The sequence below is a fragment of the Gorilla gorilla genome, chromosome 1, assembly GCF_029281585.2.
Source record: "Gorilla gorilla gorilla isolate KB3781 chromosome 1, NHGRI_mGorGor1-v2.1_pri, whole genome shotgun sequence".
NCBI classification, from domain to species: Eukaryota; Metazoa; Chordata; class Mammalia; order Primates; family Hominidae; genus Gorilla; species Gorilla gorilla.
In genome coordinates this window covers 222,665,735-222,736,050 of record NC_073224.2, presented here as the reverse complement: position 1 = coordinate 222,736,050, position 70,316 = coordinate 222,665,735, and the positions used below count along the sequence as shown (strand labels likewise).

The window sequence follows — 70,316 nt, the reverse complement described above, 5'->3', positions numbered from 1 at the left end:
TCTGATGTGATTTTGAATGTACGTAGATAAAATATTTAAGACAATTATAAATGGGGAAAAAAGAATGTAAAGAGAGACAAGTTTTCCATACTTCACTCAAACTGTTAAGATGATAATACCAGTAGATTATGTTCAGTTATGTATATATAATGTAATACCTAGAGCAACCACTAAAAAAATTTATACAAAGAGATACACTAAAAAACACTACAGATGATTAAAAAATTATAAAAAATAGTTCCAGTAACCCACAAGAAGGTAGGAAAAAGAAAACAGAGAAACAAAGTAAAATGGCAGGTCTAAGCTCTAACATACAAATGATTACCTTAAATGTAAATGGTCTATATAAACTAATTAGAAGATGGAAATTCGTAAAGTGGATAAATATTACCACACTAACTATATGCTGTCTACAAGAAACTCACTTCAAACATAATGATATAAGTAAGTTTAACACAAAAGGATGGAAAAAGATATACCATGTCAACATTAATTGAAAAGCAGCAGGAGTGGCTGTATTAATATCAGATAACATAGACTTTAGAGCAAAGAAATTACCAGGGATAGAGAGAGCCATTATATATGATAAGAGTCAATTCACCAAGAAAATACAGAAATCTTAAATGTGTATGCACCAAACAATGGGGCTGCAAAATATATGAAGTAAAAACCGATAAAACTGAGAAGAGAAATAAACACATTTACAATTATAGTTGAAGGCTTTAATACTCTTTCAACAATTGATAGAACAATTAGACAGAAACCAGCAAAGTTACAGAACTCAACAAACACTGTCAACCAACAGTATCTACTCAACATTTTGTATCAGCTCATCCAACCCAAGTAGAACACACATTCTTTTTCAAGAACCTGTGGGACATAAACCAAAATTGACCACATCCTTGGTCATATAACAAATCTCAAAAAATTTAAAAGAATTGACATTGTAGAGTGTGATCTCTGACCATAATGGAATTAAAATAAAAATCAGTAACAGGAAAATTTCCAAATACTTAAAAACTAAACAGCACACTTCTAAATAATACATAGGTCGAAAAAGAAGTCTCAAGGAAAATAAAAATACAACATATCCAAATTTATGGAACACAGCAAGTGCTGAGAAGGAAATCTAAATCACTAAACACTTACATTAGAAAAAAGAAAAAGCTTCAAGTTGATACTCTAAGCTCCCACCTTAAGTAATTAGGAAAAGAAGAGTAAACGAAACCAAAAGCAGCCAGAAGGAAGAAAATAATGAAGATAAGAGCAGAAACCCAAGAAAATAAAAATAGAAAAGCAATAGGGAAAAATCAGTGAAACAAAATCTGGTTCTTTGAAAAGATAAATACAATTGACAAATGCCTAGCAAGATCAACAAAGAAAAAAAGAGAGAAGACACAAATTACCAATCTCAGGAATAAAATGGGAATATCAAGACAGACCGTGCAGACATCAAAACAATAATAATGGAATACTTAAAACAACTTAACAAGCATAAATTTGACAACTTAGATAAAACGGACTACTTTCTCAAAAAGTACAAACAGCCAAAACTCACCCAATATGAAATAAGTAATTTGAATAGCCATATAGCTATTAAAGAAATTGAACTAGTAATTTTACTTTTTTCATGTTTTCCTCTATTTTTTTTATTTCCATAGGTTTTTGGGGGAACAGGTGGAGTTTGGTTACATAAATAAGTTCTTTAGTGGTGGTTAGTGAGATTTCAGTGCACCCATCACCTTAGCAGTATGCACTGTACCCAATTTGTAGTCTTTTATCCCTCACCCCACTCCCACCCTTTCCCTTAAGTCCCCAAAGTCCATCGTATCATTCTTATGCCTTTGCATCTTCATAGCTTGGCTCTCACTTATGAGTGAGAACATATATGTTTGGTTTTCCATTCCTGAGTTACTTCACTTAGAATAATGGTCTCCAATTCAATCCAGGTTGCTGTGAATGCCATTATTTCATTCCTCTTTATGGCTGAATAGCATTCCATGGTGTATATATATTTATATATATCACAATTTCTTTATCCACTGATTGATTGATGGGCATTCAGGCTGGGTCCATATTTTTGCAATTGTGAATTGTGCTGCTGTAAACATGAGTGTACAAGTATCTTTTTCTCAGGGAATTAAATCTAAGACCTGAAACTATAAAAATTCCGGAAGATAACATCAGAAAAACCTTTCCAGACACTGACTTAGGCAAAGACTTCATGACCAACAACCCAAAAGCAAATGCAACAAAAACAATGATATACAGGTGAGATTTAATTAAACTAAAAAGTTTCTGCATAGCAAAAGAAACAATCAGCAGAGCAAACAGACAATCCACAGAATGGGAGAAAATCTTCACAATCTATACATCCAACACAGGACTAATATCCAGAATCTTCAATGAACTCAAACAAATTAGCAAGAAAAAAAACAAACAATCTCATCAAAAAATGGGCTGAGGACATGAATAGATAATTCTCAAAAGAAGATTTACAAATGGCCAACAAACATGTGAAAAAAATCTCAACATCACTAATGATCAGGGAAATGCAAATCAAAACCACAATGTGATATCACCTTACTCCTGAAAGAATGGCCATAAAAAAAAAAAGATGTTAGTAGAGATGTGGTGAAAAGGGAACACTTTCACACTGCTGGTGGGAATGTAAACTAGTACAACCACTGTGGAAAACAGTGTGGAGATTCCTTAAAGGACTGAAAGTAGAATTACCATTTGATCCAGCAATTCCGATACTGGGTATCTACTCAGATGAATTAGTAATTTAAAAACTCCTGAAAAGAAATCTCCTGGCCCAGATTGTTTCACTAGAGAGTCCTACCAAATGTTTAAAGAATGTACACCAATTCTGCACAATCTTTCCAGAAAACAGAAGAGGAGAGGTCATTTCTCAATTTATTTTATCAAACTAGTATTACCCTGACATCAAAAGATATGAAGCTAAAATTGATTGAACTCCAAGAACTGGACAAATTTACTAATATAGTGGGAGATTTTAACATGTCTCAATAATTGATAAATAAAGCAGACAAAAAATTAGTAGTCAATAGGAGATCTCATGAACACAAATAAAGCTCCATCCAATCAATGTACAGGTGACCCTGCATGGGCCATGACACATTTTTCTCAAGCACATAAAACATACATGAAAACTGACTTATGTGGGTATTGGCAAAAGCAAGTCTCAACAAAATTGAAATAAAGTGTATCATCCAGACCATATCCTCTAACTCTAAAGCAATTAACTTAGAACTCAGCAAGGATAATAAGAAAACCCTATTCATTTGGAAATTTTAAAAACCAGTCATTTAAATAACTCATTGATCAAAGGAGACATTGCAATGGCAATTCCGAACTGAGCAGTAGAAAGGTCACATATGAAAACTCACAGACTCAACGAAAATGGTTCTTAGAAAGAAATGTATAGTCTTGAATGTTTAGAGTAGGGACGAAGAATGGCAGAAAGTGAATGAACTAAGCGACAAACTGGAGAATTTAGAAAAATAATGAAATTAACCCCCCAAAAGGAAAGATAAATGTAAAAGTAGGAATTGGTGAAAAAAACAGGACTAAAACAAAAATCCAAAAGTTGGTTCTTGGAAAAGATTAATTAAATGGATGAACTTTTGGCAAGGTTCAATGGGAAAAACAGAAGTCTTAAATAAAGGAACTTAACAAGACAGGCACACAAGAGTGTAAAGATATACCACAGGAAACGGAGAGAAGCCACCTCTGTTTCTGGAGGAGACTGGTACCATCTCAGACCTACTAGCCCTTGGGGGACCCCAAGAGAGGGGACACCCATCTCCTGCAATCTTTTGGGGAGCCAAGCTTGTACCTGCAAACACACAGAGCCCAGGCCTCCAAAAAAGTGTCTGCATCCTCCCTGAAGGAGCCCCAGGCCAGCAGCCCCTTCCTGTCACATTCCCTTCCTCCCCAGAGGTAGAAGGGCTGTCAATCTATCACAGCGCTGCAGCTGCACCGGCGTTTCCCAAAGTGGCTGCACCATTTACATTCCAACCAGCAGTGTATGAGGCTTCCAGCTTCTTCAACTCCTTGTCAACACTTGTTGTGGTCTGCCTTTTTGATTATAGTCATTCTAGTGAGTGTGAGGTAGTATCTCACTGCAGTTTTGATTTTCATTTCCCTACTGACTAATGGTATGGAGTATCTTTCATGGGCTTATTGGCCATTTGTATATCTTCTTTGGAGAACTATCTATCCAAATTCTTTGTCCACTTTGTAATCTTTTCATTGTTGAGTGATAAGCATTCTTTACATATTCTGGACACTAGAACCTTATTGCATTCACAATTTGCAAATATCTTCTCCCCACTGGGGATGGTCTTTTCGCTTTCTTGATATTGTCCTTTGAAGCATCAAAATTTTAAATTTTATTTATTTATTTATTTATTTTTGAGACAGGGTCTCGCTCTGTTGCCCAGGCTGGAGTGCAGTGGCACAATCTCGGCTCACTGCAAGCTCCGCCTCCCAGGATCATGCCATTCCCCTGCCTCAACCTCCTGAGTAGCTGGGACTACAGGCACCTGCCACCACGCCCGGCTAATTATTTGTATTTTTAGTAGAGACAGGGTTTCACAGTGTTAGCCGGGATGGTCTCGATCTCCTGACCTCATGATCCCCCCGCCTCAGCCTCCCAAAGTGCTGGGATTACAGGCGTGAGCCACCGTGCCTGGCCCAAAGTTTTAAATTTCGATGAAGTCCAATTTATGCATTTTTCCTTTAGTTGCTAAAATTAAATTTATGAGACTGATATGCTGCCTACTGCACTGAGGAAGCAACTTAAATTTAAATTAAAAGAATGTATATGCCGAGAAATGTGGAAATTTAGATAAAAATGACAAGTTTCTTGGAAAATCTAACTTATCCACACAACCCGTGTGGTGTTCTGATAAATATTTAACAATTGGCTTTCCAAACCAACAACCTAATGCCACACACATGAAAGCCCATTTCGTGTAGCGCTAACCAGTTTCCATGGTGTAAATACTCCCACCATGGCCAGTGTGACATCCCTGAGTGTGGTGATGGGAAGAGATGTGCATTATCTGCTCTCCAGAGCCAGCCTCCAGTGCGCCACTGAGCTGTAACACAAGAAATGGAGAACCCAAATCATTCTATAACCATAAAACAAGTGGAATCAGTGGCCCAGCCCTCAGTCCTGCACCCATAATCTTCAAGGCTTGCCATGACTTTCTGCAAGAGGGACCACCAGGCCACCCTCCACTCTGGTAGAGTTGCTGATGTGGCAACCAGTGAAGAATGCCATCAGCAAAGTCCCACTGGAGAGGCCCAGCCCAGTAGATAATACCCAGTCCCGGTCCAGCTCTCTTCCCCTCCTCTGCCCCTCCTGCTGAGCAAAGGTTCTGCCTGAACCTTTGGATCTAACCAGGCACATGTAGACCCACGTATCACAGGATGTCAGTGACCAGCTCCTAGCAATGAAGGCTCAGAAAGGTCCAGCAAGATGCCCAAGGTCACACAGCAGGCCATGGCAGAGTTCAGCTGGAGCCCAAGCCTCAGAACTCCCATCCCAGCCTTGAACTGTGACACTAGAGTCTGGCCCATGAATCCTCTTTAGCTGAGCCCTTGGGCACCCCCGTGCAGGCCTGAGTGGGCCTGGGGATCTCAATGGGCTTGAATGTGTCCCAAGGCCAGGTCTGCCTATGCCTGTCCCATCACTTCTCCCCAGGGAGTTCAGGGAGCCCCACAGCCGGGGCTACAACTGAGGGCACAGCCAGCTCTGAACCACGGACAGAGCCTAGCCCCTGCAAGTCAGGGGTTGAGGTGACAGGATGCTCTGGGCGCTCCCTGGAGGAGGCGGGCATCGCCTGAGGCCCTTCTGGAGGCTGCTAATACAGTGGGGAAATCAAGCGTGCGCTTTGGAAGCAGACCGAGCCAGGCTGGCATCCCAGGTTCCCACGTGGTGCTGCGTGACCTCGGGCAAAGCGTCTCAACATCTGGAATCTCCTTTTTTTCCTCATAAAGATGCCTGCTCTCACAATCGTTGAGACTTGAATGAGGTGATGTTATGTTCAAGTGCTCTGCTCTGGGCTGGCACAGGGTTGGTGGCCCGTAAACAGTAAGTTCCACTCCTTCCCTAGTGGGAGCAGCTCAGCTGTCTCAGCAGAGCCCTTTCCCCTGCTTGGGGATCCTGGTGGCTGGTGGGGGTGGGGACAGGGAGGAGGGGTGGTACAAACCTCTACAGAGTGCATACATTTTAAGTGTAGAGCTCTGGGCCAGATGCCATGGCCAGGTCCTGGGTTAGCCTCCTCAAAGGATGCCATAGGGGCGGATACAGAGCCAGGAGGACAGCCCCACAAAGGGCAGCCCCCTAGGCCAGGCACCGTGGCTCACATCTGTAATCCCAGCGCTTTGGGAGGCCGAAGCGGACAGATCACCTGAGGTCAGGAATTCGAGACCAGCCTAGCCAACATGGTGAAACCCCATCTCTACTAACAATACAAAAATTAGCCAGGCGTGGTGGTGGGTGCCTGTAATTCCAGCTACTTGGAAGGCTGAGGCACAAGAATCGCTTGAACCCGGGAGGTGGAGTTTGCAGTGAGCTGAGATCATGCCACTGCACTCCAGCGTGGGAGGCCTTGGGACTTGGTTGCTGACTGGAGCCAGAGACTCCATCTCAAAAAAAACAAAGGGCAGCCCCCCAGAAACCCGAATGCAGAAGACCTATCCTACATCCTGACCTGTCCCCACAAGGACAGCTGGAGGGGAGGTGCTGCTCCACGTGGCTCCAGTGCTGCAGAGAGCCCTGGCCAGGGATTGGGAGCCAGTGTTGGTGACCTTGGGCAGGTCGCCACCCTTCTCTGTTCCTCACCATTCCCATCTGTAAAAGGCAGGGGTTGGACCAATTCATCCCCTGGGTCCCTTCTGGCTCTGACCTTTGGGGATTCCCAGCCCCCTCCCAGCCTTGACTTTCAGAGAAGCTATGGGCTGGCCAGGGCTGCCCCTTGGCAAGTGTTTCCTTTGACTCACGCAGAAGCTGTGCCCCAGGCTCGCTAGTCCAGACCAATAAGCCAGGCTCATAAATGCCTGGCGGGGCAGCCGGTCTCCTTCACATAAAAGTCATTTTCTAAACAGGATTGAGAAAGGCCAGCTCCGGACAGGCCATCTCTGGGGCACTGGAGCAGAGAGTGCCCGATTGCCTGAGCCTTCCCGGCCAGCTCCCTGTGTCATCTGCCTCTTCTTGGTGCCTCCCTCCCTCCCCTTACCCTCTGGAGATAAACCGGGGCACCAGTCCTGCCTCCTATGTGGCCTTGGTCCTGTCATGTCTCCTTCTGGGCCTCAGTTTCCCTATCTGTCAAACAGGGAGGCCCATCCCTGGTTGGCCTCACTCCTGGACTGTGAAGAGGCCTAAGGGAGGCAGGGTGTGACAGTGCCTTGCCAGGAGTGAGCAGCGTGCTGGTAGGGAAGCAGCGTGTGACAGTGCTTTGCCAGGAGTGAGCAGCATGCTGGTGAAGAGTGGCTCTCGGCCCCTGGGTGACCCTCTCCATATCCCCCAGCCCAGACCTCTCATCTCAGCTCTGGCCTCCCACCCTGGCCCCGAACCACATGCCCAGAGGGAGCTCTGCGCACATGGGCAGAAGAGGCCTTGCGACTTGGCTGCTGGCTGCTGGCTGCTGGGTGTGCTGCATCTGCTGGGTGTGCTGCATCTGCTGGGTGTGCTGCCTCCCCCATCAGACAAGGAATCAGACCAGAGGCTTCCTGAGGACCAGAGCTGCATCTCATCCATCAGACCAGGACCCCTGAGGACAGCAGCAGCTTCCTCTCCACCCTCAGAAAGAGGTGGGTCTTGAAGGTAGCAGTGAGTCCCTTCCACCTGCAGGAAGAGTGTCCTGAGAGCTCCTCCATCAAAAGACTCCGGGACAGGGCTGTGTCTCCCCCATTAGATTAGAAGTTTCTCAAAAGAGAGAGGGGGCATTGCCTACTCCTTAATTCTTATACCATGGGAGCTGTGTTTCCCCCATCAGACTAGATGATCTGTGTGTTCAAGGGCTATGCCTCCCCATCAGATTGGAAGCTTCCAAGCGCAGGGGCTGTTCCTCCCCAATCAGCGAGGAGGCCCCTGAAGGACAGGCATTTTGTCTCCATGCTCAGTCTGGGGTCTCACTGAGCATGACCTGAGCCTCCTCTTCAGACTGTGGGCTCCACTGTCTTCCTTCAGAGCCAGCACCTGGGAGGCCTGTGCTGGGTGTCTGGGAGAAAGGAGGATGCATGTGGGCTGAGGGGAAGTGGGGCAGGAAGCGTGTGTTAAGGCAAAGAGGTGGCTCAGAACCAGGTGCCCACCCTGCCAGGCTGTGCTGGCACCCCGTGCTCCCAGGGCAGAGGGCCGGGGCAGGCTGGGTGATTCATGCCTAGGTTGGAGCTGGTTGCTTCTCAGACTCCGCCCAACCCTGGCTGGCCTCACTATGGGTTACTTGGGGGGATCTGTACGGGAACATGGAGGCTGGGGGCACTGAGATGCTGTTTGGGAGAAGGCAGGGGAGGGGCCTCAGGAGATGTAAGCCTCACCTGGTCTCACTGAGTCAGAGCTGGACAGGCCCCTGAGCATCAGCTACCCAAGCCCCTCCTTGCAGAGAGGGCAGAAGGTTGCACAGCCGGTCTCCAGGGTCTTAGGACGGGGACCTAGGGATCCTGAATCCTGGCCCAGTACTCCTTTCAAGCTGGTGACCCAGCTTGTGTTATTAGACAGGCCCCTCCCACATGAGTGGGGAAGAGAGAACCCCCACTTCCACCTAATTGTTAGCACTGAGTCCAGATAACCCAGGGGGCAGGGCAGGGGCCTGTCTGTGAGCCTTCCTAACCACCCCCATCCCTTCTTCCGGCATCATTCCTCCTACTTGCCTTTTATTATTCTCCTCTGGCTTTGCAAGCCCGTTCCTCTGAAAGCCTCATGTAAAGGGTTGCTTTACATGAGACTTTTCAAAACAGACTCCTCAGTAAACGCACAAGTAGATTCATGCAACCACAGGCTGGCTGCAAGCAGAGAATCTCCTTGAAGTTTCCTGCTTAATATCTGTGCATGTGTAAATTGAGTTCCATTCCACAATACAGGGCTGCTGCGAATGCTTGGGCAGGTTGTTCACTGCATACAGAGGAGGAGTTGGGGCTGACTTCCCATCTGAGTGCCTCTTGCCAAGCTTTGTGCCTGAGTGGGGCTGCATCTATCCCAAAGAAGGGGCATGCTTTTTCTTACTTTGCACAAAGGTGCCTTATGGACAAGCAGAGGCCCTGCCATGACCTGGCCATATTTGTCTTAACCTTTTCAAATACTTTTTTTTCTCTCAAATTGTTGGGTAAATTGATGCTGCTGCAGGGAGCTGGGCCATGTTTCTCAGGGGCTTTGTGGATCTGGATCACAGCCTGAGAAGCTCAAATTGACCCCAGATCACAACCTCCTGCCTGGTAAATTAAGACGATGGGTTGGCTTTATCTGTAAATTAAAATTTGGGCTTTTACATATCTTGTAGCAGGCCTGGCATGGTGGCTCACACCTGTAATCACAGCATTTTGGGAGGCTGAGGTAGGTAGATAACTTGAGCTCACGAGTTCAAGACCAGCCCGGGCAACATAGAGAAATCCTGTCTCTACTAAAAATACAAAAATTAGCCAGGTGTGGTGGTGCATGTCTGTAGTCCCAGCTACTTGGGAGGCTGAGGTTGGAAGGATGGCTTGAGCCTAGGAGGTAGAGGTTGCAGTGAGCTGAGATCGTACCACTGAGCTCCAGCCTGGGCAATAGAGCCAGACCTTATCTCATAAATAACATAAAATATAAAATAAAATAAAAATCTTGTAGTGAATGCTGTTTCTGGAAGGTTTTTGACTCTAAACCCCACCAGTTGTACATGTGGTTACCTGACAATGGCTTTTCTGGTTTCTATCCTGGTTTGGGCGTGTTTTCACTGTACTGAAAAAAATGTTTAATTGCTTATTGAAGTTTCTATACATAAAGTACATAAATTTTAAGTGTATAGCCCAATGTATGTTTACATATAATTACAGCAGTGTAATCACCACTCAGATCAAGATACAGAACATTTCCAACACCCCAGAAGGCTTCTTCATGCCTGCTGCTAGTCAATGCTGCCTCCTCTAAATGTAATTACTTTTCTGATCTCTATCACCATAGGTTAGCTTTGCCTGTTCTTGAACTTCATATAAATGGAATCACGCAGTATTTAGTCTTTTGTGTCTGGATTCTCTTGCACATCAATATGTCTGTGAGGTTTATTCTTGTTGTCACATGGAACTGCGATATGTTCTTTTTCATTGTTGTATAGTATTTCATTTAATGAAGATACTACAATGTATGTATCCCTCTCTCTATTGATGGACATGTGGGTTATTTCCAATTTGTGGTTATTGAAAGTAAAGTTGCTATGAATGTCCTTATACATATCTTTTGGTGGGAAATGGTCTCATTCTTCTACAGTGTCTAGGAGTGGAATTGCTGGGTCATAGGTGTATTAGTCTGTTTTTGCATTGCTATAAAGGACTACTTGAGACTGGGTAATTTATGAAGGAAAGAGGTTTAATTGACTCACAGTTCTGCATGGCTGTGGAGGTCTCAAGAAACTTGCAATCATGGTGGAAGAAGAAGTCAGCACCTTCTTCACAAGTCAGCAGGAAAGAGAGAGAGCACAGGGGAAACTGCCACTTTTAAACCATCAGATCTCATGAGAACTCCCTCACTATCACGAGAACAGCATGGGGGAAACCACCCCCATGATCCAGTCACCTCCCTCCAGGTTCTTCCCTTGACACGTGGGGATTACAATTTGATATGAGATTTGGGTGGGGACACATATCACAGGGAAAGTATGTGTTGTGCTCCAAGTCTAATAGATACTGCCAACAGTTTTCCAATGTGATCCTACCAATTTCCATTCTCACAGGGAGTGTCTGAGAGTTCTATTTGTTCCACATCCACATCGCCAACACTTGGTATTGTGAGGCTTTTTAACTTTGGCTATCCTGGTGGTGGAGTCTTCTTTTTGTTTTCATTTGCATTTCCCTGGTGACTAAAGAAGTTGAGCATCTTTTCCTCTGTTTATTGGTCTCTTGGTATCTTTTATGTTTTTAAGTGAAGTACCTGTTCAATTTTTTTTTTCTTTTTTGGGGGAATAGAGTCTCACTTTCTCACCTAGGCTGGGATGCAGTGGTGCGATCTTGACTCACTGCAACCTCTGCCTCCCAGGTTCAAGCGATTCTCCTGCCTCAGCCTGCTGAGTAGCTGGGACTATAGGCGTGCACCACCACACCCGGCTAATTGTTTTATTTTTAGTAGAGACGGGGTTTTGCCATGTTGGCCAGGCTAGTCTTGAGCTCCTGACTTCAGGTTATCCACCCACCTTGGCCTCCCAAAGTGCTGATATTACAGACGTGAGCCACCACGCCAGGTGAATTTTTTTTGCTTGTTAAAAAAATCAGGAGGTCTGCCTTTTTCTTATTTATTTGTAGGTGTTCTTATAAATTCTGGATGCGAGCTCTTTGTCAGATGTAAGGATTGTGAGTTACCTCCTCTATTAGCAAATTTAACTCGCTTATTCATCAACTCATTCCAAGAGCAGCAATAATGAATGGGCCAGGCCCTGTGCTGGGTGCTGGGTTATCAGAATGAGTATGATGTGGCCCTCATTCTTGAAGACAGCTCGACCGTGATGGAGGAGACAGGCATTTAGAATGAGCACGAAATAAAGGTGGCTGTTAAGGGGTCAGCTCCCCTCACCAAAGTCACTTTTGATTTACTTACAAAAGTTTTCCTAAGATTTCTTCAGAACCCAGGTAAGGGGAAAAGCGAGGGTTTCCCTATGCTTATTTTCTGGGCTGGGTTTTTAAATCCTTTGCAGTGAGTACTGCTTTTAGAAGATTCCTTGACTCCATCAGCTGAATGCGTGCTCATCTGCTGATCCCTCCCTTGGTTTCCGCCCTGTTTTGGGGAATGTTAGGCTGGACCCACCAGGATGTGGTCAAATTCTTGGCCCTGGAATCCAGTTCCTGGTGCTCAGTGTGGGTAAGTCAGACCCAGCCAGGAGGGCGGAGGCTTTGGTCGGGAGTGGGGGTGGGGCCAGGCTGGCGAATGCTCTGGAAAGCTGGGTCCAGTTTGGAAATCTTCACCTCTCCTGGGAAAACTTGTCATGTCAGGCACAGCCAGACTTCCCCTCCCACCCCTCAGGCTGCCAGCCCTGATGGGGACTCAGGGGGCTGTGAGTGGCATGGGGACAGAGGCCAACACATTGGAGTGAAGTGGCCATGCTGAGGCCATAGGCGGTGGGCAGGCATGAAAGCTGGGCCCAGGACATGGAAGAAGCCCACGGCCAATCAGTGCATGAATGATGGGGGGCACCTTGGCAGGCTCGGGGGCATCGTGTCCTGGAGTCTGAGAACAGGCACAAAAGGGCAGTGCACAGGGCGCCGGGCAGGGCATGAGCCCTGCATTCTGGCCTGGGGCCTGTTCCTAGCTCACCCAGTACCACCCAGCTTCTTTCTCAGTTCTCTGCTCTTGTGGCCCATGTGTCATTAAGGGCCCAACAGCTCTGACCTTCTCTGTAGCTTATCTAGGAAGGAGGCACTGTGAACACCTGGGAGCAGGTAGTCGGTGGGGCCTGGCCTTGGGGAGCCGAGTGACCACAGGGAAGCAAGGGGTGTGCTGGACAGAGGGGCCTGACACCCAGTCCCTTCCTCACGCTGCTGCTACACTGTCACCTCCCAGGAATGCTCCCGACCCCTGATGGACCCAGAGACCATGGTCCTGGGGGGACCTCTCTATGTTCATCATCTGAGACACCAAAATAGATGCCCCTTTATCAACTAAGATGGACCTCAAGGTTAAGGAAACAAAAGTTACCTACAGGCAGAAGGTTCAAGGCCTGGTTGGCATGGCAACTCTCTAAATTCCCACCACTGCAAGAATAACCACACCTGGCCGGGCGCGGTGGCTCATGCCTGTAATCCCAGCACTTTGGGAGATCAACGTGGGTAGATCACTTGAGGTCAGGAGTTCGAGACCAGCCCAGCCTGTCTTTACTAAAAATATAAAAATTAGCTGGGTGGTGGTGGTGTGCGCCTGTCATCCCAGCTACTCGGGAGGCTGAGGCAGGAGAATCGCTTGAAACTGGGAGCTGGAGGTTGCAGTGAGCCAAGATTGTGCCACTGCACTCCAGCCTGGGCAACAGAGTGAGTGAGACTCCATCTCAAAAATAACCACACCCAGCTGGGCGTGGTGGCTGATGCCTGTTATCCCAGCACTTTGGGAGGCCGAGGCGGGCTGATCACGAGGGCAGGAGATCGGGACCATCCTGGCTAACATGGTGAAACCCCGTCTCTACTAAAAATACAAAAAAAAATTAGCCGGGCGCTGTGGCGGGCGCCTGTAGTCCCAGCTACTCAGAAGGCTGAGGCAGGAGAATGGCATGAACCCAGGAGGCGGAGCTTGCAGTGAGCCGAGATCGGGCCACTGCACTGGAGCCTGGGCGACAGTGTGAGACTCCGTCTTGGGAAAAAATATATATATATATTACCACACCCTTGCTAAACTCTTAATAATAGGAAACTGTCAGGCAAATCGTCACATCCTTCATGACTTGGATTTACAACCAAGACCACTACAGCTCTGACTGGATGGAGGAACTGCCTGACAAACATTTCTGCTTCTGCTTCTTCTTCTTCTTCTTCTTCTCCTTCTCCTTCTCCTTCTTCCTCTTCCTCTTCCTCTTCCTCTTCTTCCTCTTCCTCTTCCTCCTCTTCCTCTTCCTCCTCTTCCTCTTCCTCTTCTTCTTATTCTTGTCCCTCTTCCTTCTCCTTCTTCTTCTTCTTCTTCTTTTTGAGACAGAGTCTCACTCTGCTGCCCAGGGCTGCTGTGCAGTGGCGTGAACATGGCTCACTGCATCCTCGACCTTCCAGGCTCATGTGATACTTCCACCTCAGCCTCCCGAGTAGCTGGGATTAGGCATGCACCACCATGCCTGGCTAATTTTTTTTATCTCTTGTAGAGACAGGGTTTTGCCATGTTATTCAGTCTGGTCTTGAACTCCTGGGCTCAAGCAATCCACCTGCCTTGGCCTCCCAAAGTGCTGGGATTACAGGCATGAGCCACAGCGCCTGGCCTCAAACATTCTCTTCTGATACGCAACTGCAGACCTTAAGCCATTTCAGCAGCTTATAGAGTCTGCAAACAAGCTGTCTTTGTGTCCTGCACCTTTTTCTATAAAGAACCAAATTCCACCTCATTTTAGTACTAGAACCCTAGCCCAAAGTGAAAGTGGGGTCTGCTTTACACTACGTGTGTGAAAGTGGGGTGTGCATTACACTACGTGTGCCTGTGTGCATACGCTCCCCTCCCTTCATAAATATGGATAGCCTTTCCCGCAAACCTGCTGAATATGTATGACTCTATTGCATCATATGGGCTCCATGAGGCACAAAACCCAACCTGCCCTTTTCCTCTCCAAAGAGAGAGCACGTCCAGAACACGCCAGAGACTGTCTCTTCCTGGTTTGCAAACTCATACCACTAGTAAAGCTCCTTTCTGCTATTTAGCTATCCTGGTGGTCTTTTGGGCAACATGCTTATCTGGGAAGAGCTGTCTTGTAATCTCTGTGTCTGCATCAGACTCTGCCAGCCCTAGATTGGGAGCTCTGAGATGACATAGGCTGCGTCCCACCTCAGCAGCAGCATGCAAGGTTGGGGACACATGTGAGGGTGTGTGGTGCAGCCCTGAACAGCCTCAGGCAGACTCCCTGTATTCTTGTTCCCAACCTCCTCCCTCCCTAGGTCAGAAGGCTGGGGCAGGAGGCCAGGCAGATCACAGCGTCCATGCCTAGATGCTCCCTGACCCCCAGGAGCCAGAAGTGCTGTCTCCTGAAGGCTCTGGAAACCCGGAATCAGCCTATGAGGCACCAGGGCCACCTTGGAGGGTGGAAATGAGGACCTCAGGCCCCAGAGGGCATGCAGGCGAGGTGAAGTTCAGGAGAGGTAAGCCTAAGGACCCTCAGAGCTATCACACTATGCCCTCCACCCAAATGATGCAGACAGGAAAACTGTGGCCTAGACCGGACCACCACGGCCAAAAAGGATCTTTGTCTTGTCTTGTCCCACAGCCAGGAAGTGTCCCCCTCTTCCCGGCCTGCTGTATCCCAGGACACAGGGCGTAAGTGTGGAGGAGGAAGGGCTGCAGGGCGAGGCAGCCCACACTTTGGCTCAGGACAGGGATGGGACCGGGACATATGGGAAAATAGTCTGGGGGTCCTGGGCAATGGCAGGAGCATGAGCTCAGGGTCGGGTGGCTGTCCTGGATGACCTGTGGGACTCTCTTCCTCTCCGAGCCACGCTTTGCTCAACTGTCCCTTCCTTGTGGGATGCAAGAGGCCACGGCGAGCGAAGGCATGTGCCAAGAGCTGCCACTCAATGTGAGTCAGCGTGCTGGCCCTCCCTCCTTTTCTCCAGGGGGCCTAGGACTTTTGGGGGGAGCCTGAGGACATGCTTCGCTGATGTCACTGTGGGGAGTGTACAAATGGCCACCCTGCTGCTCATTGGTTCTATATGGGCATCCAGGCTGGAGAGCAGGGGGTGGGGAGATGGAAATGCCACCGGCAGGGGACTGGTTCCTAGAAGAGAGGGCGAGTTTGGGTGGTCCCAGTGGTGTTCTTCCCAGAAAAGAGAGCAGGAGGCAGGAGGTGGGCATGGAGAATGTGGAGGGGGGCATTGACAGTTTCTAGAGTGTTCTCCACCGCCCATCTGATAAGACCTGGAGCCTCATTACCAAAGACTTAATGAGATTCGCTTTGTTTTCTTATGAGCCAGGCAAGGTGCCAGGGGAAGCGGCTTCCAGCCCCAGGCTCTGCAGCTGGCTGCTGTGTGACCCAGAGCCAGGCACCACACCTCTCTGGGCCTTAGACTCCTTATCCATGAGCTTCCTGCCTGCACCCTAACATTCAGTGTCATTGGCCGAGTTACCCAATGGCTCCCAGCCTCAGTTCCTTCATCTGCACATTAGGGATAAGTACAGCCATCCACCTGGGAGGTGTCAAGGGGGTGTGGCTGCAGCACCCAGCCCATGCACAAGTTCAGTGATCATTACCTGTCTCCCCCAGCCCTGCCTGAGTGCCGGGATCAGCAGGCTTGGGAAGGGGGAGCCCCCAGGGATGTGGAAAGTGGAGAGGGAGCACATGGGCTCTGGGGCCTCGGGGCTCCTGGGCTCTGTTCTGCCTGTCTGGGAGCTGTCTCCTCCTCTCCCTTGCAGTGTCTCTGTCTCTCTTCATTCTGTTCCTCCCTCTGTCCTTCAGTGTGTCCCTCTCCATCTCAGTCTCTGGTTGTCTCAGTCTCTCTTTGCACCTCACTGTCTCTGCCTTTCTCTGCATCTCTCTTCCTTTCCTGGGCTCTCTCTGTCTCTTTCATCCCTGTTTTGGGCTTTCTCTGTCTCTGTCTCTCTGTTTTTCAGTCTGCTTCTTTCTGTCTCCGTTCATTTCTCTGTATGTCTTTGTCCCCTGCACTCCCATTCTCCTCCCATGCTGTCCTCTCTGGGGGCTCCTCTGGCTTCACTGAGCCACAGGCCCAGGCTGGGGTGTGAAGAAGCAGGAGCTCCCCTGTCAGATGACGCTAGGTGCCCCAGTCAGGGCAATGGGGGCCAGACAAAGAGCTCTGCGAGGGTGGCAAAATCCTCTTCCCAGGGAAGGGAATGTGGGGGCTACTGGCCAGCTGTGGGATGGGTGGCTGAGAACTCTCCTACCACTGTAAATTCTAGATGTTTTTCACGTATATCAGCTTCCTGATCCCCCTGAGCCAAAGGCCTAGAAGGTCCCTGTCCCTGTCCTTTTGGAATGTGCAGTCTTACTTACCAGAGTGACAAGGGGAACAGAGTTGAAACAGGTGGTTTCCCAGCACAGGAGCCTGTGGGGGCTGCTTAGAGAACAGCACATTCCCTGGGAGCCAGAGCCATCTGGGAGGGCTTTCTGGAGGAGGCAGACCATGAGGGATCAGGATGGGGACTAATATGTGCTGAGTGCCTGGTGGTGCTTTATAAATATCAGCAGATTGGGAGATAAGCATAGCCACCCTGTGGAGACACCTGGGAGGTGTCAAGGGGCATGCATTGTAAAGGCCCAGAGTGGTGAAGCATCCACCAGCTGGTAAGTGGTAGCCTCGGGTGGGGCCTGTCGCTGTCCCCATGCTCTGTCCACTACTGGTGTGGCTTGCCCCACTTGTGACCATCGTTTCTTCCCCTCCACCCCCAGTGCCACTTCCTCTCTCCCTCGTTGTAGGGGAAAGAACATGGGCTGTGTGGCTTTGGGCCAATTGCTTGCCCTCTCTGGGCCTTCTTATTGGTGACAGACAGACTGGTGACTTTCTGAGAGGATCTATGCAACCTCAGGCTCCTGCACCTGGGTTAAGGGTCTTCTGGAGGGGAAGAGATGAGCAGGTAGGCTTTGACGCCTGCCTGCTTTGTCCTGAGTGTCTACTATGTCATCTGCTTTAAATGCGAAGCCCCTGGGACTTGCGAGTTATCTCTAAGCCTTCTCTTTTCCTGACTTTCTGGAAGTGTGTGTACCCCCATTCCCTCACCCCAGCCATCAGGGCCCTTTCTGAGTTGGGCCTCCTTCCTAGCTCTGGGCTAGGCCCCAACCCTGGCCCTTTCCAAGGCCAGCAGGAACTGGAAGGTCCGTACTCATGCCCTGGGAGGCTCCAGGCTCTAAGGGGTGCTGGAGTGATGGAGTTGGGCAGCTGGTGCTCAGAGGACCTTAATGGTGTGGGGACAGCTGGAAACTGGTTGTCTCTTGAACCCTCTTGCCACCAGGCCTCTGTCCAGGAGGGCTGCTGGGGGCCAATGGGCCAGACACCAGACAGTCACACCTTTGGCAGGGCTGAAGTCGGGGGTGTGTGACACAATGGGAGGGGCTGGGCCTGGCAGTCCCTGCAGCCTATAAGCACCAGCAACCCATGAGGGGACACAGGCACCCTCTGGCCTCATCCTTCTTGAAGCCAGTGGGATGTAGCAACTAAAATACAAGCTCTGAAGTTTCATGGACTGGAGTTGCATCTCTGCTTCCATCCTAATTAGCAAGAGACGTTGGTCACGTTGCTTAAACTCTGACACCAGATTCTCCCCCTCTGCAAAGCAAGGACAATAGCAGTGCTCCCTTCCCGGGTCAGTTGCAAGGATTAAGGATGATGTCTGCCAAGTGCTTAGTCAGAGCCGCCATACCGTAAGTGCTCAATAGATGCTGGCTCCCATTATTAGTATCCCTTCCCTCCACGCCCTCAGCACATCCCTTTATCATGATGGAATAACCAACTGCCTGGTAACAACATGTTCACACTTCCACGCTCCCCATCAACCATGCTCACCTATAAGGCAGGCTGCGACCAGCTCCTCTTCATCTACTCATTGCCTGGCCCATGCTAGGGGCCCAAGAAATGTCTGCTGCATCAACGAGTGATTTTGGGAAAGGTGCTGAGCCCTTCTGTCCCGTGAAGGTCTTGCGAGACAGTGTCTCACCAGCAACCTGGATCGTGAGAAACACAGCGGATGGGCCAGATCTAGATGGAGAGTGTCCACTGGGCAGAGCTGCTTCTGTGAAAGGAAAAGAAGTTTTTCAAGAAACCATGACGGGGGCCCAAGAATCCAAGTTTCTAACTCTGGGATCGGTTTTCTGTCTTTTACCTCGGTTTGCCTCTCCCTAGCTGTGTGGTTTATGGCAAGTCACTCTGTGCCTCTGTCTCCACGTATTCAAGGAGGCAGCTGGTCCAAGGGGCCTTCACAGAAGGGGCTGCCGAGATGTGAGCCCTGCATTGGGGGATGCCCCACAGAGGTGCTGTCCCCCACCCCCTTTCCAGGTATGAGTGTCCCCCAGCTCTGAGTGAATCAGTAGGAGGTGCTGGACCTGGGCTGATTCTCACAGTGGGACCTCAATTCTAGCCCCGGGTTGGCTGACATTAGAGGACTTTGGGTCATTGTTCTGGCAGCTGCAAGGAAGAGCCAATGTCAGGGAGGGAAACCCCACATTCCCTGGCACTATCCAAACAAAGGTTTGGTTAAAACAAAGAATTCTCATGGAGAAGAGTCTGAAGGACCCAAAACACCTATTTCTGTAGACATCCCATCCCAAAATAAACCCATGGATCAAGCCAGACCCAAATACAAGGATGCTGTGAACCACATGGTTCAATATTCCACACTTTCCCCATCCATTAAACCCCACCCAGGGTGGGAAGGGGATGGATTTCTCTCAGTTCTCAGGGCCTAGAAGAGCAGGGCTTTTTTCCCTCAACTGGTTGAGTTTTACTTTGTGAGCACCATGATTCCTAAAACCGGTTATATTTTCTTTTTCTCCTGGGCCGCCAGGGAACTCACAGCGAAATCTACCAACCAAAGAGGATGTCCATACCTGTCTTTTTCTTTCTTCCTTCATTCTTTGACTTAATTTCCTCACTTGAAAAAAAAAATAAAACACCTTATTCAGGGTATACTTTATGGGCAGTCTTAATTTTTTGTATTAGGATGTGGGATGTAAATCCATAAAAGAAGTAGAAATGCTGAGCCTTCCTGTGGAGTGGGTGCTGGAGGGGAAAAGGTGGAGTTAGGGGAGGGAAGGGGAGGGCAGGAAGGTTGGTGATGGGCAGACATTCACAGAGACTCCCAGGTCAGGGAGCAATCCCCCAGTCGGGGCAGCAGAAATGCCCAGAGGAATTTTGATCCGGACAGACGTCGGGCACTGAATGAAGAGAGGTCCCTCCGGGGCCTGGTCTCAGGGGCCTTGAATGCCACGCAAAGCGTGTCTTGAGCATCAACTATATGCCAGGCACCTTTTACATATATTATTTCTTACTTCTAAATTATTCCAGATTTTAAGCCGGGTGCAGTGGCTCACACCTGTAATCTCAGCATTTTGGGAGGCCAAGGCAGACGGATAACCTGAGGTCAGGAGTTCGAGACCAGCCTGGCTAACACGGTGAAACCCCGTCTCTACTAAAAATACAAAAATTGCCTGGGTGTGGTGGTGCATGCCTGTAATCCTAGCTACATGGAAGGCTGAGGCAGGAGGATTGCTTGAACCTGAGTGGCAGAGGTTGCAATGAGCTGAGATTGTGCCACCGAGCTCCAGCCTGGACTACAAAGTGAGACTCCATCTCAAAATAATAAATAAATAAATAAATAAATAAATAAATAAATAAATAAATAAATCGATCCAGATTTTACCAATTAGGAGACTGAGCCTCAGAGAAGTTAAATCACTTGTCCAGAGCCCTAAAATTGGAGAAGCAGCTGCGCCCAGACTGGAACCCTAGATGGTAGGGCCCCTTAGTCCTCCTTTATCTTGGGGGGATCCAGGGAAGGCTTTTCAGCAGGGGAACGATGCAACTGGATACACACGTCAGGGGGAACACGACTGCTTATGGCAAGGAACGCAGTAAGCCTGGGGTCAGGGAGACCAGGAGCTGCTGAGGTCTCAGCTCAGAGATGGTGGCTGGAACCAGGAGGGTGATGGTGATGGTGGAGGTGAGGGTGGGGGCAAAGAGGAAGGGAAGGATCAAGAGATGTTTGGAAAGTAGAGGTGATACTCAGGAGGGGTGCGGGAGAGGGAGGGAGAGGTTGCCTGGGCTGGCTTGGGTGGCTAGGGTGGAGGTGGCGCCATTTGCTGAGATGGGAAAAGCCAGCTGGGGCAGGGAAGGGGCTGATGTGCTTGGAGGCTGCTGAGTTGGCCACCTGTGGGGATGACTCGCCTGGTCACAGCCCCCTGAGGGCAGAGGACACATGCCTGCTCAGCTGGGGCTGTGCCATGTCCCGCCCTGCCCCATGAACGGTATCATTAACACTGCTGATGCTGCCACATGGAGCCTTGGATGTCCCCAGACCCGAGGAGGGAGTTGGTAATTCCTGCAGGTCTGCACAGCCCAGCAGAGCCTGGTCTGGAGTTTGGATGCTGAGGGGATAGTGTGGATTGAGTTGGGTGACTCATGGTCCTCACCACTTCCTGCCATTAGAGCCTCTGGCCTGCCCTCTGGCCCTGTGGGAATCAGTGGGTACCCTATTTTCTCACAATGGCCAAGTCAGAACCCCCAAGGCTTCTCCCCCATTCACCAGGAGGTCCAGGATCCTGCCCTGGGTGCCAGGAGCACAGGAAGGGGTTGGGTCAACATAGGGAGCTGAGCAGACTCAGCAGATGTCAAGGACTCTGACTTCTGGAACGGCACCTGTATACAAAAAGTGCCTAATAGATGTTTGTTGAATGAATGAAGACTTTGGATCCAAATCTGGCTTCTTGTGACTTTACTGTGTCACCTTGGGTGAGTCACTGCTTCTCTCCGTGCTGTGGTTTACCCAGCTGGAAAATGAAGGGGCTGGATTGATAGTTTCGGGGGCCCTTCCAGCTTGAAGTTGGGTGATCCTGGAGAGCAAGTGGAACTGTCCCTGTAGTACCCGGGGGTGCTGGGAGGGGAGAACAGTCTCAGACAGGGGGTTATAAGAACTGGGCTCTGCTGATCCTCCCTACCTTCCTCCATGGGGTTCTAGGTGAGCTCAGGCACAGCAGGCAGCGTGTGTGTGTGTATGTGTGTTAGGGAGAGGTCCCCCGGACCAGAAGAGCCCACAGCTGGTGTTGGCAACACAAGTAGACCCAGAACCTACCCTGATTGGTCCCAAGGCCTGAGGCAGGCAATTTCCATGCCTTGATGGTGGCAAGCCTCACTGGGGCCCACATTGCTTACCCTCAAGGGCATCAAATGACTTCCCCAGCCAGAGTTATTCCCTCCACCCCTCTCCTTACCCACCAACACAAAATAACCAATGCTGGGGGCTCAAACTCATGGCCCAAGAGCTAGGTCTGGTCTACTGATGGGTTTTGTTTGACCTCAGTATTCTGTTTCTGAGAAACACTGACTTAACGCATGAGCCCAGCAGGCTCTGTCCCCTCTGCAGCAGTTACCACCCCTCCCTATTTTCTCCCAGCTGATAGCATCACACATTTCTATTATCTGCCTGCCCTCCTGAAGGTGCCTGAGTTTGGAAACTCTGATCCAGCTTAACAACCCATTTTGTAAATAGGGAGACTGGGGGGCTGTCGGGGGTGATCCTAGTGTTTCTGGATGAACGAGGTCAGGCTGCTTGCTCTCGTGGTCCAATAAGGAGATGCAGACAGACTGAGAAAGAAGGGAGTTTATTTCTGCAACCGGTCACAGGGAGAAGATCGGAGTAACTCACCAGACCAACTCGAAAGTACAAGTTTTCCCCCAGTGTTGTCTACATTCTAAGCTGTATGCCTACGTGTGGGAGTATACGTTACCAGAGAGTAGGTTTGTTTCATTCCATCTGTATCTAATCTTTAGGGTCTAGGGTCTGGGAAGCTTTTTCTAGAGCCTTGGAAAGTTTCTTAATCTTTTTTTTTGAGACAGAGCCTCACTCTGTTGCCCAGGCTAGAGTGCAGTGACACGATCTCAGCTGACTGCTACCTCTGCCCCTGGGTTCCAGCAATTCTCATGCCTCAGCCTCCTGAGTAGCTGGGACTACAGGTGCACACCACCACATCTGGCTAGTTAATTTTTTTTAGTAGAGATGGGGTTTCGCCACATTGCCCAGGCTGGTCTGGAACTCCTAGCTTCAAGTGATCCACGCACCTCAGCCTCCCAAAGTGCTGGGATTACAGGCGTGAGCCCCTGTACCCAACAGAAAGTTTCTTAATCCTAAGTGGGCCCTGGTATGAGGTGTATGTGTAAGAATACTTTCGTTATTTCATCAGACTTTCGGGTCTGAGAAAACCCAGGAGCGGTCTTAACAGGTTTGTTTTCACATTCCAGCCCTCATACTCGGGCACCATTTTCTTCATTTCTCTAATGTTTAACTTATGCATTCATCAGAATGAGAGGAAAGGGCTCTCTCTCTCTGTGAGAGAGAGAGAGTGGCTGCTCCGGCTGTTAATGGAAACCCAGCTTGCCACACTAGGTTCATGGAATCTTAGACCATAGACACCTGTTTTCCTGGGCTCTGTATCCATGGAGTAAACTTAGAACTTGCCTTGGTGCCTTTAGGTGTGATGTACTCTGCAGATCAATAACATTTGCAATAGGAAAGATTATTTCAAAAAGATCTTCAAAATCAAAAGTAACCAAATAAATGTTTATGTCATTATCACTAAGGTCTCATTTCCGGTTCTCTGCTCCAATATCATTTCTTCAGATTGGCCTTCTCTGATCACTTGACTCAAAACAGCACCCCATCCCCTCCTCTCTTCTATTTTATTTGTCTGAATCACTTCCTGGTATCACAGTTTTTATCCCACCAGCTTTCTACCTGCCTGCCCTCCACGATGTCCCACGAGGGCAGGGGCTTGGTCTATCTTGTTCACTGTGGTATCCCCAGGGCCAGAATAATGTCTGGCACATTTTAGGTGCTCAGAAAAAATTGTTGAAGAACAGGGAAAATGAGACCCTGGCCATCGTAGCCCCAGCACCAGCCACCTTCCCTATAGTGGTTTCTCGGGTTGTTCCAGGGGATTCCTGGGGTCGTCTTACAGTCCCCTAGTCATCGGGCAGCTGGCAGGCCTCTACCCTGCATGGGGCCCCGTTTCGGGCTAAGTGGGGCCAGCCTCCCAGCTTTATGTCCTCCTCCAGAGGGGAAGGAGGCAGTGATGTCATAGAGGTCTCCCACCTTCGCTCCTCCCCAGTCTGACCGATCAAGGCTGAAATCCCAAGTTCAAAGAGACCACAGCATGGGTGTGCAGGATGTGTTGTTTGTGGGTTGTAGGTAGGGCAGGGGCCCAGGCAGGTCATGGTGTCTTAAAAGAATGTTCTTTGAGCTGGAAGACTGAAAAAGGGAGGCGGGGAAGGAATAGCAGAGGTTGGGGAGAGAAGCCAAAAGGAGGAAATGCATCTTATTTTTCCTCAAAGAGAGAATAATGAGGGTGGCTTCATTTTTTTTTTTTTCCAACAGTAAAAATGTTGTTTGCTCATGAAAGTGATTCAAACAATACACAAAAGCATGGGGAAGAAATGACCTAATATTCCGGCTTCCAGGCATCTAGTCAGCAATCAGCCCACCAGGATCAGATGGCCTGGGGTTGAATCCTGATGGGACCAACTTCCAACCATGGACTTGGGAGGGTCCCCAACTTCTCTGTGCCTCAGTTTCTTTTGCTGTAAAATAGAGATGTGCTTATCCTCCTCTCTTCCTCTCTGCCTACCCTCTGCTCTTCTCTCCTTGCCCCCCTTTCTCTTTCCTCTTTCCTCTATCTCAAAGACCATTCTTTTTTTCTTTTTTTTTGAGATGAAGTCTTGCTCTGTTGCCCAGGCTGGAGTGCAGTGGTGCAATCTTGGCTCACTGTAACCTCCACCTCCCAGGTTCAAGCAATTCTCCTGCCTCAGCCTCCCAAGTAGTTGGAATTACAGGTGCCTGCTACCACGTCCAGCTAATTTTTGTATTCTTAGTAAAGACGGGGTTTCACCGTGTTGGCCAGGCTGGTCTTGAACTCTTGACTCGAGATCCGCCCACCTTGGCCTACCAAAGTGCTGGGATTACAGGCATGAGCCACTGCGCCCAGCCCAAAGAACATTCTTTTAAGACACCATGACCTGCCTGGGCCCTAGCCCTGCCCACAACTGGCCAAGGGCACATCCTACACATCCATGTGGTCTGTTTGAACTTGGCATTCCAGGCTTGATTGATACCTGCCACCCAGTATTATTGTGAGGATTAGGTAGATGAATACATGGAGAGGTCTTAAAACAGTGGCACATGGTGAGGGCCATATATGTGTTTGCATCATCATTATTGTCATCATCACCATCATCATCATCATCATCATCATCATCATCATCATCATCATCTTTTTAGACAGCTCTTTACGCACCAGCCTGCCTTTCTTCCTGCCTCCCTTTTTCCTATCGTTCACCTATCCATCTGTCTGTCCATCCATCCATCCACCCACACATCCATCCATCCATCCATCCATCCATCCATTTAATCTTCTCTGATGGGAACACACCCATGTGCTCTGCAGGAAACTGCTTGTTCCACTCTGCATTCCATTCCATATGAAATGGACACGTTTATGTCAATAAATGCTGTTAAACAAAATGACTGAGGTCCTGGTAAATTGGGGTTTGGGGTTTGGGGTTTGGGTGATGGAAAACCATCCCTGAACACCTGTTTCCCTGGGTTCTGTATCCATGGGGTAAAATTAGACTTTGTCTTGGTGACTTTAGGTGTAATGAACTTTGCAGATCAATAACATTTGCAATAAGAAAGATGGTTTCAAAAAGATCTTCAAAATCAAAAGTAACCAAATAAATGTTTATGCCATTTTACCATTTCCTGTTTCCCTAATCAGGCTGGGGTTCCTGCAGGCAGGGACTGTGCATCCCCCACATCTTCCATCAGACTGACAACTCCTCAGGCAAGGCTGTTTCTCTCTCTCTCTCTCTCTCTCTCTCTCTTTCTTGCTCTTTGCTGCCCTGCCACCCCAGCCCTGTGGACACTAGAGTTCTGGTTTATGTGCCCCTTTTCCCACTCTGTATAAGAGCCCCCTGGAAGAAGAGGACCACATTACTGAGGACGGGTGTCCTGCGATTCCAGAGCAAACGGCTCTTCTCATCACCCCCGATGCCCGATATGAAGGGAACACGTCACCTGCAATTCCCCACCTCTACCCCAAGCTCTAACAGACATCTCATGTCGAACGAGTCCAACAGAGAATGGCCAAGCTCCCTGCCCAGCTTGCCCTCCTGCAGCCTTCCCAATCTCTCTGATGATGACTCCATCCTTCTAGTTGCTCGGGTCCCAAATACTCCAGTGATCCTTGACCACTCTCTCTCACACCCACATCCAACTCATCAGCAAACCTCATCGGCTCTACCTTCAAGATACATTCAGGATCCAACCACTTCCCACCACCTTCCCTGTTACCCTGGGACCAAGCCACGCCATCCCTCACTTGGATAATGGGAAGAACCGCAGTGCACCATCTGATGTCATACACACTTTACTCATTTAACTTCACCTACGGTCTGTCTCCCCCAGAATATAAATGTCATCAGAGCAGGAATCATGGTCTCTTTTGTTCATAGTTGTATCCCTATCACCTAAATGAGTGCCTGACACATAAAAGACGATTAACAAACACTTGTCAAATTAACAAATGAAGTTCTACAAAGAGCCTCAGAACAGGCTGAAGCTTGCTGTGCTGAACTGAAAGAAGATGGAGTTTCAGAAATGAATCCACGCTCCCAGGTCATTGCTCTGAGCTCTTTTTCAAGTTCACTCCTCTCTGGCTCCCCAAGAATGCTTGCCTGGGGTGGCTTCTGCTGTCTGTGGAGTCTGGGAACAAGCGCCTACCCTCGCCTGTTGGGGGGTGGTATTGTGTGGCGAGACGGGTGAACCTGCGTGGAAGTTATAACTCTACCACTTACTAGCAGTGAGACCTGCAGCCATGATTCTCTTACCTGCAAAATGAGGACACAACTCATAGTTGTTAGCGTTTTAGTGAACACTGGGTGCCAGGAGCTGTGCTAATCTTCTTACACATAACTCATGTCTTTCCCACATCAACACAATGGGACAGGTACTACTGTTATAGCTGCCAACTTACACATGAGGCAGCTGAGTCACAGAGAGGTTAAAAGGTTTGATAAGGATCACAGGTGGTTATAGGCAGAGCCCGCACATAGTCAGCCCACAGAAACACTGACATCATTGTAATAGGGGTTCAGGCACCAGGAGTCTTTGGAGGGGAGGGCAGGGGCTGCTGGGGAGCTCTGGAGGGTCTCCTGTCAGCAGGTGAGTCCTGCTTCGCCCTGGGCCCCCGGTTGAAGCTCCCCTTCCCCATCTCCCAGACAGGCCTTGGGCACCTCCTCCCCTGACCTCCTGGACTGACAGCCCTGAGTGAGGAGGGTGTGGAGCCAGGAGGTGGGGACCAGGCTCAGCCAGGCTAATCAGGTCGCAGGTTGAAATTTAAAGGGAGCAGGAGGCACCAGTCTGTCAGAACTCACACTTCTTCCTGGCAAAGAAGTGCCCAGGACGGGAGCTGGGGAGCCAGGGCTGATCTAGGAGGCTGGGAGCCAGGGGACAGGATGGCCCCAAAGAGAGTTGTGCAGCTGTCCCTGAAGACGCCTACCCATGCCGTGTGTGTGGTGGGAGTCGAGGCACATGTGGACATTCACAGGTAAGAGCTGGGAGGCACTCTCCTGGCTGCAGAGAGCTGGGTTAGAGTGTAAGTCAATGGGGTGGGTGCCTGGTAGACAAGTCAGGCACGTTGGAGAGGATGCTGGCAGGAGACAGCAGAGAAGGTGGAGTTGGCTGTGGAGTCTGGGAGGAAGGAACTGGGGTCTAGTCAGGTCCTTCTTGGGGCCCTAGCTCCTGGGCACTGGGCTCAGGACATTGGCTTCAATCCCCTGGGTAAGAGTCCAGCCTTAGATTTCTAACTCTGAGCCCTGGGGTCAGGCTTTGGGGTCTGGGCCCTGCATTCTGACACCTAGGTAGAACTTGTGTGGAACATCAGATGGCTCAAGATGGGGAAGAGAACTGGTTCCCACCTCCCTCAATTTCTTGCCAAGCCCCCATCTCTCTGAGGTGAAGGGACGGGTGTGGTAGCTTGACCCTTGGAGGTCAGCCAGAGATAACTAGATTGATTCCAATCAGGAGGGAGTGGTTAGGAAATACTCTATGAATTAATATGAGGAGAGAACCTGGAGCAAGATGGCTGGGACTTATGTTTGCTGTGAGATGATGGTGATGACGCTGATTATGGTGATGAACAGTGATGATGGCAATGATGGTGGTGATGGTGGCAATGATGACATCTGAGGAGGCAGCAGTAGCATTTGCTTCTCCTGTTGACCCAAATCTTTCCTGTGCTGGCTGTGTCCAGATGCGGACTCGGGGACTCAGCCTTAGTTTCCCTACCTGGCCACTAAGGGAATTGGATTTGGTGATCTCTGGTGGCATTTCCAACTCTGACAGGCTGTCTATGGATTCCATCCCTGCTGGAGCAGATGGGGCTGAACCCCTTGCAGATAGGGGGCTCGTGGTGGGAGTCTCCCTCAAAGAGGAGCTGGGTGCTGGGGGTCTGTTACTGGGTGAGATCTGAGTCCTATCTCCCTCTTGGGACTCAGCCCCTGTACCTGCTGGTCTGGTTAATGTATGCGGGGCCCAGGGCCAGCTGCCCACCTGGCCTCTGGTGATCCTCTGCCCGAGAAGCCCTTCCTGCTTCTCTGTTGGGCAGTGGTCTGTGACCCCAGTGGCAGGGCTGGGGAGGAGAACCAGGAGCCATGGAAACCAAACCTTGACTCTAAGTTGCTGCTGGGAGCCCCGCTGTGGGGGCTGGTTCTCTCGGGTCTAGGTGGCCAGCAGAGACCCCATTGTCTCCTGCCCTGTTAACATAGGCTTGCCAGATTTAGCAAATAAAAATACAGGATGCCTGGTTAAGTTTGAATTTCAGAAAAAAAACAAAAAGCTTTTTTAGTATATTGATGGGAGATATTTCTACTAAAATAATCTGCTGTTTAGCTGAAGCTGAAGTCTTTTTTTCTTTTTCTTTTTTTTGAGATGGAGTCTCGCTCTGTCACCCAGGCTGGAGTGCAGTGGCGAGATCTTTGCTCACTGCAACCTCCACCTCCCGGGTTCAGTTCTCTGCCGCAGCCTCCCGAGTAGCTGGGATAACAGGAACCCGCCATCACACCCTGCTAATTTTGTATTTTTAGTAGAGACAAGGTTTTGCCATGTTGGCCAGGCTGGTCTCAAACTCCTGACCTCAAGTGATCAACCCACCTCGGCCTCCCAAAGTGCTGGGATTATAGGCGTGAGCCACCGTGCCTGGCCGCTAAAGCTGAAATCTAACTAGGCATCCCACATTGTATCTGGGAATCTACTTTCACACCAAGAGTAGGAAAAGGGTCCCTTGCAGGCCCCCTTCTTCTTATTTCAGGCTTCTGCTCTCATCTGAGGGCATGGCTGTTTCTAGAAGGTGATTTCAGAACCTCTGGCTCTACACGGTGCTGCTAAGGCCAGAAACATTTCATGGGGAGCCAGGAGACCTGGTCTTAGCTCTGCCACTGACTTCCTGATGGATGTGGGCCAAGTCACTTGTCCTCTCTGGGTTTCATTTCCTCATCTGAGCCCCCGTGAGATGAGCTGAGTCCACTCTGCAGTTCACTGTGGAGGTGAAGTACCCAGACCCTGGAGTTGAACACACTCCATTCTCAGGCTGGCTCCAGGCATGGCTGGAGCTGCACTTCCAAGCCTCAGTTTCCACATCTGAAAATGAAGAAACAATATAACACCAGTTATAATGGGTTCAGGGGAAGATAAATGAGCCCATGCATGTATAAGACCCCTTGCGCCATGGGTGCCCTGGCAGTGGGCACAGCTCTGGTAGCTCTGCGAGTCCCCTTTTCTCCAGCATCTGTCCTTCCCCTCACACCTGAGAGGATGGGAGGAGACGAGGACAGCTCAGACTGCAAGTGCTGGGAGCATAGGGTGTCTGTAAAGCTCCTTAGCGTCCTCAAATGCAGGCCCTGGCCCAGCGGAGGGGCAACAGGAAGTTGCCTGGGCTATTCATAGCTGTTGTGCTCTGGTTGGCTCTGGGAGGCAGAGGTTGCTCTGGGATCCTGAGTGAGCACACAGGGCACCTCCACCCAAGAGCCCTTCAGGAACCTTCACCTGGGTGTTGATGGTGACTATGGTCACAGCTACTGAGAGCCTCCAAACTAGGACACAGAAGTTGATTCTGCAGCATAAGGAAGAGCTTCCTGCTGGCCAGGTCTGCGATGGGCAGGGAAAGAGGGGCATGGAATTGTCAACCTGGGAAGGTTTTTAAGAGGAGCCTGAAGCTCACTCCAGCAGCTGGGCTGGCAGCAGGAGGAAGGGGTTACACTTGATGACAAGTGATGAACTTGGGGCCTCCCCAACCCCTTCACCCAGTGTCTGACTGTAGCTAAGGCCAAGTAAGGGGTTTCTAGTTGGCCTTACTGGTGGGAGGGGGGAAGCCCCCAGAAGAGGAGGTGTTGCCAGTCACCTGAGCTGCTGGGAGTCTGAGCCCTCCAGGAGATGAGTGTGTAGGGATGACATCACAGGAAGTGATTCATTCCCCCAGGGGCTGTGTGAACTGGTTATTTGGAGAAACATTTGTGTTTGGGGTAATTGTGTGCCCCAGGGTGTCCCAGCCTAGGAAACCCTTAGGAATCCTCGACTCAGCGTGTGCTGCAGGTCCCATCCCCACACTCCAGTAGGCTAGCCCACCACCCTGTCCACCCCCGACTCCAGTGGGCTAGCTCACCACCCTGTCCACCCCCGACTCCAGTGGGCTAGCTCACCACCCTGTCCACCCCCCAACCCAGTGGGCTAGCCCACCACCCTGTCCACCCCCGACTCCAGTGGGCTAGCTCACCACCCTGTCCACCCCCCACCCCAGTAGGCTAGCCCACCACCCTGTCCACCCCCCACCCCAGAGGGCTAGCTCACCACCCTGACCCCCACACCCCAGTGGGCTAGCTCACCACCCTGACTCCCTGGATCTGGCCAGACTGCCCTGGCCATCCTTGTCCTTGCCTAAGGAGTTCAGGTGGCTCATGCCAATAAAGACAGGGGTGGGAAGTGTGGGAATCCATCTGCAGTCCTGTGTGGCCCTCCTTGACTGCCCAGAGGCCAGAACCAGAGCCCAAAGCTGGAGACCATAAAGAACCTTTATTCTTTGGGATGCAGAAGGCTGGCCTTGTAGGAGACAGGGACATTCTCCTGCACTTTCCCCCAAGCCTTCCCCACCACTGCAAAAGCAGCAATGCAAGACTGAGTCGGGATCAGACAGCGGTAGAATTGGAGGGGCATAGGGAGAAGGGACTCTGCAGGCCTCTCAGATGCACTTTCTGGAATTCTCTGTATTTCAGAAAATGAAAATGCCAAAACAGAGTTCGAAAACTTGTGGTATGTGTAATGTGTACATCGAGTAAATTAATGCTTTTAACTCGCACAGAAGAACAATGAGGCATAATTGTGCTCCTCAGGGGAAAATTATAGGATTGACGCCGACACTAATTTCCAGCGACCGACAGGCTGCCAGCCCCTGGCTGGACACATTCTCTGCTCCATCCTGTCACTGTGTCACTGCAGCAGGAAGAACACTATTCACCAGAAGAGACATTAAAAGTTCAAGTTTCAGGGTCCCTGGAGAATATGAAGCTGGGGTCCTCCGCAAGTTCCACAGGGCCCTGACATGCCCGGGGGTTGTAGAAACTGGACTCAGAATGGAAGCGGGTAGCATTCTTGAAACATAAAATATTGACATCACGAAGGGCCTCAGAGGTCAGCCACCCCTTAATTCTGTGGAACTCCCTGCTCCTCTGGGTCCTAGCTGCCACTTGCCATTTTGGGACTGGCTGGGAATCTCTCCCCCTCCCTCTGGCCCCCCAGGCCCTCCGCTTTCCGCCTCCTTACCCCTTCCTGGCATTTCCTGGATCTTAGTCTTGGAATGTCTCCTCACTCCGAGCCTTCTTCTCTCCCCTTCTCAACTCCCATCCCTTTTACTTCCAGCTGGTCTTTGCAGGCTGTGTGACCTTGGGCCAGTCACTTAGCATCTCTGAGCCTGTTTTCTTCGGAGTGACATCCCTTATTGTTTGTACCTGCGAAGCTGGCACCTTTATTTTTTCCATTTTATTTTATTTTTATTTTTATTTTTGAGATGGAGTCTCACTCTGTTGCCCAGGCTGGAGTGCAGTGACATGATCTCGGCTCACTACAACCTCCATCTCCCAGGTTCAAGTGATTCTCCTGCACTCCTCTGCCCCCCAAGTAGCTGGAATTACAGTTATGCACCACCCCATATTTTTAATGGAGACAAGGTTTTGCCGTGTTTTCTAGGCTGGTCTCGAACTCCTGACCTCAGGTGATCTGCCCACCTCGGCCTCCCAAAGTGTTGGGATTACAGGCGTGAGCCATCTCACCCTGCCTAAGTTTTTATTTTATTTTATTTTATTTTGTTTTATTTTATTTTTTGAGACAAGGTCTCGTTCTGTCACCCAGGCTAGGGTGCAGTGGTGTGACCCTGGCTCAGTGCAACCTCAAACTCTTGGGCTCAAGTGATCCTCTGCCTTAGCCCCCTAAGTAGCTAGGATTACAGGCCTGAGCCACCGCGCCCGGCCTATTTTTTTCCATTTTACATTGAGGAATTCCACAATCCACAGAATGCGGACATGCTTTGGGGAGAGGATCGATGACTCACAACTTGGACTCTAAATTCAGGGCCCCATCTCTCAGGGACATTCTGGTCTCCAGCCCCTGTTTATCTCTTCTGGGAAGACCAGTGAGTGAAAGCTGTCCCTCTTCTCCAGCTCCATTCCTGGCTGGGCAGAGCTCCACTTGGGAGAAGGCTGGTTCAGCCTGCGCCCTCAGCCTGGGCTCTCTGGGCGTGCCCCTCCCCAAGCAATGACAGGGCATAAGGCACCCACTAGTGTGATTTCTGTGAATGAGGGAGAAGACAGGACACAGCCACATCATGTGTGATTCTAGACTCCTGAGAAAATGCCCCAGCCCGCTGAGGGGTCTGGGACATCAGCCATTGCCCTCCCTCAACCTCCAGCAGCCCCAGCCAGCCCCGGGGAGAGGACACAGGGGAAAGCTAAAGCCAGGGTTGCAGCCAGGGGACTGGGGGTTGGAGCTGCCCCCTCCTACTGTCTGGTGCCCACACCTCCCATCTCAAGGAACCTCCTGTGGTCTTTTCCCCAGGGCAGTCTGCTCCTGGGCACCTGCTCTGTGCTGGGTTCTGCCATTCGGTGATGATACGGCCCATGGCCACATGTGAGGAGCTTCCATCCTAGTTGGAGAGTTAAACAAATTTCAGGATGTGGGTTTCAACAGTTGCACACCTGACCCATTTTCTTGGTCAGGGAGGAGAGTGAAGGGAGGTGCCAGGGTCCTATTAACGACAGGGCCCTGTGTCCTCTTTTGCCCGGGTCTGCCCACTCCTCCATGCCTTTCAGATGCCCTCTGTGACAGTAATGATCATGATGGCAGCCCTGGTTTTCTGTTTTTGTTTTTGTTTTTTTTGAGACGGAGTCTTGCTCTGTCGCCCAGGCTGGAGTGCAGTGGCACGATCTCGGCTCACTGCAACCTCCGCCTCCCAGGTTGAAGCAATTCCTCTCCCTCCACCATGCCCAGCTAGTTTTTTGTATTTTTAGTAGAGATGGGGTTTCACTATGCAGGCCAGGCTGGTCTTGAACTCCTGACCTCAGCCTCCCAAAGTGCTGAGATTACAGGCATGAGCCACCGTGCCCGGCCGGCAGCCCTGTTTTAAGTGCTCACGGCACTATCTCAGTTAAACCTCACAACAAGCCTGTGAGATGGGGACTACTATAATCCCCATTTGCAGACACACGGAGACACAGAGAGGTTGAGAGACTTTTCTGAAGTCACACAGCCCACAAATGCCAGAGCTGGGATTTGGACCCAGGTCCACTTGGTTCTAAATTCTGTGAGCCTAACCCTGTGACTGCCCAGGCTCTGAGACTCTTCTATGTTGCTGGGTAAGTGAGGGGTGAAGTGAAGGCAGGGCAGCAGATGAGCTTTGGAGTCAGACCCAGGCAGAGGCCAAGCACGGCTGTGCCCCATCACCCTCTGTGTGACCTCTCTGTATTTCAGCTCATTTTCTGTAAAATGGGGAGAAAAATAATCACTCCCCTATTAGCAGGCAGGGGCCATGGGGATGGAATCAGAGAACGGAGTAAAAACCCTCCGTAGACTCTGATGGACCTGCCCCGTGTGGACCCCACAAGGGCAAAGCCAAGGATGATTTGTCTCTGCTTTCCTGGTGCCCAGCATGGGACCTGACGTACAATAGCTACCCAGGAAGGTACATTGAGGCACAGCCACTGGCAGCACTAATGGGAGCCCTGTGTGCCCCAGGGAAGCTGCTGGCCTTTAGTGCTGGAGCTCATGGGGTGGCAGCCAGTACCCCGGGACTATCAGCCTCCAGGCAGATCCCTGGCTCCAGGCAGAATCACCCATGGAGCTGGTCACCCCAGGAGATTTGCTGGGCCCGGCTGCCTGACCCTACGGCATTTCTTGTGGCTTCATTCCAGGACACCTAGCGGCTGGCGCCTGTGGGGCTCCTGGCAGGCTGGATCCTGGCCAGGCGTGCAGGGGAGCCACAGGCTCAGCCAGCAGTGCCTGCTCTTCAGCCTTTTCATCCGATTCTGCCTGATTCTCCCCCTCCTGCCTCCACCACTCATCCAGCACAGTGCCCCAGACGACCCCCAAGAGCACATTGGCCCCCACCCCCACCCACTCAGTTTCTGCCCCCAGGATCTGGCCATGTCCAAACTGCTGGATAGGACAGTTGGCAGGGAAGCACTTCTCTGTGACTGCTGTATTTCTCTTCTCCCTAGAGACCAGGTGGTACATTTCTGAGCTGTTGACATAAGATTTGGCCTGTGGAGCCCCAGTGGGCCTAGGCTTCTGGGAAGCAAGTTGCAGCCACGCAAAAGGAAAAGCTTTCTAATTACCTGAACCATCAAAGCAGAGAGGGGTGTGAGGTAGTGAGCTGTCAGTCTTGGGGAGTGGGCAGGCGGCTGGCCGGGATGACCTCCAAGGCCCGCCTCTGACCCAAGGCCTATGCTATGCAAGATGCTCCCTGGTCTCTTCCTTCTGTCATTTCAGGGCAGACAAGGACAAGAAGATCACAGGCACCACCCCCCTGGCCTTGCCGCTGTAAGATGTGGGTGCATGGTGGGGCCAGGGGGCTGTGGCTTTCCTGCCTTGGTGCTGCCACCCTCCCTAGGCCTCCCTGGCCTGCTGCCAAAGAGCCATGCAGAGGAGCTCGAATTGCACACTCTCTCAACACATTCCTGTTTCCTTCCGACACCCCTGATCGTCTCCTCCTTCCAGTCCCTGACAAGGGCATGCTCAGGGCACACACGCACTCATTTTAATACCAGCCAGGACAGCTTCTCACTTTGCTATCTGGGTGACCTGAGCAAAGTTACTTAACTTCTCTGAGATTTCTTCATCTGCGAAGTGGGGACGTAATTCGGAGTCCTCATTAGGGAAAAGGAGCCAGGCTGGTAGGAGCAGGGAAAAGTAAAGAAAGAAAAGAAAGCTGATCAGCTCCGAGCCTGCCTTTCTTCATGGTCCAGGACGCATCGCCCTCCTATGCAAGTAACTCACAATCTTCCTGCACCCAGCTTTCACCAGACCCCTGCAACTGAGCTCCCTGCGGCCTGGGCATAGTCAGCACTGCACAAAGCCCTCTTCAACAGACAGATAAACATCGTCCTATAAAATCCCCAGCAAGTCTTTGTTTCTTTGCCGTCGGCTTCACCCCAGAGAGAGGCTTCTTTCTTGAAGGCTGACCATTGTGTCTCTGGCGATGTATTTTCCTACTTTCTGTAATCAATCTGCTTTCCTTTACATACAGCTGTCCTGGTAAATTCTTTTACTCCTGCATTACCGGCCGTCATTACCCTGTGACAAGTAACACCTACCTTGGTTGGGGAGCAGGAGTTGGAGTGAAGTCGAGATGAGATCATGGATAGCAAAAGCTAAGCATGTGCCTGGTACACGGCAGGTGCTTGAAAATGCAGGCTCTTTCCCTGCTCCACTAGAACCCATGGAACATGCTGCCTTATGCCATAACCAGTGGGTGAACCTGCACCTTACCACAGGAGGCGGGCAGGGGTGGAGAGTAGTTGGTTTTACACTCCTCATCCCGCCCTCTGCGTCTCCTTTTGTGAGATTCTCTAAGAATTCACCCCATTCTGCCCATAACCTCTCTATTGAACCTGATGCAACTGGCCCTGCTGTGGGCATGAGGTTGGTGGGCATTGCAGGGTGAGTAGGAGGACGCTGCTCTGGGCGGCGCAGATGAGATGTGAAGTGGCCCCCAGGAAGGTCTGAACCAGGGCCATGGGGGCACAGAGGAAGCACATAGGTTTCTGGCTGGAGTGAGTTGGGCTGTTTGGGGATTCTGAGAAGAGTAATCGTAACCATGGTGACAGCATCTAACGCTGAGAAGTCATCATCTCAGGGAATCCCTCCAACAGCCTAGGAAGTAGCTCTTGGGATTATGTCCATTTTACAGTGGAGGAAAATCGAGGCAGTTGAGTGACCAGTTTGAGGCCATGCTCCACACAGAACCCACACTTCACTCCGTGGAAGAGATGGCATTTGAAGCGGGTCTTGAAGAATGCAAAAGACCCCCCTACCCCCACCCCGTGACTCGGCCCAGCAGAGATGGGGGAGCAGCCTGGTGAGGGGCAGGCTCATCAGCATAAGAGTGGAAACCATGATAATATAACAGTGATTACCAGGACTCCTGACAGGGTGACTCCTGTAGTGGTAATGATTTTGGTCTTTTTTATTTGGAGGGGTGCTTTGAAATCCATGACCTCACCTGACTATGCATTTGGGGACATGCCAGTACTGCATATCTGGGGGTTGGTTAGGTCTGGGGGCTACATCATGAGACATCACCAAAGAGAAGCATCTTGGAGAGGATTATTAGATTCGGAGGAAGCTGGGAGCAGCTCCAGAAAGCTGGCGCAGCACAGCCCACTGCAGGGTGGCCTGGGGCTCCCCACAAGCTCCCACTCCTGCCTGTCATACCTCCCAGGGGCAGCCCTTCATCCATGGCCAGGCCCACAGATCTGGGCACCTGAGAGAGAAAAAAAAAGCAGCGTAAGCCCTGTCTCCCAGCCCCAGGGCAGGGGAGGGGGTAAGATGCCAAGGGAATGAGAATCAAAGGCAGCGCAGGGCTCACCCGGCATAACCTGCCTTGCTTGGGTGCCAGAGAGAATAAGCAGACCCCTCCTCCTGCCTCTTCCTGGTGGTCTTCAAAGCTCCTGCTGGGGTACCTGCCACTCTTCTGTAGCTGAAGCTGACCTGGATGGGGGTGATGGGAGCCAAGTCTTGAAGGCAGTGGGGCTGGGAACTAGAACAGGCCCCTCCCCATGCCTGTGGGAGTGGCCCTGGGCCTCAGACCTGCATAGCAGGTGTCTCCTGCAGGAAGCCACATTTCCCCAAGGCCCGACCCCTCTAGGCACTGCCCACTCATCTGTTACTCACAGGGGAGGGAGACACTGAGACCAGGAGCCCAGCACCCCAGAGAATGGTGAACAGAGGTGTGAGCTATTGAGCAAGTTTGGGGTGGGGAGGGAGCAGATCTAGACTACAGGAAGCTAGGCTGGGCTTGGAGGGTCTTGATAGCCCCAGAGGAATTGTACCTGTCATTTCTTCCCCCTTCTTTCATCATCATCATCATCATCATCATCATCATCATCATCATCATCATCATTTTCTACCAAGGCTCCAAATAGGGGGCTGTGACTTGGAGATGTCAACTTTTGCCCAAAGCTAGGGATTGGCTCCACAGAGTCCTGCTTCCCTTGAAAGGGCTGTGTCTGGCACCGGTGGTCCCTGAGTGGGGTGGAGCAGGAGTCCCCCATGAGCTAGAAACCCTTCTGCTGCCAGCTGGGTGCCCTGGGCTTGTGGCTACTTGCTCTTGGAACTCATGGGCCAGGCCGACTGGATTCAATCATGACTCAGCCACCTCCCCGCTGGGCAGTCCTGAGAAAGCCACTCCACCATCCTGAGTCGCTGTGTCCTTGTCCAGAACGCGTTGATTGTGCCCCTGGTTCATGCCAGGCACTAAGCTGGATGCAGAGATGACAGCAGCGATGCAGACAGCATAAAACAGAAAAAAATCTCTGCATTTTAGAGGAGAGACTGCAATGAGCAGATATGTGCTCTGTCAGGTGGCTGGGAGGTGGCCGGTGCCATGGGCTGGAATGAAGCTGGGGTTGGGGCACCAGACTCGTGGTGTCATTCATGTCACGCCATTTGCAACAGGCAAGAAGGGTACATCAGAAGGGCCTCGTATGCTACCCTGAGAGAAGGAAGTGAGGGGCTGGGCAGACCGCAGGGATCGGTGACAGGAACATTCCGGACAGAGAGAGCTGCAGCCCTGGCATGCTTGAGGAACGGCAGGAACAAGCAAGAGGGTGTGGGGAGGGAAAGCAATGGGTCAGGAAAGCCTGGGAGGCCACACAGGCTCTGGTGACAGCCTCTGAGCAGGAGGGATGCAACAGGACTTCTATTTTAAAAGGTCCCTCTGGCTGCTATGTTGAAGCTGGACTGTGGGGAGAGAGGGGAAGCAAGACACTGGCCTATGATAAAAATCCACATGGAAGCAACTGGTGGCTTGGACAGGGTGTGAGCTGTGGCAGAGGTGAGAGCGGTCAGGGTCTGCAGTTGCTATGAAGGTGGAGGTGATGGGATTTGCTGAGGGGCTGGCTCTGCGAGTGAGGGAACAAGATGAGGTGAGGCTGAATTGGAAGGTGGAGCTGCTATGGACAGACTTGCGGTGGGTTGGGCAGGAGCAGGTTTGAAAGGAGTGGGGAAGGAGTGGGCGTGGGGAAGGAGTGGGCATGGGGAAGCAGGAGTTTGGCTTTGGACGTGCGAAATTTAAAATGCCTGGTAGGGCTGGGCGCAGTGGCTCATGCCTGTAATCCCAGCACTTTGGGAGGCCGAGGTTGGCAGATCACTTGAGGTCGGGAGTTCGAGACCAGCCTGGCCAACATGGTGAAAGCCCGTCTCTACTAAAAATACAAAAATTAGCTGGCGTGGTGGTGAGCTCCTGTAATCCCAGCTACTTGGGAGGCTGAGGCAGGAGAATCGCTTGAACCCAGGAGGCAGAGGTTGCAGTGAGCTGAGATCATGCCTTTGCACTCCAGCCTGGGTGACAGAGCAAGACTTTGTCTCAAAAAATAAAAAATAAATAAAATAAAATGCCTGGTAGACACCCAGGGAGAGACTCAAAAAACAAGAAGTCTGAGAGTTCTAACCATATTGATGTGGCAGGTGGAGAAAACCAAGGGAGTGGGTGTAGACAGAAGAAAGGAGGAGAGGGGAGGGAGGGGAGGAGAGGAGGAGAGGGGAGGGAGGGGAGGAGAGGAGGAGAGGGGAGGGAGGGGAGGAGAGGAGGAGAGGGGAGGCTGAGCCCTAAGCCAGGTGCGCTGGGGCCAGCCACACTCTGAAGAGTACCAGTGTAGGGATTCTGCCCGTTGCCGACGGTGCCTATTCCAATTACACATTTCAGAACTTGTTGGGGTGGTGCGGAACCACAGATGGGCTCAGGGGCTACTGGACCCACTGTAAGATGAACCTGAGCTGAAACTCCATGGATCACCTGGCCTCCATGAGCCCCTGCTCTGCCAGGTGGGCCGCAGTGTTGTTTAGGGTCTCCTAGACCAGTTCAGGGCCAGTGTGCAGGAGAACTAGAAATGTACGATTACTTCCTTTTCCCCAGTGACAGTCACCCTGGTAAAAAGTTGTGCGTCCTCTTGGGGAAGGCTGGGAGAAAGTTGAACAGTGTGTTTGTGGCAATGTACCAGGGTCCTTCCTCAAGGAGATCTGATTGTTTAATTTTTAAGAAGGTTATGAACCCCTTGTTAAACACAGCCACTATTTAAAATTAAATTATACACACAATTAAACAAATTATATTAAAAACAAAGGCAGTAATACTGAAAACTCATCACTGCTTAATTATTTTACTGCATTTTACCATTGTCCAGGTACAGTGGAAATAGTGATGTCACGAGGTGCTATTATGCATCTCTTTGAAACTCTGAGTCCAGTGATGTTGGGCTGGTAACTTGAAACTGGCTGGAGTGGGAGTGTTTACACCACAGACATTGGTCAAGGCTACAAATCAGGGCTTCATTCATCGTTTTATCAAATGCCTAGAGTTCAGAAAGTGATGGAGACAGGTTAACAATGTCAACTAAATTTAAAAGTGTATTGCGTCTATAGCCATGACATTGTGGTTAGTACCAAGAATTGATGAAATGTTCCTCCAGGATTATCTGATTCAGCAAAGAAGTTGCTCACATCCTAGATGAATGAATGAAGGGTGACATGCATCTTCATTGTTTCCCCTTTCATCTTATTCGTGAATGCCAACAAAAATATCAACCAACGTTTACGTCACATATCAGATTTAGTGACAATAAACTTATGGAGGAAAGAATGAGCAGATTGGGATGCAATTGCATTGGTCAAATCATGGTCAAATTGCAACCACAGGTTGGCTACAGTTGCAAGAGAGGGCATCTGGAGGAATCAATGTACTATATAGAATTTACAACACATTTTACAATAAAGAATTATATGTATTATACTATTATTTTTACATTATGTGCTACACACTATTTACATCAGTAAAATTTATGATAAATTTATATATACATATACATGCATAAGAACCCCCCCACTCCAGAGAGCTGGTTGTTAAACATTTGCCAGCACACCACTGCCTGGAGTTAGGGGGTAAGGGGGTGTGACACAGCAAAGGCGTTAGAGGAAAGGCCACGGAGTCAGAGGAGAGCAAGCAGAGCCCGTGTCCCAGCTGCCAAGTGGGAAAGTGTTTCAAAGACAGGTGATCATCTGGGCCAAGTGCCTCTGACAGGTCAATGAGGGGAAGAAGAGAAAAGACCCACTGGGTTTGGCAACAGTGGAGTTTCCTTGTGGTGGGAGGAAAGGCTGATTACAGGCAGGTTGCAGAGGCAAAGAGAAGAAATAATTGGAGGTGTCAAGGGAGCGGAAGAAATGAGGAGGTCAAAGGAGAATGAGTTTGGGGATGGGTGATATTCACCATGTCTGTGTGCTGGGTGCAAGAGAGGGGAGAAGGGGCAAGGCCGGTGATGCCCTTGAGTAGGGGATGTGCCCCAGGAGGGCTGGTCTTGGGCAAGAGCCTAGGCAGCTCACCCCTCTTCCCAGGAGGGCAGGCATGCTCGTGGACTCAAAGGCAGGAGGGCTGGGAGATGAGGTGGTGGGAGGAGAGAGGTTGAAGGCTCTGAGTGACAAGGGGGAAGAGTGGGGAGGCTTCTGGAGATAGGAGAAGATAGGACATAGTCCTCTAGGACATTGAAAGAGAAAAGAGCCTGGAGCAATGCTGTAGGAGCACCGAGCATGTCACGCATCCATTGAGGTCAGCAGTCATGAATCCAAGTGAACCATGGTGAGCCGCGTGGTGCAGGTGCAGAGGGGGTGGACAGTTGGATCTGATTGTATAGCTGGAGCTCTGCCAGGCAGCTCAAGGGAGGGAAGGATGAGCAAAAGATTAGGGAGTGGAGCAAGGGGGTGGCTGCAGCGGGGGACTATGGGATCTATGGGACTATGCTGGGGAAGGGAAGAGGGAACACGAGGGATGAGGGGCAGCAGTGGGGGGCGAGTAGAGAGGACTCAGCCTTCAAAGGTCAAGTGTCCCAGTGGGCTGAAGGTTTGCTTGCACTGGTGTGTTAGGAGTGAGCTGGAATATTGGGAAGCGGTGTCCGAGTGGGTTGCTAACAGGGGAGCTTGTAGTGGGTGCAGTTTTTTGATAATGACATTCTATAGCACCTGCCCCGCGAAGGAGGGGATGAGGCCAGGTGGAGGACAGGAGCATTGGATGAGAGGTCAAGGGGCTGAGGGACCAGGGTGCAGCACACCATCTACATCGCCATTGAAGTATAAACTGGTGACGGCAGCCGGCTGAGGAACATGGCAGGAGCTGGCACCCTCGAGATGAGGACAGAGCAATGGTGTGCAGAGGTGTCCCTGTAGATCGGTGGTGTAGTCTGGAAATGTCAATGCAAAGCTGGGGGTTTACGGAGTGAAGAAAGATGATGATCTGGAAGGGACATTGAGGAGCGTGAAGGACCCTTGCCCACCTCCAGGCCCAGGGGCTGGAGGGAGTAAGGGGGAAGCAGTCACCATGGAGATGGCTGAAGGGGAGGCCATGCCTGCTGTTGGGGGCAGGCTTCCTTTACAGTACAAGATCAAGGAAACTGTCCAGGGTGGGACTGAGGATATCGTGCAGATGATGGTGGCTGGGATTGAAAGGGAGTTGGGGAGGATGAGGAAGGGGGTCAGATGAGAGGATGAGAGTCCAGGAGACTTGGGGTTTCCATGGCAACTGATGTAAACGATGAGGAAGAGCAGGTAAGGTGCGAGGACCCCCAAAAGTGCTGTGGAATGTGGTGACTGTAAGGCCAGGAGTGGGGGATGGGGGAGGTGGGTCTTGCCAGCAGCCTGTGGGGGCTCTGGGGCCCGTGCACACTCCTGCCTCATCTGTAAAATAGGGATTATAATCTTTGCTTTGGGGGGTTGTGATGAGCATTAGGGAGCACCAAGAAGGACTCGTGATTGTTGGAATTAGGACTGTTGTCACCGCAGTCAATGGAGATAGTTTTTTGATGGGGCCAAGTGATCATGGCAGAGGTTGTGGAGGGGGTCTGGTTTCTCCAGAAGGCTGAATATTTGGGTGGTTTTTTAGGGGTCCAGGAAAGGATGAAGGCAGGAGAATATGCAGAAGGACCCCTTTTGCAGAGAGGCAGAAAGTGAGAATCCAACCATTTATTAACAAGTGTTTATTGAGCACCTACTATGGGCCAGACACTGTTACAGGTGTTGGGGATGCAGCTGTGAGCAAAACAGACAAAATTCCTCCAGCAGCATCTTTGTAGTCAGGTGGATGTCTGTAAGTGGACTTGACCTTGGGTGGTGTCCTGGTGGCTGATGGCTCTGCCGTGGGGGATGATGTTGGAGAGCCCTGACTTAACAAAGGAAGAACAAGCACCAATGTGTAGTTCTCTCATTCAACCTCCTCTCCAGAGTGTGAGCGCCACAGGCTCAAGAGCCTCCTGGAACTCTGGGGATTAGTGCAGTGCCTGGCACAGAGAGGCCATAGTTCACGCTTATGCAGGGGATGAAGAAGAATGAGATGCCACCCACAGAGGCCCTGTTGATTTTGCTCTGGGTGCCCTGTAGCCTGAGTTTGCAGTGCATCCCCCTCTGATGCTGTGGGCCAGGAAGGCTGGCCCCAAGCAGCTGTGGCTGGGAGCAGCTGGTGGTGTGAGGGGTAGTGTGGGGGCCCGGCAGATGAGTGCCCCAGGCTGGGGCCAAGGCAGATGGGAGGCTTCTCAACACCCATTTCTTGATCCCAGAGCTCTGGTGTATCAGGTGAATGCGGTGTATTGGGTGATGGAAAGAAGTTGCACGGGGTGTTGGCATTAGTCAAGTTCTAGATCTCCACTCAAGTGCAGATGGGCTTGAATCCCCCTGCAGAGTGGCAGAAAGTGAGAATGCATCCATTCATTCACACGTGTTTATTGGGCACCTACACCTACCATGTGCCAGACACTGTTATAGGTGCTGGGGATGCAGCTGTGAACAAAACAGATAAAATTCCTGCCCTTGTGGAGCTGACCTTCTAGCAAGAGAGATGGACAGTTGACTGGCATTGAGGTGGGAGAATCGCTTGAACCTGGGAGGCGGAGGTTGCAGTGAGCAGAGACCGCACCACTGCACTCCAACCTGGGTGACAGAGGGAGACTCTGTCTCAAAAAAAAAAAAAAAAAAAAAAAAGGAATCAGAGCAGGGGAAGGGAGATGGGGGATCAGTCGGGGGGAAAGATGGGCAAGGTGCAGCATTAAATGGAGTGATTGGGTGGGGGCAGGGGCTTGCTGAGAAGGTGACATTTAGGCAGAGCCCTGAAGAGGGTGAGGGAAGGAGACTTGTGGACATCTTGGGGAGAAGCAGTCGATGCAGCAGCAGCGGGCAGTGCCAGGACAACCTTGGCATCTTCATGGCACAACAGGAAGGCCAGCGTGGCTGGAGCTAAGTGAGCGAGGGGAAGCGTAGTAGGGAGGAGGCAGTCAGCAAGGTGGCAGGGGCGCATCAGAAGGGCCTCTTATGCTACTCAAGAGGATTCTGCCTTTTATTGAGTTTGATGGAAACCACTGCTTTCCAGCAAAGAAACAACACGCTCTGCTGTGTGCAAAACAGACTGGAGGGGCCCGGGTGGGACCACGGACCCATGAGAAAGCTGCTCGGTGATCCAGGCGAGGGGTGATGGTGGCTTGGGCCGCAGTGATGTCAGTGGAGGTGGTGAGAGGTCGTGGGTTAGTGGATTTCTGTTGAGCTGGAGAGTTTGGAAGCGTCAGATCTGGAAGGGACTTGGGTGTGGGCTGGGGGTGTCCAAGGGTTTGCCATCTATGCCCTGGCTTCCAGGTGCCCAGCCCAGCTTGGTCTCCTGGCCAGTGGCACTGCCCTGTGCCTCCCCAGCCTGACTGTTGAGGGGTGCCATTTGAACGGCCTGGCAGCCCCAAGCCCCCACCCCACTGTGGCCACTCCCCTGAAGAGAGATGGGAAGACTGGGTCTCTTCCCATCTCTCTTCTCTGCCAGCGATGTGCCCAAGGGTGCCAACAGCTTCAGGGTCTCTGGAAGCTCCGGGGTGGAGGTCTTCATGGTCTACAACCGCACACGTGTGACAGAGCCCATAGGCAAGGCCCGTTGGCCGCTAGACACTGATGCAGACATGGTCGTAACTGTGGGCACAGCCAGTAAGGAATTAAAGGACTTCAAGGTAAGAGGCCACTTTCTCATAGACAAGGGTTGGATCTCTCCACCCCCATCCAAGGTAAGAGCCCCACCTTGGCAATTCCCATTCCAAAGCTCCCCACTTAACCAAACCTCACAAAGCTTATCACAGTACGTACACAAAACGTATCCTGATACAATGCCACTGACACCCAAAACACGCAAACCTCCACCACCACTCCAGTATCACGCATGTACACGTGAGTACTCCCACAAAACACAAGCTCTCCTAGTCACCCCCTCACATTCACAGACAACTTCACATTAATCCCTGTATTCAGCCCACACACGGACCCAGCAAGATGCCCCAGTGCTCTCGTGTGGGCAGGACCGCACAACAACAACCCGTGCAGGTGCACACACACACGTCCACATCTTTGTGTGCACGGATCTCCCACACCTAAGCCAACCTTCTCTCTCATCGCCTGCCCGAAGCTCAGACGAGTCCCTCCTCACTCGCCCCAGCCCCCAGCACCCATGGCATACAGTGATCCCCCAAATCCTAGACATGGCCCTTTCTCCCTGACAGGGAAAAGGCAGGGATAAAGCAGCTGTTGAGAGAGGGGCTCAGGAGCCCACTGTGGGCTCAGACCCCACCTCTTCTGCTTGCTAGCTGAGGGACTGCTGGGACTGCAGGCAGGGCCCGGACAGTCTCCTGTCGACTGGGGCCATCCCAGGGGCTCACTGGGATGACCCGCCTGGAGGGCTTGGCATGGATTCTGGACCACGCTAAAAGCTCCAGGACCACTGACTGTGGTGATGGAGTGGGGGTTCTCATTCCCATTTTATTGAGGAACTACCCGAGGCTTAGAGGAGCTGAGAGACTTGCCTAAGTCGATGGAGCCAGCTGCTCCTCCCTCATCTGCCAGCTGCTCCTGCTGGGACCTGCCCCACCTTTCCCATCCCTCCACCTTTCCCCCACCCTCCTTGCTCCTCACACCTGCTCTGGGAACCAGGGTGGGCTCCACAGCCACTTGCTGGAGAAGGTAGCTCTGAATCCTAGCCGGGAGCCCTTGAGTCTTGGGACCTCAGAGACTAGGGGGGTCTCCAGGCCTCCTGTGCCTCTAAGTAGGGCTGTCAGGATGTGTCCCCCATCACCTCTGCCCCCGCCATCTCTGAAGGTGATGGCCATGCAGGCTTAGGGCTATGTTCTGCAGGTGAGGGTCTCCTACTTTGGGGAGCAGGAAGACCAAACCCTGGGCCGCAGCGTGCTTTACCTCACTGGCGTCGGTAAGTAGCAGCTCCCTGGCTGCCCATCTATCCCTTCGCCCCTCCAGGTTGACTGTTTGAGGGTCTTAGTGGATTCCTTGGAGTGGAAGACCCATGGCCCGCTTCCTCCATCACTGAGGGGCTTGGATTCCTCAGGGACCTTCTGTCCACTCTGGAACCACAGGGATTGAGACCCAGCAGTCCTTAGGACCACAAGGATCTAGAAACTTCACTGCCCAGTGAACAACGGCTGGACCCACAATAAGCCTCCTTCATCCAGCGTCCCACGTATACCCTCATTAGACCTCCAAGACCCAGCACGGAAGGTGCCCCCTTCAGCCAGGGCCTGGGTCGATGGAACGGCAGAACCCAGCCCCTGCAACCTCAGGCCATGTCCCCAGTTCTCAGAGTTTGGGGTCACCAGCATATGATTTAGAACCCCAAAGCCACCAAGAGCTAGCAGGTGGACATGCACAGGCAAGCAAGTGATTCAAGAGCCAAAGGCTTGGGTCCCTCCAACTCCCAGAACCACAGGGCAAGCCACAGAGGTCTCCCAACTGTGGGGTCTGACCCCCAGGCAGGGCTTCCGGTCCTCACAGGCTTGGGGAGGGGTCAGAGTTTGCCCAACCTAGACTTTAGGGGTGTGAAGATGGGGCTGGATGAGCCCCTGGCAGCCCCTCTCCATCTCTTTGCAGATATTTCCCTTGAGGTTGACACAGGCCGCACAGGCAAGGTGAAGAGAAGCCAAGGGGACAAGGTGAGACCCTCCCGGGCACCCCAAGGCTGCGGGGTTGAAAGGCAAACTTGGGGTGGTCCCGGGTGGATTGTGCCCTCCCTCCAGAAGAATGGTGGATCCCCAGGTTCTGTAGTATCCAACCATGTAGGGAACCCATCTGGGACAGCAAAATTGGCATGAGTGGACATTCACCTACACCCTGTAACCGACATGCTGTGTGACTGCTGGAAAACAGCTTACCCTCTCTGGGTCTCTCTTGTGCCACTTTGAAATTGGGATTGGTTCTTTTGTTGCTGGCTTTTTTATTTTGAGGGCTATATTTGGACCCCTACACATGTGGGAGTGCTTCCTAAAAGATTGTTGAGTGACAGAAGACAAGCCTTGGGGTAGAGGAGGCTATGGTGGTCAGCCCCAGGTAACACCTGAAGAGTAAGGAGGAGGACAGAGTGGGCTCAAGGCGTCACCCCACAGGAAGTATCTGGAAGCTGTCCTGGGAGGGGCAGAAGGTACAATTTAAAGGGAAAGACTCCAGAGAGGCAGCCTGGATCACAAAGCTTTGAGGACAAGGTGGGCAGGGCTGCCATGGATGGCTGCGCAGGTTGTTCACTGCACAAGAGTGCTTGGGCATGGTGGCAACTATGATACAAATCATGTCTGGGGCCCTGCTGCAGAGTGGCATCTGCCCAGAGGGTGGGCAAGAGTGCCATAAAGGCTAACAGTGGCCCTGTGCAATCCCAAGAACCTGGGTTTGAAGGCCAGCTATGCGGCTTGGGACTTACCTCTCAGAACCTCCCCACACCCTTCTGTGAAATGGGGAAAGTAAGCCCTGCCTTGTGGGTCTGGTGGGGAGGTGTGTTGGGGACAGCAGCAACCACAGAGGCAGGGAGAGCTCCAGCCATGTTTCCCACCTCGGCTCAGACCTCAGCTTGCAGAGCCTGCAGGACTGCATGCGGATGCCAGAGATATCTATGGGACAGGTCCCAGGAGAGTGCTGGCATGGGGAGGGTCTCCCAAAGATTCTCCAGATCCCGACCCTCATCAAGGTCATGGCAGGCTGCCCACCCCCGCCCCACAGGCAGAGCTAAAGCTTAGCCAGCTTTTGAGGGCCATTTCTGGGTGTGGTAACGACACCTTTGCTTCTCCAGTGTGATGGCTGGGTAGAGCCATTGTGTATGGTTGTGCAGGTTGTTCACTGCACAAGGATGAGGTGGGTCTAGAGCCTTATCTGGAACTCCATTCCCCAAATAATCCTTTTTAAAATCTTTAAGCAAACTAAAAATATGAAAATCTATAATCTAACAAAGCAGCCCGCCCTGGCCATGTCTAGAACCCCTTCCTGGAGCCTCGTGGGTCCCACTGATCCCAAGGCATCTTATTTTGCCACAGAAAACCTGGCGCTGGGGCCCTGAGGGCTATGGGGCTATCTTGCTGGTGAACTGTGACCGGGACAATCACAGGTCCGCAGAGCCTGACCTCACCCACAGCTGGCTGATGTCGCTGGCTGGTGAGTGACACAAGGTGTTGTCTGGGGAGTGGGGAAGGGGGATGGAAGTGGATCCTGTTGGTGGGGTGGAGAAAGGGCGATCTCAAGAGGGCCACTCTCTCCAGACCTGCAGGACATGTCCCCAATGCTGCTGAGCTGCAATGGCCCCGACAAGCTCTTCGACAGCCACAAGCTTGTCTTGAACGTGCCCTTTTCTGATTCCAAAAGAGTGAGGGTCTTCTGTGCCCGGGGTGAGTGGCCTGACGGGGCCTTGTCCTCCTGGCTCCATCCGCATCTATCCTCTCCTCCCCCATCTCTCTCTCTTTTTTTCCATCACCTTTTTGTAACTCTCATTACAGCTTACAAACAACCACTCCATCAGTACCAAATATAGTCCTCAAGGAGGAGGTTCAACAACAACGAGTTCCATTTTATGGAGAGGAAAACCGAGGCTCAGATGCAGGAATTCACTGTGGCACAACCATCTGGGGTGGAGCAGGCATTCCAACCCAGGTGTCTTGGGTGCACCAAAGCTCCTCCTTTTACCATTGCCCCACCCCCGTTCCTTCCTCTGGTCAATCAGCGTGGACTGAACTGCATGCCAAGCACTGTCCAGGCAGGGAGGGCGTGAGAACCAGTGAGGCTGAGGCCCAGGCCCTGCCTCTGGCCCCAGAACCCGACTTTCTCACCAGAGTTTTTATTAATCAGCCTGTGGCTTAAAAAAATATGGCCAAGGCTGGGCGCAATGACTCACATCTGTAATCCCAGTACTTTGGGAGGTGGATTACCTGAGGTCAGGAGTTCGAGAGCAGCCTGGCCAACACAGTGAAACCCTGTCTCTATTAAAAATACGAAAATTAGGCCGGGCACGGTGGCTCACACCTGTAATCCCAGCACTTTGAGAGGCCGAGGAGGGTGGATCACAAGGTCAGGAGATTGAGAACATCCTGGCTAACATGGAGAAAACCCGTTTCCACTAAAAAATATAAAAAAATTAGCCGGGTGTGGTGGCAGGTGCCTGTAGTCCCAGCTGCTCCGGAGGTTAAGGCAGGAGGTGGAGCTTGCAGTGAGCTGAGATCACGCCACCGCACTCCAGCCTGGGCGACAGACTGAGACAGTCTAAAAAAAAAAAAAAAAAATTAGCTGGGTGTGGTGACTCATGCCTGTAGTCCCAGCTACTCGGGAGGCTGAGGCAGGAGAATCACTCAAACCCAGGAGGCAGAGGTTGCAGTGAACCAAGATCATGCCACTGCACTCCAGCCTGGGTGAGTGAACCAAGATCATGCCACTGCACTCCAGCCTGGGTGACAGTGCAAGACTTCATCTCAAAAAAAAAAAGAAAAAGAAAAAATTGGCCGGGCCCAGTGGCTCATGCCTGTAATTCCAGCACTTTGGGAGGCCAAGGCGGGAGGATCACTTGAGCCCAGGAGTTTGAGACCAGCCTGGGCAACATGGCAAAACCTTGTCTCTACAAAACATACAAAAAAATTAGCCTGTAGTCCCAGCTACTCTGAAGGCTGAAGTGGGAGGATCACTTGAGCCCAGGAAGTCAAGGCTGCAGGGAGCCATGTTCATGCCACTGCACTCCAGCCTGGGAGACAGAGTGAGACCCTGTCTCAAATAAATAAATAAATAAATAAATAAATAAATAAATAAATAAATAAATAAAGTACCACTCCTTAACCCCGGACTGCTCTTACTTGTTTTTACAAACAGCAACAGGCTTCTATCCCTTCCTGATTCCCCTTCACCCTTCGCTGTTCAAACTGACCCAGAACTTGTTGTTCCAGCTAAATGAGCCTGGCAGGAGCCAGAATGTTCCCTCCCATGCACCAGTGGTGGATGTTTAGGCAGAGGACTCAGCTTAAAAGCACTTAGTGTGACACCAGGGCGTAAGCAAAGTCTCGACAAGTGAATGGATAGCCTCTCTTGCCGTGTGCAGCTACTGATGTGCTTTCTGCATCTCTGAAATTCCCTATCTGGATATTTCATATAAATGGAACCATACAATAGGCTTCTTTTAGTTAGCATAATGTCTTCAAGGTTCATCCATGGTGTAGCATGAATCAGTGCTTCATTACTTTTCTTATGTTTTAGAGACAGGGTCTCACTCTGTTGTCCAGGCTAGTGTGCAGTGATGCTATCATGGCTCACTACAGCCTTGAACTCCCGGGCTCAAGCGATACTCCCACCTCAGCCTCCCGAGTAGCTGGGACTACAGACATGTGCCACCATGCCTGGCTATTTTAAAAAATTTTTTGTAGAGATGGGGTCTCCCTATGTTGCCCAGGCTGGTCTCAAGTGATCCTCCCGCCTTGGCCTCCCAAAGTGCTGGGATTATAGACATGAGCCACCATACCTGTCTGGTCATTACTTTTTATGAATTAATAATATTCCATCTTATGAATATATTACATTTTGCATATCTATTTATCCATGGGTAATTTTCATCTTTTGTGCCAGGTGCTTCCATCTCTTTATTTAGTTTAAAGTTTATATTGGCCTCATGAGAAAATGTTAGCCATTTTACAGATAAGAAACTGAGGCTTAGAGAGGTTGAGTCATTGAGCTAAGGCCATGCAGCTTGCACGTGGCAGAGCCAGAGAGGAACCCAAGCTGCTCTAACCACAAAGGGGGCTCTGTCCTGGATTCCTGGGCTTGCAGCCCCTCACCCCTGTCTCCTCGCTAGCCCCTGACTCTTGTTCTTCCTAGGTGGGAATTCTCTCTCGGACTACAAACAGGTGCTGGGGCCCCAGTGTCTATCCTATGAAGTTGAGCGGCAGCCAGGGGAGCAGGAGATCAAGTTCTATGTGGAGGGGCTGACCTTCCCCGATGCCGATTTCCTAGGGCTGGTTTCCCTCAGTGTCAGCCTGGTGGACCCGGGGGTGTGTACAGCACTGGGGGGTGGGCATAGAGGCTGAGGGGTTTGGGGGCCCAGTTTGCAGGCTCCAGGGCTGGGCAGGCTGGGGGCTGGGGGGGCTTGAGGCAGGTTAGGGGTCCCTGCAGGGCCCACTAAGTCCTCACTTTCCCTTCAGACCCTGCCCGAGATGACCCTCTTCACAGACACTGTGGGCTTCCGCATGGCCCCCTGGATCATGACGCCCAACACTCAGCCTCCTGAGGAGCTGTATGTGTGCAGGTGAGGCTCCCTCCCTCCAGCCCTCCCCCAAGTCTGGAGTACAGAGGTAGGGACAGAAGCTGCCTCAGGGCTGCGCCCCTCACTCACACCGATGGATTCATTGCGGGCACCCATTCAGGCAGAGCTGGTGGCAGGACAGCAGCAGGTGGGCTGGGGCCCCACCCTACCCAACCCTGACCCACCCTGCCCTGTGCAGCTAAGGCTCCTCCCAGGTCACTGGCTCAAGCTCTGGCTTTCCTGCCCATCCTGTCCTGTGGCTGCAGCCCCAGAACATCTCAGATTTAGTCTGGGCAGTGGAGCCAGGCCCTGCACAGGCTCCTGGTGGCCATCGGAGACCTACCCTCACTGTAACATGGGTATGATCCCTTGCCTGCTATGGACATGGGAACCCAGTCTCTGCAAGCCCGATCTCACCCAGCTTGCTGGTCCTTCTGCCGTCTCTCAGAATCCTCATCATGCCCTTGAGGGAAGGATCAGCCTCGATTGGCAAAGCCCTGCCTGGCCTCTGTGCCAGAGGTCAGACCACTGGAAAAAGCCACAGTTGAGCTGGACATAAGTTAAAAGGCTGGGAAGGGTGTGGCCAAACAGGTTTGCTCTGCTTCCCTGGGTCTAGGTGTGTGTAGGTGTTAAAAAGAGACTGTTCTCCTGCTTGCTAACCCCACCCTGACCCCTTTGCTTGGGCCAGTTGTGTGGAACAGGAGTAGATGGGGCTACCTGCCCCTCACTGCTATTTTAACCCAAAAGATTCAGCCCCAGGTCACCTCTGTGGTGACTTCCCTGACTCCCTGTGCTGGGTTAGGTGCCCTGCCTCTGGGCACCACTGCCCGTGCTTATGCCTCACCTTGCACCTGTCACCTGATATGATCTGGAGACTTTATCCATCTTCCCCATGGGCCTATGAGCCTCTCAAGGTCATGAACTGGAACCCCTGTATCCCAGAGGCTGCACAGGGCCCAGCACAAACTGAATCAAGGCCACTCACACCTCAGCCACAGTCAGAGGCCATTAGCATGCTCCCCTCTCCCTACCTTTACAGTGTGATGGACACTCATGGCTCCAATGAGAAATTCCTGGAGGACATGTCTTATCTGACATTGAAAGCCAACTGCAAGCTGACCATCTGCCCTCAAGTTGAAAATCGAAATGACCGCTGGATCCAGGTGGGAGCCGAAGCTGACTCCAGAAGAGAGCTGGGGGCAGCCCGGGAAGCCTGCAGCCTGGCTTGGGGAAAGGGAAGCCGCACAGGTGCCTGATGGACCCAGTGTCGCTAGAGAAGCCACGGCAGCCTGGGCCAGACCTCTGGGGCGAGGGCTTTTCCGCTGCCTGCATCAGCCCCAGCCTCCACTGCTTCCCTCCAAACGCTCTGGTCCCAGATGAAAGCCCTCTCCTGGCTGGGGTCCTAAGAGGCCTCACTTCTACCTCTGCCCCTCACCAGGTCTTAGGGAAGACTCGCTGCCCTGCCCTGCCCCAGGCCTGGTGGGGACCACCCTGTTCTGTAAACCACCCGAGAAAGGTCACCGTAGCTTTTTCATCTCTCCCCTCCCAGGACGAGATGGAGTTTGGCTACATCGAGGCCCCTCACAAATCCTTCCCCGTGGTCTTTGACTCCCCCCGGAACAGGGGCCTGAAAGATTTCCCCTATAAGAGGATCCTGGTATGTAGCGACAGGTAGAGTGCAGAAACCCTGGTTGGGTCCTCCTGGAGGGGCACCAGTGAAGTCTCATCTGGACCTAGTCCTATAGGGCTCAGAGAACAGGAAGAGGGGGCAGAAGGATACAGGAGGTGGGATATCAGCAAACTGGGGAGCCAGTGCAGAGTTTGGGCAAGAGAGGAAATGATATGCAAATCACATGCAAATAGGCAGCAGCCTGATTGTTCCTGTGTTGGGAGGGGCAGGTCAGCAGAGCTCTTCTGGATAAGAGGGCTGGTCACCAAGGGGGAATTGGCAGTGTGGTCAGCTCTGGGGAGACCAAACTGCCTTTTGGAGAGAATGCACCCTTCGTGAGCCTGCACGGCTCTGTTCTTAAGAGCTAGGGCCTCTCTTTAGGTGCCAAATGTTTTCTGAACACCTACTACGTGCCAGGCACTGTGCTACCTCCTGTGCACAAGATGGCAACAGCAGCACCCACTGTTACGTATTGAGTTCCAGGCACTGGCTCCTAGCTTTCCATGGCTTACCTTATGTATTCCATGGGGTACTCCTACAGATAAGTGCTGTCATTATTTCCTCTTTATGGATGAGGAAATCAAGGCTCAGGGAGGTTAAGCAACTTGCCCAAGGCCATGCAGCAAGTTAATAGTGGCACCAAGATGCAAAAGTAGGGGGGCTGTCCCCACAGCCCTGCACTCAGCCTCGAGGCTGCACTACCCCTTGAGGTGAGTCCAGTCTCTGCCTGTTTCCCGGCTCCCACTCTGCCACTGCTGGGACGGTGATGGTCCAGGTAGGAGCTGTGATGGGATGCAGTCTGTGGGCACACAGAGCAGGGACATTCAACCCAGCCTGGAGGGATCAGGTGACAATGAACCCTGTAGGTGAGTGCACCCGCCAGGGCCAGCGTGCTGGAGGGGGACCCACCTGACCTGCCCCGGGCTTGGCCTATAGGAGCCAGGGGATTTTTTCACTGATTTCTGCTCTCATCTTTATCATTTTCATTTTCTACTTTCTTTGTGTTTAGTTTGCTGTTCTTTTTCTGGCTTGAAACGGAAACTAAGATGTTTCAGCCTTTTCTTTTTATTTTATTTATATATATATATATATTTTTTATTATACTTTAAGTTCTAGGGTACATGTGCCATGTTGGTGTGCTGCACCCATTAACTCGGCATTTACATTAGGTATATCTTCTAATGCTATCCCTCCCCCATCCCCTCACCCAACATCAGCCTTTTCTCTTCCTAAAAAAAACACGTGTTTGTTTGTTTTTGAGAAGGAGTCTCACACTGTTGCCTGGGCTGGAGTGCAATGGCGCGATCTTGGCTCACTGCAACCTCTGCCTTCCGGGTTCAAGCGATTCTCCTGCCTCAGCCTCCCGAGTAGCTGGGATTACAGGTGCCCCCCACCCTACCACCACGCCTGGCTAATTTTTTGTATTTTTAGTAGAGATGGGGTTTCACCATGTTGTCCAGGCTGGTCTCAAACTCCTGACCTCGTGATCCACCCACCTCGGTCTCCCAAAGTGCTGGGATTACAGGTGTGAGCCACCACGCCCGGCCTACTTTATTTTATGAAACAGGGTCTTGCTCTGTCACCCAGACTAGAGTGCAGTGGTGCAATCCTAGCTCACTGCAGTCTCCACCTCCTGGGGTCAAGCCATCCTCCCACTTCACCCCCTGAGGAGCTGGGAGCACAGGCTTGCCCCACCACGCTCAGTTTAAATACACATGTCTAGAGCTCTGACAACTCCCTAGCAGTGCTGCCTTATCAACGTCCCATGAGTTTTAATGTGCTATCAAAAGACAGCAGATTTTTATGAATTTCACTTCAAAGTCTTGTCTAATTTCCACTTTGATTTCTTCTTTGATCCATGGATTCTTTAGATGTGTACTGCTTAATTTCCAAACATTTGGGGGAGTTTTTAGTTATCTTTGGTTATTGATTTGTCTTTAACCGCATGGTTCGCAGAGCCCGGGGGGATTTGTAAAAAGTGGACAGAGATCGTTTTTCAGGCACTAAGAGCCATGGAGTGGGAGACCCCCAGCATCTCCCCTCTACTCTAAGAACTGCCTCGTCCTGTCCTCACTGACCTGTCCTTCTTGGGGCGGGGGTCTCGCTGGTCCTTCCATAGGGTCCTGACTTTGGATATGTGACCCGGGAGATCCTGCTCCCTGGTCCCTCCAGCCTTGACTCCTTCGGCAACCTGGACGTCAGCCCGCCCGTCACGGTGGGCGGCATGGAATACCCCCTGGGCCGGATCCTCATCGGGAGCAGCTTCCCCAAGTGAGGGGCTGGGGTGGGAGGTGGGGGGGCACAAGGGAATGACTGCAGCATCCACCCTCCCTGTGCCCCCATCACAAACACTATTCCCCAGTCTGAGAAGTGATCTTAACTTCCTGTGTGGAATCCTGGAATCAAAGACTCGACAACCTAGGATCTCAGATTTAAAAGATCAGAGAATCTTAGGAGAAAACTCACACGCTTGTGGCCTGCGATCTTTTGGCCTACCTCATTTTATGAGCTTAATGAGTCACCAACATAAACAGATATCGGGGGGGCCTCCCATAAAAAGGCAGGTTTCTGGCTTCTCATGAAAAATTGGAGAAGCTGGGGAGGTGAGATACAGTCTGGCACAGAGACAGAGGAATAGACTCACTGACTTCTCCCACTAGGAAGTCAGAATAGCTTCTGTCCTAACCATGGCTTAAAAGGGCCGTGAGGTCATGAAGTTCCCAGGGCAGGTGGCTGTAGGTAAGCAAGTGATTGGCCAGGATACCCTGATGACAGAGGTGAGTCAGTGGATCTCACCCTGGACAGATGTGATGGAGCAGGAAACAAGGTATTTAGGTTTTAACGCTCAAACAGGTGGCGATGTCTGTTAGGTCCTGCTGAATGGGTGCACACCCTCCCTGCAGGTAACCAAAGAATGGGGTGTGCAGTTCAGGGTCCTGGTGGGTCCCCCTGTTTCCTCCCTGGAGATGACACCCACTGCAAGCCCTGGAGATCACCTTCCTGTTTGTGGGGTTTTTGCATAGCAGGGGTGCCCCCACTTGCCCCCCAAGCCCTGGCTGACCATCTGGTCTCCAGCCCATAGGAGTCAGGCAGTGCTGAGAAGGTCACAGCCTCACCTGGTGAATCTGGCAGCCTCAGAGCTCTGGATCGGATGAGGCGAGGCTTCCTGGCACCTACCCAGGCACGTAACTGGGTGCCCAGACAGGATGCCTGGGGCTGAGACTGGCCAGGCGAGAGGCATGTGCTCACCCTGTTGGTGACTCATGCCCAGACACTACTGTGTGGGCTGTTCTACCCACACCCTTGGGGGCAGACGGTCCTTGAGGCCTCAGGACAGTCTTTCTCTAACTCAGGGAGGAACCCGTGAGGAAGGAGCACAGGCTTTGGAATCAGATGGACTTGGGTTTGAGTCCTGGCCCTGCCACTTCCCAGCTACATGATTTGGGATGAGTCCCCCAAACCAGTGTATACCACAGTGCCTGGCACACAATAGGTACTCAATTAATTCACTTAAAAATATTTATTGTATGCCAGGCACAGTTAAAGGTAATGGGGATACATCAGTGAACAAAACAGATGCATTTTAAATGAGCAAATTATTTTGTACTCTATGCCTCAGTTTCCTTATCTTTAAAACGGGCCTGATGAAAATCCCAGTCCTAGCTACAGAATCAGCATTACTGGGGATAAAGAATTCGTGTCAACCACCTCTTGAATGCTTAGGTATTTTTCAGTTGGCCCCAGTAGTGGGGCTGCTTCAAAGCAGGTTGGAACTAATTGGAAAAATGTATTGACCACCTACTACCTACTACGTGTCACACCCATAGTGCTTTCCCCAGGCTACCTCATTTAATTTCTACAACAACCCTGTGAGACTGAGACCATCATTATCCCCACTTTACAGATAAGGAAGCTGAGGCTTGGAAAAGTTAAGTTACGTGCGTTCTTTCATACATTCATTTACCAGTTCAGTAAATATTTATGGAGACTTCCTATAGGCCAAGCCCAAAGTCTGATGCTGGGGATACAGAAATGGCTGAGGAGCTTGCCCTTGAGATTTAGAGTCTAATGAGGGAGACAGGCAAGCAATGGATCAGAGAGGGGATCACATATCATCCCACGTGCGTTGTCCTAGAAGGCTTCCTAGGGGCAGCCAACGATATTGACGCTTCTTTGCGAGGCCAAGGTGGGTGGATCACCTGAGGCCAGGAGTTTGAGACCAGCCTGGCCAACATGGTGAAACCTCGTCTCTGCTAAAAATACTAAAATTAGCTGGGCCTGATGGTGCACGCCCATGGTCCCAGCTACTTGGGAGGCTGAGGTAGGAGAATTGCTTGAATCCAGGAGGCAGAGGTTGCGCTGAGCCAAGATCATGCCACTGCACTCCAGCCTAGGTGACAGAGCAATACTCCGTCTAAACAAACAAATAAATGAAGGAAGGAAGGAAGGGAGGGAGGGAGGGAAGGAAGGAAGGAAGGAAAGAAGGAAGGGAGGGAGGGAGGGAGGAAGGGAAGGAAGGAAGGGAGGGAGGGAGGGAGGGTGGGAGGGAGGAAGGGAAGGAAGGAAGGAAGGAAGGAAGGAAGGAAGGAAGGAAGGAAGGAAGGAAGGAAGGAAGGAAGGAGGCAAAGTAGTGTGGAGTGGACCATGTTGCAGGCAGAGGGAAGCGCTCAGGCAGAAGCCTGGAAGCCAGAGAAGGTACAGCTCAAAGGAAAAGTTGAAAAAGCTCGGTATGGGTGGCATGTAGATGGGCAGGGATGGACTGGTAGGACCTCGGGCAGGAGGGGGCTCTGCGGGTCCAGCTGGGGACAGAGTTCAGGGAGAAACCAGTCTGTTCAGATGCCTCATGGGGCAGTTCTCTCCTCCAGGATCCTTGGGACCTGGGCTCAGGAGCAGAGAGCTCAGAGGATGCAGGCTCAGGGGCAGAGAGCTCAGAGGATGCAGGCTCAGGGGCAGAGAGCTCAGAGGATGCAGGCTCAGGGGCAGAGAGCTCAGAGGATGCAGACTCAGGAAGGGGAGGGGCTCCTTGGTGTTCTCCAAGGACTTTGCTCCCTTCTCTGTCCCAGGCTCCTGCCCCAGTCTCTATATCACACTGCAACACATGGACATCCTTACCTGTCTGCTCCCACAAGCCTCACGAGCCAGTGAGCCAAGCCAGGAGCCTTCTCTCAAGGGTGCAGGGGTCTGCTCTGGGAACTCCCAGGCACAGAGCAAGGACCCCACATGGGAAAGTGAGGGGTCTCCTGTGTGGACGTGTCCCCATTCCATTGGCTGTTGGATGGAAAACCAGGAATGAGGCCTTTGGTGGACCGATAGGACCTGAGGTTTGAAAAGGGTTGGCTACGTATTAGGACCACATAGCAAGTTAGCAGTACGGTCAGAACCCAGGTCTCCTTCTACCTGGGCTCCAAACTCAAATTTAGCACCTCAGGCTGCTGTCCAGTGACCCTGCCTTGGTTTCTGACCTTAGCAATGGACAAAACAGACAACCAAACATTCCGGCAGAGAGAAACAGACAATAAGTGAACAAAACAAATAAGTACCTCCAATCATATGTATGAATATAGTATGAATGCATGAACAAATGCATATAACTTTAATTTTCTGGGCCTCAACTTCCTCACCTGTAAAATGGGGACAGTAATAGTCCCAACCCCACAGGGCTGTCATAAGGATTAAATGAGGTAGCCTGGGTAAAGCATGTGTGTGGCACATGTCAATAAACGTTTGTCTCAGCTTTGCTGAGAGTCTGCTGTTTAAACAAAGCCTTGAAGGAAAAGAGGCAGTTAGGCCAAGCACAGTGGCCCTCACTTGTAGTCCCAGTGCTGTGGGAGGCCGAGGTGGGGGGGGTCGCTTGAATCCAGGAGTTTAAGACTAGCCTGGGTGGCATGGCGAAACCCACCTCTACAAAAAATACAAAAATTAGCCTTGCGTGGTGGCACATACCTGTTGTCCAAGCTACTCAGGAGGCTGAGGTGGGAGGATCACTTGAGCACGGGAGATTGAGGCTGCAGTGAGCCATGCACTCCAGCCTCTAGGCTGGGCAACAGAGTGAGTGAGACCTTGTCTCAAAAAAAAAATTTAAAAAGAGAGAGAGAAAGAAAGAAAAAAGAAAGGAAGGAAGGAAGAGGAAGAAAGAGAAAAGAAGGAAAGAAAGAAGAGGCAGTTAAAGATGTGGCTACTTAGGAGAATATTCCAGGGTGTAGAAACAGCCGTGCAAAGGCCCTGAGGCAGGAGCAGGCTGGAGACAGCAGATCAGCAGGGAGGCTGGTGGGCCTGGAGCCAAGTGAGCAAGGAGGGGCGCAGTGGGGAGTGAGGCCGGAGAGCTTGGCCGAGCACGCTTCAGATGTAACTTGGAGCTGGTATTTGTATGTATATCATAGGGTCATCAGGAGGATTAAACAAGACACTTACTGCGAGGACCCTAAGGACAGCACACAGTAGGTGCTCAAATGCACACACAAATGCACAGTCCATTCTCTGCTGTCTTGGCTTCTCCACGCTCTACGCCCCACGTTTAAAGCGTTCTTTGAGCAATTCCGCCCCCTGGTGGCAGATCTGATGATGACTCAGGCAAGGCCTGATGCCTCTCAGGCACAAGGTGACTGCCCGCCCTCTCCCTCCTGGCCAGGTCCGGTGGGCGGCAGATGGCCAGGGCAGTGCGGAACTTCCTGAAGGCACAGCAGGTGCAGGCACCCGTGGAGCTCTACTCGGACTGGCTCTCTGTGGGCCATGTGGACGAGTTTCTGACCTTTGTGCCTACCTCTGACCAAAAGGTGCGTCCCCTCCCTCCCTGCCTGAGCCACCTCTGCCCTTGTCTGACCTGATGGGATGAGTCAGGGCAAAGCCATCTGGAACCAGCTTAACCCTGTGCCCCGAGTAAGCTCTGGATTGGGACATTTTCTGGGTCAGGGCACCCTGACACGCTCATCCTCACACTTCCAGGGTATTTGTGCTTGGACCCAAATCCCTTATCCAATAGTCAGGAATGATATTGATAATAATTGGTAATATTTATTGAGCACCTACTATGTGCCAGATACTCACGTTTTAATTCATTTAATCCTCCAACAAGCCCGTCAAGTGGGTGCGATTATTATTGTCCCATTTTACAAGTGAGGAAATTGAGGCTCAGAAGGGCAATTAATCCATCCAAGCTCACCCAGCCTGCAGGTGTCAGGATAGGATTCAAATCCGGGTTCTGGGCCTCTACAGTAAGCTTTGCAGAGGTGGCTGGGGAAGGCATGGCCAGGGAGCCAGCAGCCTGGGAGAGGAGGCTTCCCAGTGACCAGTGGTTACAGCTCTGCTAGGGACAGCTCTGACAGTGAAGGAGGAGACATCTGAATTGGGTATTTTGTTTGTTTTTTGTTTGTTTGTTTTTCGAGACAGAATCTTGCTCTGTTGCCCAGGCTGGAGTGCAATAGCGCGATCTTGGCTCACTACAACCTTCATCTGCTGGGTTCAAGCGATTCTCCTGCCTCAGCCTCCCAAGTAGCTGGGATTACGCCACCATGCCCGGCTAATTTTTTGTATTTTTAGTAGAGACAGGGTTTCACCATGTTGGCCAGGCTGGTCTCAAACTCCTGACTGCAGGTGATCCGCCCACCTTGGCCTCCCAAAGTGCTGGGATTACAGGCGTGAGCCACCACACCCAGCCCTGAATTGGGCCTTGAAGGAAGAAATCAGAATGCCCTGGTGGGCAAAATGCGAAGGGCCTCCAGGGAGGGAGAACAGCACAGACAAAGTTCTGGAGGTGGGAACCTGCTTGGAGGACCGGGAGAGTTGCAGACAGTGCTTTGTGGCTGGGGTGCAGACCGAGTGGGAGAGGGGAGTCCCAAGAACTGTCAGGCCCCTCCTGAGTCCTGAGTCTGGGGTCTCCTGTGTCTAGGGGGACCCTGTCCACTGAGCCATTCTCCCTCCCTCCATGCCAGGGCTTCCGGCTGCTCCTGGCTAGCCCCAGCGCTTGCCTCAAACTCTTCCAAGAGAAGAAAGAAGAGGGTTATGGGGAGGCAGCCCAGTTTGATGGTGAGTGCCAATGACCCGGTCACCCCTGGGGGACCCTGCCCTTTCATCACCATCCTTGGGTACAGCCCCTGCACCTGCAGATCTCTCAGCTGGACTCAGAACCCAACACCCACTCTCTGTTTCTTGGGTCCCCAGGTCCTCTGATGGGTGGGGGAGTTCCTGGGCCACACCCCAGGAGAGGAAAGGCACAGGAAGTCATGAGTGCCCCAGGTGCCAGTCAATGCCAGGCACGTTCTTATTCTCGCTCCCATTTGATCTCTCTCCCCTCTTCCTTATCCCTGTTCACAGAAGTGGAAACTGAGGCTCAGAAAGGAGAATTGGCTTGGCCAGGGCTATGCAGCCAGGGAGCAGCAGGGCTGGGGCCTTGAGAGAGGAAGGAGGAGAAGCCAAGCTTGGTCAGGGCCCCTCTGCAGAGCTTCCTGCAGGAGCTAACAGACCCTCCAAGGGTTTGGTTGGCCCATCTCCCCTCCTTATCACAGCCTCAGTGTTCTCATCTGGGGAATATCTGGGGAACAGAGCATTGGAATGGATGTGGTGCAGACATCCACAAGGATAGCCCTGAGTTCAAATCCTGGTCTTGGCATTTGCTGGCTGTGGTATCAAGGGTGTGTTCTGAACCTCTCAGTGCCTCAGTTTCCTCTTCTCTGAGTTGTAGATGATAATTAATCCCTCCTATAGTTGCTTTAAATATTAATAATACATTAAGTAGGATGCCCAGAGCATGGCAGACATTCAATAATGGTAGCTGTGCCATAATTATTAGGCTCCGAGTCCAGAGTCACTTCCTGAGGGGTTCCTTATCCATCACCAGGTTTTCCTTACAGCCATGGCTTGGTCCCTTCAGGGTTCTCAGTCTCTGGCTTTCTCTGTCCTGGCTTCTGACCCTGGCACTGAGGTAGGAGGGAAATCCTGGCCTGGATTATGTAGCCCCAGGCCAAAGACGGCCTCCAGGCAGTGCTCCCTGAGCTATGTACTGTCTTTCTCTTCTTGCAGGGTTAAAACACCAGGCAAAAAGAAGCATTAATGAGATGCTGGCAGACAGACACCTCCAGAGAGACAATCTTCATGCACAGGTGAGAGGCAGGACCACCAGCTGCTCTAAGGGGTCCTTTCCCTTCCAGGGAGAAGAAGCCCCAGGAACTGGGTTGGGTCAGAGATTCAGCGCTGGAGCTCTCATGGTCCTGGGGGCTGCTGGGGTCTGCAGGTGGGATAGAGCCTCTGCCTTCAGGAACCCACAGTCTGATGGAAGAGACAGAGCCATGCCCTCAGGGAGCTCCCAGCCTAATGAGGGAGACTTGGCCCCACTCTGGGGCAATGACCTATTTTCACAGAAGCAAATCTGAGCCTCTCATCTGAGAAGTCTGGTGAAATGCAAGAGACATGGTGGGGAAATAGGACCTTGCGGGGCCCAGAGGTGGGGTGGGTAAGATTCAGGGGGATCCTGTGAGAACAGGTGAAGCAAGGTGTCAGGAAGGGGCAGGGCTCACCTCAAGGATAAAAAATGCCTGCCCCATGCAAGGTGAAGGGGCTAGCACAGAGTCGGTGCTCAGTTAATGGGAGGAGGGCCCTTACCCCTTCCCGGTAGTGCCCAGCGCTTTCTCCTAAGCTGCTGAGAAGGGACAGGAGCATCAGCCATGCTGTGGCTGGGGCTGGGACAGTGTGTTGTGCTGACAAGAACATTTGCATCCAGAAACTGCCTGGGTTCGAACCCCAGCCTTGGCACATCCTAGCCTTGTGCACTTGAGCAGGTTGCCTGAGCCTCAGTTTCCCCCGGACAGCAATGGTTTCTATTGCACAAAGCTGTTGTGAGGCTTCAAGGAGCTAGCGGGCCCAGAGGGCTCCACACGGGCCCGGCGCACAGTAGGTGCTTGGCCAGTGTTATGCTCTTCCTAGTCCTGGGCTGCCCAGCTGCCTCCTTCCCCAGAAATGCATTGACTGGAACCGTAATGTGCTGAAGCGGGAGCTGGGCCTGGCAGAGAGTGACATCGTGGACATTCCCCAGCTCTTCTTCCTGAAAAACTTCTACGCGGAAGCCTTCTTCCCAGACATGGTGAGAGCCCTTGGGCAGGGTCCTGCTGGGGGGTCTGCGGGGCTCTGAGAAGAAGCACTCCCTGGCCCAGGGCAGGCTGGTGCAGAGGCTGGAGGGCCCTGCGGACCTCTCCAGTGTCTGTTTTTGTGAATATAGAGAACATTCCCATCAGTAGCTCTCAACCAGGGCAATTTTGCCCCCAGGGGATTTTTGTTGCCGCAGTGAGGTGCATGCCCCTGGCATCTGATGGGTGGAAGCCAGGGATTTCACTAAACATCCTACAGAGCATAGGATGCCCCACCACAAAGCACTTTTTTTTTTTCTCACCCAGATGGAAAAAGAAAGCGTGGTTTGGTTCCAAGTGTTTCAGGCTTCTGTCTCTGGGTCTCAGCTGCCTGCTGTGTTCCCCGCCACAGCCCCTCACTTGCTGCTCCCCAGTGGGGGTCCTGTGTCAGGCAGGCAGGGCAGGAGGGGGGGCGGTGGCCTCGCTGACTCTCATTAACAGGGAGCTGACAAGGAGATGAGCAGATGTGATCTCAACTGGGAGGGGCCTGAGCGATGCTATCGGGGTGGGCCTGGCCCAAGTGCCCATTAACCTCTTGGGAAAGGATGTTGGGGTGTTGGCAGCTGGCAGGGATGGTCCCCCAGGATGGGAATAGACCCTCTTTCTTCAGACTGCGGTCTTTAGCTTGAATCCCTCTCTTGGGACAAGCCGAGGGTTGGAAGTGAATGTCAGAATCGGGATGGAATCAGGGTTGGAAGTGAATGTCGGAATCGGGATGGAATCAGGGTTGGAAGTGAATGTCGGAATCGGGATGGAATCAGGGTTGGAAGTGAATATCGGAATCGGGATGCAGGTTGCAGGAGGTGGGGAGGGCCAGTGTGCTTTCCTGACTCCTCATGGGGTGATTCCAGCCTCTAGGTCCTGGCAGAGACCCCCAAGCAGGATTTCTCGACTCTGTAGCTCTACTGCTGTTTTAGGCTGGATAAGCCTTTGTTGTAGATGCTGTACTGTGCCTCGCAGGATGCTTAGTGGCCTCCCTGGTCTCTACCCACTAGATGCCAATAGCACTCTCCCAGATGTGACAACCAAAAATGCCCTAGTGGACAAAATGGACCCTGATTGAGAACCACGGCTTGAAGGCAGTGTTATCTGTTAGAACATTCTGTGCTGATGAAAATGTTCCACATCTGCACAATACAGTCCAGTAGCCACTCAGCTACCACTTGAAATGTGGCTAGTGTCAATGAAGAACAGAAATTGTAACTTTATGTAAGTTTAATTTTAATTTAAACAACTGCATGTGGCCAGTGGCCACTGTGGTGGACAGCAAAGCTCTAAGGGACTGCTAAGCTCTGGTTCTGGCTGAAGGTGGGGGGAGGGCCTAGGCTGGAGCGCGTGTGACTGTGGCCTGGCCTCCGTCTGCCGGAAGCCCCTGCCTGTGGGTCATCCTGTGGGGATTCCCTAGCTTCATTCCAGGCTCTGCTGAAGGATCCCAGCTTGTCTTCACTGGAGGGTCCCATAGGGAACACCCAGTTAACCCCTTGGTTTGTCATATGGGGAAACTGAGGCTTAGAAGGAGAGTGGGTCATGTGTCTGAGGTCACACAGTGAGCGAGTGGCGGAGTTGGGACCAGCCCCCAATCCCATGACTCCTCATTTAGGAGGAAGCAGAGGCCTGGCTGGCTCTGGCCCTGGTCCTGGTCCTGGTCCTGGCTCTTTTCTCCTCTTTCTGCCCTTTGCCCCCTGCATGCCCCACCCCCACTCCCACCCCAGCATGTTCTGGCCCATTAGTGGGCAAAGAGGTAGTTCAGGGCCAAGGCCAGGGGACTGACCTTACGGGACCCTCCAGCTTTATGTTTGTCCCTGCCATGGATGAGGGTGGGGCAGACTTGAGGGTGGGGGGCAGAGCACGGAGAGTTTGAGGGCAGAGTCCAGGACAGGCTCACCCCAAACCCAAGACAGCCCAGAGCCGCCCTCTAGAGAGAAGGTCCGGAGTCCCCTTTGAACACCAAGGGTCACCCCTTATGACCTCTTGCCATCAACCTGGGCTGAGATTTCCTCTAAGAAACCCCCATACCACTGCATGGGGGAGAATTCCCATCCCCAGATTAGGGCCCCAAGCCAGGTCCACAACCAAGGGAAGGAGAGGTGTCCCCAGAGTTAAACTCAAGTGTCCCCAAAGGCTTTCAGCCCCTTCTCCCAACTCCTCAGTCCCACAGGTGGCCAGATAAAAAGAGCATGGATTTTGGCACCAGCCAGATCCAAGTCCAAATGTCAGTCTCATCACTCTCTGGCTGTATGATTATGTGATTTAACCTGTCTGAGCCACAGCTTCAGAGGGAGGCTGTGGGATTTAGTGATGATATATCTGGCACATAAAAGATGCTCAATAAATGCTAACAATGATCAGGGCTGCCAAACACAGTTAAGCAAGCTGTGCACAGCAAAAGCACACCACACTTTGGAAGACATCCACACCACAGACCTTGTAGGTGTGTATATTTGTTGTACAAGTTTCTGGCAGATGACAAGAAAATCTCTTGTTCTAACAAAGTTGCTATAATATGACAATTTTCTCATAGATGAAAGAAAGAGTTGGAGACTTTTTTTTTTGTTTTTTGTTTTTGTTTTTTAATGTACAAAATTCCTGGTAGCCCTGGCTGTTATTCAACCTCATTTCCAACCCTGAATCTTTTTCTCCTCTGCTTTCATAGGCCCTAACTCTTGAGCAAACTCCAGTCCTAGAGCCCTTTCTAGGCTGTGGCTATGGCCAACCCATTCCCCAGGGCCTGTCTCATTCTGGCAAGGAAGGGGTGCCAGAAGCACAGCACTCACAGCCAGACAGCCTCCCTCTTGCCTTTTCTCTTTTGCAGGTTAACATGGTGGTCTTAGGCAAGTACCTGGGCATCCCCAAGCCCTACGGGCCCATCATCAATGGCCGCTGCTGCCTGGAGGAGAAGGTGCAGTCCCTGCTGGAGCCTCTGGGCCTGCACTGCATCTTCATTGATGACTACTTGTCCTACCACGAGCTGCAGGGGGAGATCCACTGTGGCACCAATGTGCGCAGGAAGCCCTTTCCCTTCAAATGGTGGAACATGGTGCCCTGAGCCTGCCCCCACCCGCCATCCTCTCTGCCCTCTTGCTGGGGAATCCTGCCAGGGTGAGGGCAAGGAACAACCACCTGGCCTCCATTCTCTTGGTGGAGTCTTGGCACTTTGCAAACATCCTGGCCACCGTGGGCACCAGGACACAGGGATGAATACCACCTACCCTCGCCTCTGGAATGGCCTACCCAACCCGAGAAGAATGCACCTCATTCTTCCCTGGCCTCTTTCCCACCCACAGCCCCCAGAGGCTCTAGATCAACAATGTTAGCATGTTCGAGAATGGCTGTGGGAGGCCTAGGGAGATGGGCCCCACTTAGAATTGCTCCCCCTTCATTCTGATGCCTCCCTGGGGAACAAGGATAATGACTTTGCATCTGCACCTGGAACGGGGCCTGGGGGACCTGGGGTCTGGTGTGCCAGGCACCAGGCTGCCTCTGCTCTTGGAAAACTAGGAAAGGGGATCAGAAACATCCTCTCCCCGCTCTAGGTTTCTTCTCCCAAAGGGGACCCAAGGCTGTGACACTTACCTCCACCCCCATCCAGCACCCTTCAGCTGTGTGTGGACAAACAAGGACAGAAAAACCCAGTGTCCAAGGGCCAATTTAAATAGAAAAAAAGACAACAAAATTTTAATAGCTGACTCTGACCTCAGAAGAGTGATTGCTACCTTTCTGGAAAGACTTTAATTACCAGAGCTGGCTTCTCCCAGCTCAGAAATGCTGAGAGGCCAACGTGAGGCCTGAGGACACACAAAGGATGACGGGGCAGGAGGGGATGAGGTCGGGGCAGGAGGGGATGAGGTCAGGGTAGCAGAGTGTGTGATGACGGATTTGGGGGCCTAGAGGTGTCCGTGGTTCCTGGGCTGGGATTTTGGACTCTGGATTTGAAGGGAGCTGGAGCTTCCAGATGTAGCAGGGGTTGGGGGCCAGATGTTAGAAGAGGGTGTGTGTGTTGGGAGGAGATTAGGTTATCTCTGAAGGTAGAGTTTAATTTCCTTTAATAGTCTTTAATTATTCCCCTTCATTCTGCAGGCAGTGGGAGGGGAAGGCTTGCCCGGTCTCTCTCAGCAACCCAGGGACCCTGCACATAGCTTAGGTTTCATCCCTGAATAAACCGCTGTGCAGGCCCATGTCCTCTCCCACAGTAGGGAAGACAGCTGCCACGGGAGGTTAATAGCCCTGAGTGAGGTCACTGAGACATGCACAGGCAGGCTGGTTCAGCTGGGCTGCAGGGCACGGGCAGGAGGAAGCCAGCCTACCCTCTTCCCCCACTGCCAGTGAGGCCATTGTAGGGCAGTTGGCCCTAGGGCTTCGGTCCATCTAGGTTTTCGGTGGCCCCTGCTGAGACCTCACACTGAGCCAACTACTGTCACTCTTTTAACCAACAAAAGCTAGCCTGGAACTGCTATGGTTAAAGTGGGTGAGCGGGAACCTGAAAATCCCCTTCTGGAAGGTTCTACAGAACTCTATTCGCAAGCTCCTGCTTTAACCTGAGCGTCCTCTGCTCAGGATCATACCCCAGCCTGCACTGAGTCAAGAAGGAGAAGGAGGCTCTGAAGGGGCCGGGGGTGTGAGCTGGGGTTGGGACTCCCCTGAGAAAGAGCCGTGGGTAGGAAGGGAGTGAACATTGCAGAGATAGGGCTGGGGGTCGGGGCCACACTGAGTGTGGGAAGCTCTGGAGTTGCTGCTGGGCCATCGAGGGGCCCTGGTGTTGGCTCTGAGAATGTTCTGGGTGACCAGTCACCTACCTTCTGATCAATAAAAATGTCGACATGCATTTCTTACAGGGCTGTCTACCCAGCCTGTTTGTTGGGTTGGGGAGGAGGGGAGGAAAGCGGAGAAGCCTGCTTCCAGTTCCACCCACTATGCAGCTTCTTGGCTCAATTTCTGCTGCCACAGGCAGCCCCTGCTCAGCTAGGAGAGCCTCACAGTGCCACGGCCAGTGCCAGGCAGGCTGATTCAGCAGGATGACTGGCACATGCCTCTTGCTCTGGGGCTGATGGCCCTGCTAAGATGGAGATCAGATCAGGGGAGGGATGGGTCCTGCCTCTTCATCTCTCCTCTCTTCCTTCAGCATCTCCTCCATCTCTCAGGGACAACAGGTTGGGAAGGCAGCCTGGGCCCTATTAACAGAGGTGAGAGTTCCCCAGCAGGGCTGGTTGCCAGGGCCACAGGCCACTACGGTTCCCTTTCTGGTTTTTGTTTTGTTTTGTTTTGTTTTCTTTTGTTTGAGACCGAGTCTTGCTCTGTCACCCAAGCTGGAGTGCAGTGGTGCTATCACAGCTCATTATAGCCTTGAATTCTTGTGCTCAAGCGATCCTCCCACCTCAGCCTCCTGATTAGCTAGGAATACAGGCACAGGCCACCATGCCCAGCTAATTGCTAATTTATTTTTTACAGAGCTGGGGTTTTGCTATGTTACCCAGGCTGGTCTCAAACTCCTGGGCTCAAGCGATCCTCCCATCTTGGCCTCCCAAAGTGCTGGGATTACAGGTGTGAGCTACTGTGCCTGGCCCAATTCCCTTCCATTTTTGTGTCTGAAGCTTCTAAGTTACCTGGCTTCAGTGGTCTGATTTTGGATGCCTGAAATCATCACCCTCTCATCCTACACATTTGCTGCTGCCTCAAATTACACCCTTTGATACTCACTCACTTTATTTTAGCTTTTGTTGTGGAGTAAGAGGGCAAAAATTGCTGCCTATTAGTCATTGACACTTTAGTCTGAATTAACCACAAACCTGTTTCTAAAAGTTGGTATTAACAGAGGAGAAGTGAAGGCATGAGTCTCCTTCCAAAGACATATACAGTTCTCCGAGAAAGAGGCAGGTAGTGGGCCAGCACCCCAGGGAAAGCCCCTGCTTTCTGCATCTATACCCCATCTCTGCTCACAAGAAGGCTAGGGAGACTAAGGCTTCCTCCTGAGCTCGAACTCTTACCCAGGGCTCCCAAGGCTGACTCAGCCATCAAGCCATTCCACAGCTGAAAAAACTGAAGCTGTCCCTTGACCCAGAAGCCCAGCAGTTCTCCTTGAAAAGAACATCTTTCCCAAAAACTGAGACATGGGAATGACAATCTCAGGGTCCTGCTGAGGCCCTTGAACTGGTGCAGATGTCCCAGCTGGAGATGCTGGGGAGTGGGTCCTGGTCCCCATCCTGTCTCAGGCTGTCAGCACTGCCAGGGAGAAGGGAGGAAACCTCTATTCAGCACCTCCTGAGCCTCCGCCAGGCAGGGTGCATCTTCACTATTATCTCCGCCAGGGCCAGTGATTAGCTGCATTTTCTACAGATGAGGAAACCGAGTCTCCAAGAGGCGGGACACTGACACCCAAGGCCCTATTGTGGGTGCACGGTGGAGCCTGCCTCTGAACCCAAGACTTCTCTCCCCAGAGCCCTTGCTCCTGCTCTTCCAGGAGCCTGAATGCCCCTCTGACTTCAGTTTCCCACCTGACGACTGAGCTTTCCTACTCTGACATGCCAAGCTCCCCCTGGCTGGAGACAGTTCTCACCCTCATCATTTACCGCTTTCAGAGGTTTTTGGGACCTAATAACAGCAACAATAGTAATACAATAACGCCAAGCTCCATACCAGAGCTCTACCAATGCTGGCCACTGAGGCCTCACAGCAACCATTTTTCAGATGAGAAAAGTGAGGCACGAACAATTAAGAAACTTGCCCGGCCGGGCATGGTGGCTCACGCCTGTAATCCCAGTACTTTGGGAGGCCAAGGCGGGTGGATCAAGATGTCAGGAGATCGAGACCATCCTGACTAACACGGTGAAACCCCGCCTCTATTAAAAATACAAAAAATTAGCTGAGAGCCGTGGCAGGCGCCTGTAGTCCCAGCTACTCGGGAGGCTGAGGCAGGAGAATGGCGTGAACCCGGGAAGTGGAGCTTGCAGTGAGCCAAGATCGCGCCACTGCACTCTAGCCTGGGTGACAGAGCGAAACTCTGTCTCAAAAAAAAAAAAAAGAAACTTGCCCAAGGTCGCCCATCCAGGAAGCAGCTGAGGCAGGGCTGAAACCCAGGTCTGGCTCTAAAATCCATTAAAAAAAAAAAAAAAAGTTGGTGTTTCTCAAAGGGCACCAAAATGCTTTGGGGGTGCTTATTAAAAAATCCAGAGGGCCGGGTGCTGTGGCTCATGCCTGTAATTCCAGCACTTTGGGAGGCCGAGGCAGGTGGATCACCTGAGGTCTGGAGTTCAAGACCAGCCTGACCAACATGGAAAAACCCCGTCTCTACTAAAAATACAAAATTAGCCGGGAGTGGTGGCACACGCCTATAATCCCAGCTACTCGGGAGGCTGAGGCAGGAGAATTGCTTGAACCTGGGAGGCGAAGGTTGCGGTGAGCCAAGATCGCACCATTGCATTCCAGCCTGGGCAAAAAGAGTGAAACTCCGTCTCAAAAAAAAAAAAAAAAAAAATCCAGAGGCCAGGCTGCACCCCTAACCTGCTGGATCAGAGTGGACAACAG

The 70,316-nt window shown here is 51.6% G+C and overlaps 1 protein-coding gene and 1 long non-coding RNA gene across 2 annotated transcripts; both read left to right on the top strand.

The window, feature by feature from the left end:
- The first annotated feature begins 11,705 nt into the window (after positions 1–11,705).
- LOC115933971 (uncharacterized) lies at positions 11,706–18,262 on the top strand. Its single transcript, XR_004069802.2, has 4 exons — positions 11,706–11,847; positions 14,836–15,036; positions 17,322–17,479; positions 18,177–18,262. It is a non-coding gene; the product is annotated as an uncharacterized lncRNA (long non-coding RNA).
- An 8,855-nt stretch (positions 18,263–27,117) lies between these two features.
- Positions 27,118–67,607, top strand: PADI1 (peptidyl arginine deiminase 1). Its single transcript, XM_004024768.5, has 16 exons — positions 27,118–27,209; positions 44,256–44,436; positions 45,608–45,680; positions 46,355–46,416; positions 47,782–47,899; positions 48,004–48,129; positions 50,591–50,763; positions 50,914–51,017; positions 52,054–52,177; positions 52,564–52,671; positions 54,803–54,954; positions 59,312–59,456; positions 60,612–60,705; positions 61,699–61,778; positions 62,630–62,755; positions 65,611–67,607. Exons 1-16 carry the CDS (start codon positions 27,118–27,120, stop codon positions 65,842–65,844), a joined length of 1,992 nt encoding a protein of 663 aa, XP_004024817.4. The 3' UTR covers positions 65,845–67,607.
- The last annotated feature ends 2,709 nt before the right edge of the window (positions 67,608–70,316 follow it).

What these genes read in the sequence shown, in the direction of transcription:
- PADI1 (XM_004024768.5), top strand. Translation starts at nt 27,118, where the DNA reads ATGGCCCCAAAGAGAGTTGTGCAGCTGTCCCTGAAGACGCCTACCCAT. An exon ending in AGAGAAGCCAAGGGGACAAG is followed by an intron (nt 46,417 to 47,781) that starts GTGAGACCCTCC and finishes ATTTTGCCACAG; the next exon opens with AAAACCTGGCGCTGGGGCCC. An exon ending in GAGACAATCTTCATGCACAG is followed by an intron (nt 61,779 to 62,629) that starts GTGAGAGGCAGG and finishes CTCCTTCCCCAG; the next exon opens with AAATGCATTGACTGGAACCG.